A 72,089-nucleotide genomic window follows, 5' to 3' on the forward strand; every position below is an offset into this window, starting at 1 on the left:
TTTACAAATAAAAAGTTTTAATGTTGCATAAAAAAGTACCTGAAATAAACTTATTAATGATTTCTTGTAATTGATAATCTCAACGGGTTCACTGGTATCCAAATATGATGTTTCAATGAGACCATTCTTCCAGTGAGTGTAGAAAGTGGTGTGTGGATGTGCGTCCCACGGGGAGGCGTGCGGCAGGAAGTCCGCCGCGATGTGGGTGCCGCGTCCGTGGAGCTGGGGTGACACCAGCTGGAATTTTTTTCCATAAGTATTTAAATGGTACCACCTTGCTGTCATACGAAGAATTTTGAAAATTTTCTACTGTTAGACGTAATTTATTTTAGTAAGACACGTTTTTATATTACAAACAATTTATGATTTAATGATTGGCCACCTTCCATATATACTTTATTTAATATTTCATACGGCAATTAATAACATAGATCCATGGAATGGAATGGCATGGAACCAGAGGTCGTTCGGACGTTTCACGGGAAGTTCATAGGAAGCCGGGAGTTACAAACTTACATCGAACTTGAGCAAAAATTCCGAGTGTCCGTTGCTCCAGACAGGCGTCAGGTCCAGCGACGCCTTGATCTTATAGCCGACCTCCTTGTCCTTCCTGGAGGCATCGTTCAACAGGACCGTAGTGTCCACGCTGTAAGTGGCGGGCGCCCGGAAAAGTTTCAGTTCTCCATAGTCCGTTCGGGGCACCGACGACGTATAGGCTAAATTCAGCACATTCCATAATAATATACTTATTGCGATACTCATTTTTACTTAAGACTATAAATTAAATTGATTCTTAATGTACGGTCGCTACATCTACACTAATAACTAACTTAATCTGAACTACTTGTTAGTTTCGCTCTCGTCAGAAAACTTTTTAAAATTCGAACCCAAAAGAGAATATTATCATCCACAGACAAAATAAAATATATTGAGATTTTAACGTCACCGTCAAACGTCAAACTATAGGTTATGTTATTATCACTGTTACTGTACTCTTTGGTTAAATCGGTCAAAATAATATAGTCCGAGAAACTTTTCTGTGTGTGTGACGGTTTTTTCAAGCAATCTACAGTAGACCTTACGCTATTTGTCAATAAAATGAACATTATTATAGATTATTGCCATACGTTATTTTTTTTTATTACTTAGATAGTTATGACCGATTACTGTATAGATTAGTAAAGACGGTTTCGTGTATTTATGACACATACGTAAAATGTCTGACAGTTTTTCCCATTACATCTCCGACTGTCATGGTGTAATTTACGCGGAACAATGCCGACATGTGCAGATAAGTGGTGCAAAAAAAACACGACATCTAAGAAAAAGTGCGGAAAAGTATCGTTACATTCGTAAGTGCTCTAAAACTACATTTTTTTTAATATTTCACAAACACAAAAATAGATGACAGTGCAGTCCAAGTGTTGCCAGTATCCCCTATTGCGAGTCCTCACAATTGGGTACTTGACAGTTATAACAATAAAATATGAAATATGTTGGATATGATAGCTTATAAGTAAACATAAATTATGCAGTATTTCGTTTATTTTTTAATACTTTCTAAGTATTTTAATTTTTAAAAAGAAATTTTCGATTTTTTATCTGTGGATTTTAAATCCCAAAACGGCGACAGTGCTGCCTCAAATGTCATGTGACGTCACTACATCGAAACCAAACTTTACAAAAACAAGACAAATAATAATTAAATCGTTTGCTGTTAGAGTTGGTTGAATTTATGTTGTGAACCGAAATGAATCCATACTATATTAAAGCTGATAGCGTGAACCTGCTTAAAGAATCTCCATATATGCAGTGCAATAAATCAAAATGGATACAAAAACTTCCGTGAGATAACCTATGGAAATATCAAATAAACAACGTAAGTAAAACATTCTTTATATTTACATTTAATCATATCGGACAATTAAAACATTTCTTAACTGACTTCAGACAGAAGAAAGGTTGTCTTCAAGTGATTATTAAGATTTTTTTAAATATACTTATATTCTTATGTGAACTGTTTTAAGGTTATTAATTGGTTATATTTATATTTACAGATCTTCCCGACAATCGTATAGTGACGACGTTATAGAGTATGTGCAGTTTAAGAGGAAGGCAAGTTTGTGTTTCATGAAAAGTAAAAGTTGTCCTGAACACAAAGTACATCAATGAAAATGAAAATGTGATGACTGTCCTGCCTAGAAGAAGTGAGGAGCCAAAAGTTTCGAAAGTGGGCACCAGTCTGAAATACATTAAGTAAAGTTCACGGGAAATAGTACTTCTTTACTTGCGTAACCTACCCAACAAGATGAAGGAAGAAAAGTGACCATACAGTTCCTATTATTGCATTGCAATTTAATTCTGAAAATGACAGTGGTAAAAATATATATCCATTTGTTACGGAAAATAATTTTAGTAATGAAGAAAAGCAGACACGCAAGCAGCACAAAAATTTAGCTTAGGTGATCTGTAGTAATTATTGTAGCTGTAACATATGATAAATATATACAAAAGTTCTACTGTGTGTACTCACTAATAGAACCATATAAACCAAATAAACAAAGAAATCGGTTAATAAAATACTAATATTAGCAAATCATGTATTTTTAATTATACAGTCATGTAACTTAATCATTGCACATGCACCATCAATAATAACACAGTCATGAAATATTTTAATTGTGTCCTATTAAGTACAGAATGGGCCCTTAAAATAGAATTCTCATAGACGTCTTATAATTCTATTCTTATCATAGACATCTATATAATATATTATATATATGAATACTTCCACTTGCTGTTTTGTTTTGATTACGTCCCGTTCCAATGATTTGTAATTGACGAATCACTCGAGAGTTACTAAATTTATTCCTTTTTTTCAATAATACTTCTCTTACATAGATGGTATAAAATGTCATTGCTTGCAAACAGAGGATTTAAACATAAGAATCTGCAAGTTCTTTAACGTTTATGAGATTTGGGTTTAGGAACTTGTATAAGCAAATTTGTTACGATCGTACTTGTACACATCGTCACCATGAAGTTATAGGTAAATATGGAGAACACACTTCGAATACCTACTTGAAGCAAAACCTATGTATCACCATCTCGCTCTCTGTGGGCAGACCCTCTCTGTCTAAGTAGGGTAACCTTTATTTATTTTGGCACATAGGGCCAATGTTGCCACATTACCGAATCCTTAAGAAATGGGATTATAATTCGTTGAATTGCCAACCCAGATATGCATACGTGACCTACGATTTTGGGATTTTCAATTGAACTAATCATAGTTCAAGTATTTATTTAAAGGTAAATTATTTGACAGTGTTTAACTTCTGGTTAGGCTAGTGTGGTGACTAATTCTAAGAATTTTCTAGGAGATTTAAAGAAGAAGATAGCAATACTATAGTCCACACTAGAAAGAGAGGTCGGCCCACAGAAAGCGGGATGGAGATACGTAGGTATTTGCCTCAAGATTTTGTTCTAAGTGTGGCCTCCATATTTACCTATAACTTCATGATCGTCACTGCACACGTCTTATAACTTGTCATTTATTTAAATTTTAGTTATAATAGCTAAATAACTCTCAATTTTCGTCTAAGCGTTGTTTGTTTACAGTGTAATGACGTTCCGCCACAAAATGACACTTGACCGCCTGATTTAACGCGACGTTCCGTTCACCGTAAAGAAAGTTCGATTTTTATTAATGAATAGCCCTTTTTTCGAAAAAGTGATCAATGAAAGGCATATATAATACGTATACTAATTCATTAAAACACTTTCCCAAAAAGTGTCAAGTAGCCAACTTAATAGGCCCATTTTGACACATGCCATCCCAATGTCATACAATTTTGGAACTAACTTTGTATGAACCATAGATATATTATCCTACTGACGTAGGGTAGATTGGCAATATGAAACGTCAAGCGAAACTAAAAACTGATTATTTATGTGTATGTGAAATGCCAAAGTGTGCATCGCTAGTGTTACTGCTAATAATGTATCGATAACGATTAAATAAAGGTATCAATAACAAATTTGTTTATTAGTTTGTTCACTCAGACTTAAAGAGGATACAAATTATTAATTTGTTATAGAAATGTCGCAAGCTTAGCACTCCTGAATAGTGTAGAATTTTCATGATCGGTTCAGTATTATCCCTTACAAACAAACAAACAAAATTACAAACTTTACCTCTTTATACTGTTAGTATAGATTGGCCTATGATATTACTTTAATAAAAATAAGTTTAACAAGACGTTATCAAAATTAAAATAGATAAAATAACGCAAAAAATATTAATCCAACAATAATAAAAAGTGAGGTCGGATAAGATTTTATGTAAGTTGCACGCAACCTATTTAAACTATATACATACTTTAGAATTAGAAATAACGAATATTTTTTATCGATATTGTCAATACGCAGCACCAAAAATTTTTTAAGAAATAGCAACTATTCACGTATTTATTAATTTTTTTATTTGTATTTCTGTGCATTTCTAGTGTTTATGTGATAAAATTCGAAGATTTTTCCTATCTTTTGGTATATAACACTTTCGTAATAAGTGTAAAATATTGCATTTAACAAGCTAAACAATTAATGTAGTACTTACATGTGAAATGAGTATTTTTGTGGGTTTTCTTTCTTGGATGTGTTACATCCAGGTACAGCACACGTAACTATGGCCAAACCTTACTAAGCACTGTTTTAACTATTTTTGATTAGAAATCTTTAAAAATAAGCGAGTTTATTTTTACGGTAATAAACGTCAGGCTGATACAGGCTGATAGCCTATACGTGAATGGTCTCGCCTGTCTATCTCGCTCTAACACACACATATACTATGCTCTGACTCTTTCGGATTGCCAATCTATTAGTATAATATATCTATGGATAAAACCCACACTAGCCCGCGTAGCAAAAAAACTTATTCTATAATATTAAAACAAAGCAATAAACACAAAATAACGTTTTACCATAGTAAAGAAAGAGTGTACTACTCTTCATACAGATTGGCCTCCGCCGGTTTGAATGTGTGCGTAATTAGCGGGCGTCGTGTAAGCACGCACTATTTACGCACACAATCAAATAGAGAAGAGTGGCCGAGAGTTGCCTCAGTTGCCACAGTACGGGATGCGCCACGGCCCACGGGTATGATCGCGCGCATTCTGTTTTCTGAATTTAGGATTTAAGTTCACAGATATGTAATTGTTCCGATTATGGGTGTGTTTACTTCGTATAACTTATATATTTACTAACATAATGTATACAATGTGTTACACGACAGTAAATAAAAGTACTCGTCATACAAGGTGTTTAGGTAGGTATATTACGATCTTACTAAAATAATGCTTACTCAGTATTAGCACAGTATAAGGATATCCTTATACTGTGGTATTAGAAAAAAGCTATTTAAGCTTAATTTATTTTTAATACCCTGACCATATTTCCGTAAAAGTTTTTTTTGCGTAAATTGTATATAAGGATGAGAAATAATGAGAATGTTTTATACTTTAACCGCGAACAATAAAGCGTTTCACACTTTTAGGAATCGCAGATTTTTTTTCTATGCCCAATTTATATTTATTTACATACATGCTTGTCCTACTACTAGTTGGAGCATACGAAATGAATGGTTTGTATATAATTTTGTGATATAAATTCGATTATAGTAAATAATTTAGCGAACAATTTCACCGATTTCAATCTTATGTATCAACTATTATGTGTTGAAAATGCACTAACTTTAAAAAAATCAATTAGAATTAAAAAAAAACTTGAACAATGATAGAGGGATAGTCAGATTGTGGCGACTTCCAGCTACTCGTCAAGAGATGGCGCTGCTGAATCACGCTATCGAAGTTTTCTAAACATCTTGCATATATACAAGCTCCGAACTGAGACTGTCGGAGCACGGCCGCTCCCCGGGCATGATCACCTAGCCCGGCGGGAGATCTCCCTTTGCCTAACAGATAGTCTTAAGTAAAAAAAAATATATTTTTCTCTGAATGCGGTGTTTTTTTAACTCTAAAATGTCACCATATTCTCAAATGCAATAACAGTGTGAGTTACCTTGGTTACCCGGGTTACCCGAACAAATCGAGGTGAAAAACGAGAACACCATCGAAACAAAAGAAAATAAGCCATGTACAAAACTGTAAAACCACTAATTTTACGCTTGCAAAAAACACTGCGTCGTGATTAAAGATAAAACCAGTTTCTTCGACATTAGAGAGTCTATCTGCGTTTCTGCGAAACCAGAGTCTGCAGAACGTTTATCCGAATTTGGACATATCCCTTCGTATGGCCTTACGTACACCAGCGACGAATTGTTCGGGTGAAAGAAGCTTCTCTTTTTTAAAAAGAGTAAAAAATTATCTAAGATCGACCTTGAGCCAAGAAAAATTAAATGCTTTAGCTCTTTTGTGCATAGAGTCGGAATCAATGAACAAAATTACTTACGACGACATTATCGATTATTTTGCCAACAAAAAATCGCGCAAAATATTGTAACGAACGACGCTATTGTAATGAAGTAACAAACTTTTATAACTTGACTGAGTTGATTGATTTTAACTGTTAAATTTTTTGTCAGTGCAATAAAGATTATTTATTCATGTGTACCAAATGTACATTTTTGTGTAAGTAGCACACATTACACTGCTCATACATGATTGAGTTTTGATTAGCTCAAAAATATACCTAAAAATTATTTGATGTGGAATTTCAACGAAATTTTTGGATTAAAAAAAAGTGTAAGACATGACAATAGGGAATATGCATGTGATTTAGATTTGCTTGTTATTTTTTCCTCGGTACATTACGGTCCTGAAATTACATCTAAACCATTATTTTTCATTTATTTCGTATTATTAATTTTTTTAAAACTTTAATCAAAAATCGTAAATTATGCGCGCGAAATTCAAATTTGCAAAACGTATTCCCATTGGTCGAATCGAAAAATGACGTCACATAGCGTGTTACGATGTTTATCCGCGTCGATATTCAAACTGTTTGAGAGAAAAATTGTTTTTGTCTATATTCCTACAGTGTTATTTATTACCTAGTGCGATTTTTCTACATAGTATTATTAGGAATAATCAAGAACTATGATTGAAAGTAGTTTTGTCAAAGCAAAATCGGACTATTTACCTAAAATATGTAAAATATCATAACTTATTTTGTAAATATTCTTTTTAAGCTATTGCATAGCTTCTATCGCGGGCCTTGAGCCTGGAGACCGAATCCAGAAATTCCGTAACGAAAAAACCTAACACCCCCCACTCCGACCGGCACAGCGGTGATACTTTTTAGTAGCGATCTGTGCGCCCCGGGGCGCATACGCCTGTTGACGGGTTAATGACTTTTTGCATACTGCATAAATAAAATAAATATATAATTGTAATTGCATAAGTTGATAAAAAATGCTATGCAATAGCTTTACCGCGGCAGTCTCCGAGTGCCACACGTATTTTTTTTTTATAGGAGTAGCAGACGAGCATACAGTCCACCTGATGGTAAGTGGCTACTGCAGACCATGGACATCTGTAATCAACCCCAGATAGGATTATATATTGCCACCTAAGGTCGGTCACAGATGCACCGCTACCCCTGAGGACTAAGCTGGAACGCCTCGGAAAAGTCGTGTCTGCCTTACCACATCCTTCAAACCGGAACACAGCAGCGCCTAACACTGCTGTTATTAGGTAGAAATAGGTGTGGCTGTGGTGCCGACGGAGTCGAACCACAAAGGGTTCTACCACCTTCAACCTATCACCTATCTTTATAATATTATAATAGATTATAATGCATTATGTTTGTTTCAAATGATAGTATTTGATGTAGAAGTCGATAAGTACCTAACGAAGTAGACGATCAATGCAATATTTTAAAATTATTTATATAAAATTATTGTTTGTTACAGTAAATGCAAATGTTAATGCGATTTTGGAGATACTTTATCTGTTTCCATACACACATATCATTGGCTATATACGTATAACGTTTAAAATTTTATAGACCCAATATGATGCGGTCGGGAAGTCTGCCACCACATCTATTCCTGGAGTTTTTGGAAGAAGGATGTAGATGCTGTATAATTTACATGTGTGGCGGTTCGTTTAGACCGTCACTCTACTAGTAACTTTATTGTGAAATTTTACAGATATTAACAAATGTTTTGCATATAACTAATAATTTAATGTTAGACTATAGTTGTATTATTAATTATATTATCTAGTTTAATCATAAGATTCATTTGTATTTATTTGTCTATGGAGAGTCTCCATTTGTTTGCTATTGTCTATGGAAACTCAGAGACCTCCATGTTTTTTCACTACTCGGTAACTAACGGTCACTAACGGTACCCACTCGCTCTGTTTTATAGTAAATAGATAGAGGATAAATAGATTGTATGTTTTACAATAAATAAGACATGTAAAACTTTAACTTTATTTTGCTTAAGAAATAGATAACATTGAGACAATTCAACATTGAGATATTGATATTTACTTAATTTTTTATTTGACTTTGCAATTGAACATAATTACATATATGTACGAATCGGACATTACGCTTTAAATAAAAAATTGACATATTTATGTAGTGTTTACAACAATAAGAAGTGCTGATAACGTAGGATCACACATCAAGAGGCTATTTGCTTATTTAGCTCATGGATTATATTTAAATCTTCTACCCTATCTATATTTTATATACATATATTTGCTTAATTTGATAAGTTATTTGGTATTTTATATATGCCATAGGATCAATACACTTTTAGCGTCCAGCCCTACATAAATCTATAGGCATCTTAGTTTAGTATTATTTATCGTATATGGTATATTGTTAATGTAATTTGTTTAAATATGATATAATTCTCGATAAATTAATTTAGGATAAATAATAAGTATTATTTTATTATAAAATTTGACAATTATAACGTAACGAAATGTAATTAATGTGGATTTACAATTATTTGTACCCTAATGAGACGGAATGTCTTTGGTCATCAAGTTATCATTAAAATAAATATTGCAGCAATTAAAAATAAATAACTGGTATTTACAATAAGCCAACGCGTCCAGCGAAAACTGCGACTAAATCCTTGCGTCGGAGTGGCGACAAGTAATTGTCTATTTACGATTAAAGTTTTATAATCTTATATTCATGTTTCTTAGTATCACGTGTGGCTTGTCCGCTGCACGCTAGCTGCCCACTGCCCGGTAGTCACTCGCCGCCCGCTGCCCGCTGCCCGCTGGCCGTCCGCTGTTCACTAGCCACCCGCCGCTCGCCGCCCGCCGCCCGCCGCCCGCTGCCCGCTGCCCGCTGCCCGCTGCCCGCTGGCCGTCCGGAGCGGGGGGACGGCGGACGTCATGTGTAAATGGTCATTAGGATCATCTGTAACTCGATCGAATAATATTAATGGTTTTATACTATGATATAACAAATTTATTTAGATTATTATACTTGTTCATGAAAATAAATTCAGGAATAAAAAAGGTGTGTCAGTTTATTTGTGATCGTGTATTTAATGCGTTTTTGATGGAATATGCGAATCTGTTAAAATATATAGTGGTTACAATACAAAGTATTTAGGTATTATCTTAAATTATTATTTAAATTTTAATACAGATATATTTTTATAATTGAAACAACTTAACTTTTACACATAATATTTTATTCTTATTAGTACTATACTATTATAATAATTTGAGTAATTTGGACATGAAATTTGAATTTTAAATCTTAGAGTTAATTAATGTTATTGTTTTAATTCCTAATTTTATTATTATTGTTCCTATCGTATTTTATATTGTTTTTTTAATTGTCAATCATTTTATTTAATGTTTAGTACGTAGTTATCAGAATGTAGTTTACACCTGTAATTGAGGTGACACTTAGATTTAAGTTCAATGTGACATGTCTAGACAATGTATAAGTGTTCACTTTGTTGGTGTAACCCAATGATAAATAAATAAAAAATAAATAAATAAATAAAAAGTATCCTTGAAGAAGACTTCTGTTAAGATTTCTTAGGAGGTCAGAGCCTAGACCTCGGGGTGGTATCGGCGGCTCGAGCGCTCACCTCTTCCAAGGAGATAGGGTTCGACTTCACCTTCGCGTCGAGGGCGCGGAATCGCTCTGGAATCAATAAGGACAATATTTTACACCCAGATTCGGGTCCTCGGAGACATCGACGGGCGCGATCCCCCGACAGGGAGCGCTCGGCACCGCGCCGGAGAGTTTCGAAGGTGGTAGAATCCTTCGGCGATTCGACTCCGGCGGCATCATCGCCACACCTATTTCTGCGTAAGAACAGCAGCGTCGGACGCTGCCGTGTACCGTTTCGAAGGGTGCGGGAAGGGTGACATACTTTTCCGAGGCATTTTAGCTCAGCTCCCGGGGGGGAGCGGCGCAGCCGGGGCCGACCTCGGGTGGGAATATTCGATTCCATCCGGGGTCGATCACGGATGACCACGGGCGGCGGGAGCCACTCCCCATCGGGGGGACCGCACGCTCGGTCGCCACCCCTATATTATAAAAAAAAAGTGAACGGAGCGGGCGTACCGTGCGCGAGGTGCAGCCGCGCCAGCGCCAGCAGGAAGGCGGCGCGGCGCAGCGTGGCGGCGGGCGCGTGGCGCAGCACCAGCGCCTCCAGCACCTTGTTGGAGGCGCGCGCGCCGGCCGCCCACAGCAGCGCGCGCAGGCGCTCGGCGGGCAGCGCGCAGGCGCCGCGCGGCCAGGCGCGCCGCCAGCCGCCCAGCAGCGCCAGCAGCGCGGGCAGGTCGCGCGCGGGCAGGCGGGCGCGGGCCGCGGGGTCGCGCAGGGCGAGCAGCGCCGCGGCCAGCGCGCGCCCGCCGCCCGCGCGCCGCACGGCCGCGCGCAGCTGCGCCGCCTCCAGCTCCGCCTCCGCGCCCTCCGCCTGCGACCGCCCCGAGCTTTAACGATCCGTCGGTCGCGTGGCGGCGGGGAATCGTTTCCTCGCGAGTTATTGAGTTATGCGATTGTATCCTTGCATCGAGTTTACGTCGATTTTTTTCGAGAAACGAGAGAATGAGTACGGTAACTCCGGATCTATTCTGTTTAAATTTTCATTTCACCGAACGTAACGTTCGGGCCGCTCGTCGCCTTTTTTGAACTCGAAGTAGAACGTCATACCCTCCGGTACTCCCGGATGCTAAGACGATGTTAACATGAGGGCGGTGAGCATAGATTTTCGCGTCTCGAGGGGATCTCTTTGCCCGAACAGATTCTCGGTTAATAAATACCCCCCAGATTCTTGATATTTATTCGTAATAATATAATGTTATTAAAAACAAAATAAAGAAAAAATATAAAAATATATATCATCCTACTGTTAAGTGGGTGATTCGGTACTTATGCGTCATTATCGAGCGAACGGTCGGCCTCCTGATGGTCGGAAGTCGCCAGTCCAGAGAGTTCCCGCGAGAGCTGGCGCCCTTCAGGTGGTCGATCGTGTAAAGGCGCGAATCCCTTTAAATAAGAGTATGGTCCGGCCTCCGGACGCTCATACTTTGAGCGTGCGAGACGGACCACGATCTCCTCGGCCGTAACACGTCGCCATGCTCCCCTTACATTGAATACCTTGAAACCGACCGCAGAACGCGACGTAAACGACGCCCGCTAATCGTCTCGCAATCTACGAGTAAGTCTCACCTCATCCGGCGGCCACTGACCCAGCACCTTCGCAATATTCGCCTGGATGTCCGGCTGAAAAAAAGACGTACTTTATTAACATATATCACGAACAATTAAGTATCAATATACGACTAATTACAGAAATATCGATACAAATATTACTTCTACATGTTACATACATATTATTCGATACTATTACATGAAAAATAATTAACTATCTTTTTTAAATATAGGAGTAGCAGGCGAGCATGCAGTCCACCTGATGCAGTACATCTGTAATCAACCCTAGATAGAAATATTCCTCCCTGAGGTCGACCACAGATGCGCCGCTACCCCTGAAGACTACACTGGAACGCTTCGAAACGTCTGTCTCCCTTACCACACCCTTCAAACCGGAACACAGCAGCGCCTAACACTGCTGTTATTAGGTAGAAATAGGTGTGGCGGTGGTGCCGCTGGAGTCGGACCACAAAGGGTTCTACCACCTTCAAAACTCTACTCTACAAAAATAAAAACTAAACTAAAAATATACTAAAATTATAAAATAAAATCTACATAATAATAAAACTATATATGTAATAAATATTTAAAAAAAACTTACCGGTACATTACCTCCCATTTCTGCGTACACCGACGCGAAATCCCTAATGATCACGTTATCATCATTCACCTCCCTGTCGCAGAACAATACTTGTTATTTGCTGAAATCGATTAAATTTTTCAATTTCATACAATCACAGTAATAAATAAATAATAAAATATGATTTATTCACCCATCCTGCGGCTCTTTGTGGCAGATGAATCTTTCCCAAAAAGGTTTTAATCGAAGAACCCTTTAGAGTAAATTTTAAGACTAATGCTGTCACTTTCGAGATTATTTCATTAAACTTAAATTATTATTCAATTAGGCTTACTATAGTACGTCTACATAAAAAGGTAAAACGTTTAGTACGAACTTGGAAAGCAATGGTTAATTTCTGCATCCATTCCAATTCTATTAATTCAAATGTCACAAAGACGTGCGACGTGAACGAAACGGGACGTTACCAGACGTCGGTGTGGTCGTCGGTGAGCACGCGCAGCAGGAACGCGGCCTCGGCGCGCGCGCGCGTGTGCGGCACCAGCAGGTACTGCCCCGGCGGCAGCGTGAAGAACGTGGCCACCTCGCGCGCGCGGCTCTCGTGCGTCACGTCCAGCGCGCGCTGCAACAGCCAGAAGCTTAGCCTGCGTCCGGGTCGCCCCGCCCCGCCCCGCCCCGCAGCGGCACTCACCAGGCGCTCCGCAGGCGGCGCCAGCGCGGCCCGGCGCGGCGCCGCGTCGGCCGGCAGCTCGTACACGGCGAACCCGATGGCGAGCAGGCGCGACGCCGCGCCGCCCGGCGCGTACTGCTGCGTCACCGACACCACCACGTGGCAGCGGCCCGCCGCGCCGCGCGGCACGCTCAGCTGGAACTGCGGGTTGCAGTGCGCCGCGCGCGCGCCCGGCGGCCCGCCCGCGTTGTAGCCGGCCCGCCAGCGCCGCCGCGCCAGCACCGCGCGCCACGGCCGCCGCCCGTGCAGCGCCGGCTCGCCCAGCCAGTCGTCCGGCCCGACGTGCACCAGCTCGAGCCGCCCGAACGCCCGCGCGAAGTCCGCGAACGACATCCTGTCGACCGAGGGCGGATCGTCATCGTCGGGCGCCGGCGGGGGCGGAGGGGGAAGGGGCGGGCTCCTACCAGAAGTGTCCCGGGAGCGGCGCGCGGCGCGCGAGCAGGTCGCGGTCGGCGGGCGCCAGCGCGCGCCACTCGGGCCCGCCGCGCGCCCAGGCGCCCGCCCACAGCCCGCGCCCGCCCGGCGCCAGCAGCCGCACGAGCGCGCCGCCGCCCTCCGCCTCGGCCGCGTCGCCCGCCGCGCCGCGCACGCGCGCCAGCCCCGTCACGCAGTACGCCTGGCCCGCCAGCAGCCCGTTGCGGAGACGCCGCGTCCCGTTCTCCTTCTCCTGCGAAACGAGCGCGACATCGTCACCGTCACCTTGGACAGCTAGGCGGGGCGGGCGCGGGGCCGTCACTCACGGGCGCGGCGGTGGCGACGAGCAGCGTGGAGCGCGGCACGGCGGCGGCGAGCACCTGGTAGAGCAGCGCGCGCGGCTGCTGCGGCGGCGCGAAGCTCTGCAGCACGCCGCCGGTGAGCTCCTGCAGCGCGCGCGCCAGGCCGCCGCCCGCGCGCTCGCTCGCCTGCGCCGCCGCGTACGACCCGTACAACCTGGAAGTCGCGATGGGCACGTCGGTTACCCGTCTCAAAACTTGTAACGCAAACTCGTTTCAGTTTTATAACTTGGTCGTATGCTTATAATTAAGGCGTGTCAATGATTATGGTATACTTGGCGTAGGCCTTCTCGAGCAGCGGCAGCGTGAAGTCGTCGGGCAGCGCGCCACGCGAGCCCAGCAGGTGCGCGCCGCGCACGGGCAGGCGGTCGTCCACGCACACCTCGCGCCACGTGCCGAACACCCAGAACCGGAACCTGGCGGACGATCTACTGTACATTCGCTCAAAATTATACGGGTGACGGTGATGGTTTATTTGAAGTATTTTGTTTGTCTATACCGTCATATTATTAAAATGTATATGTACAATTATATAAGATAGATCGTTCAAAATTGATCGTTAACTTTAAAAAGTCTTTATTTAATTCAATTGTTAAAATCTGGTACAGAGTAAATATAGCGGTCAACTTTTGGCAGCATGGGCCTATAATAAGTAAACGTACCATTCGCCCTCCTCCGTGCATGACACGGAGATCCCTAGAAATTCAATTCGACGGATGACCAGCGACGTGTTTCTGCGACAGAATTCGTCCACTGCGCATCCAAGCGACATGTAAAATGAGTATCGAGCGGGCGGTTACCGAAAGGCGCCGGTGTAGTGGCGGCGGAAGCTGTGCGGCGGCACGGCGCGCGCCAGCAGGCGCGGCGTGCCGGCCAGCGCCGCCGCGGCCGCGCGCAGCCCGCGCAGCGCCGCGCCGCCCGCGCCCGCGCAGCGCCAGCGCGCCGCCGCCTCGCCCGCCGCCGCGCCGAGCGCCTCGCCCGCCTCGTGCGCCTCGCCCGCGTCCGCCTCGCCCGCGCCGCCCTCCGCCTCGCCCTCCAGCTCCGCGTCGCCCATGAACCGCGGCCGCGCGCACAGTTCCTGCGACGGACACCTCCCGTTTATCCGATTTGACTCGGATGTAAATGATTTTCGACGACTTTCCGTAAGATTTCCGCCGATAACGCTTGCATTCCAGACGAACATTCTCCTTAAGAACTGCGATTGTCTAAGGCTTCTTGCCGTTGCTGAGTCATTACAACCACTTAAAGTCGGCGGAGATCTTAAGGAAAGTCGTAGAAAAGATGATAAAACGGGCGCAAATTTGTATCAACGGAAGACACTAGACAGATATCATATTTTCTAATTGGCAAAATTAAGTTACAGGCCCTGGTAAAGATTTCTATTACTCAAAATCTTTTTCTTTTATTCAAAAGTTATTCAAAAACAAAATAAGGTGATTAATTTTGCGACACCCTGTATAACCAAAATAAGGCATAATAAATGGAAACCAGCCGTAAATTATTAAATAAGCAAGTGTGCATTTTCCACGCGTTAACGCCTTGTACGGAAATAATCTATAAGATTGTCGAATTTTCAATTGATTTTTAATTTTGAAATTAAACAGTATTCAAATTTTTACTTGTTTTTTTACTTCAATTGTTACTCAGGCCCAAATTAATGTTAGAAAGGTTAAACTTAATCAACAACTTGGCAACGAGAAACGATAGAAATTAAATATCTAAGCCGCTTTTAACTTCAAAAAGCAAGGGGGAGTGTAACTAGGTATCATCATCATCATCATCAACCCATTACTGTCCCACTGCTGGGCACGGGTCTCCTCTCAGAATGAGAAGGATTAGGCCATAGTCCACCGCGCTGGCCAAGTGCGTATTGGTAGACTTCACATACCTTTAAGATTTTTTATAAATCTCTCAGGTATGCAGGTTTCCTCACGATGTTTTCCTTCACCGTTTAAGCAAGTGATAATTAATTTCTAATACGCACATAAATTTGAAAATCAGAGGTGCGTGCCTGGGATTTGAACCTCGGACCCCTCGATCGAGAGGCCGCGTTTCTTAACCACTAGGCTATCACTGCTGCTGCTATCACTGCTGCTATCTTAAAGAAAATCGTAAATTACTCATAGATTTTAACATTTATACCATTTATTTACAGTATAGAGTAACTGTACTCGTACTATGTACTGTACTATGTATAGTTCGCGTAAAACTGCTAGTCCGCTCTGAATACAGATACGAATCGCATCGCCATAGTAAATTGTATGACTACACCTGCTCGCAATAGGGTTTCTGATTTCCGGCATATTTTTCTTCCCGACACACGGGATTTCCCGACCACATTTTCCCGGGAACTCGAGAAAATAGAGATAATTACAAAATAGTTGAAATGTCGGTATTAATTTGTGCTTAAATGACATATTCTTACGCGATAAGGTCTACTTTAACATTGTAGATATGTTCTCATTGAGTATTGCATGTTAAAATCATTATAAATGTTAAAATCTATGAGTAATTTACGATTTTTTTAAGATTTTTTGAAATTTCCCGAGTTCCTGGGATCCCGGCCCATTTTTTCCGTCCCGACTCATCGTGTTTATCCCGGGAATCCCCGACCAGAAACCCTAGCTCGCAACAACTTCAGAGCGGACTAGCAGTTTGGCGGGGACTATACTATAACTGCCGGCTGCCAGTGGGTCATGGCGCAGCGATAGGATGCACTCTCCGTTTATTCAAATATTTGAGTCAAATCAAATCAAATCAAAAATTTTTATTCAAAATAGGTTCTTTACAGAGCACTTTTTGAATGTCAAACTACCACCACTTCACAAGGTATTTCGTTATGGAGAAGAAGCGGCGAAAGAAACTCCATAACACACATCTTTTAAAAAATGGATTTTACAATGTTAAACTTAACCTAATGGTACATGTGGAGCTGGAACTACTTCAGACCACACCGTTTTGTCAGTCAAATAATCACTTAGTTTATAGTACGCTTTTTTACATAGCGTTTGTTTAACGACATGTTTGAACTTTTTTTCTGTGAGATTCAAAATGTGGTCAGGTATTTTATTGTAGTAGCGAATACAGTTACCTATGAAAGATCTAGCCACCTTGCATAATCTATGTTTAGGAATCGCTAATTTATTTCTATTTCTAGTATTAAAGTTATGGTGGTTACTATTTTTTTCAAACATATCAGTATGTTTTCTTATATACATAATATTTTCATAGATGTATTGACTATGTACCGTCAATATGTTAATAGTGGGAAACAGTTTTCTCAGGGACTCACCACGTCGCAGACTATAGTCGAAAGTTACGAGCAATTTGCAGGACAAGCTTGTCGTGAGCAAACGAATGTTTTCTGTTCAAACATACATAAATGGCGTCGCGGTGCGTCTGGCAACATTGACACATGGTCGACAACGGTAGGCACTCGAAAACGCGCACAGTACCACTAATGTTCTTTTAATTACTTTTAATAACAATTATTAAAACTAAACATTATAAACTAATTTCCGCAACAATTATGTAATAGAAGATTAATAATCTATACTTTCCATTGCATAATTAACTACGAATTTTTTCAATACTTAGGTACTTAATATACAGGGTGAATTTTTCAAACGGGCCTTCAGGGCCAAATCCGAAACTATAAGGATTAGCGAAAAATGCTGAAAGGAGTTACGAGGCCGATCTTGATAAAAACTAAAACTGCATCATTAGTTTTTTAAAATATCTTTTTCCTTAGCCGGGAATCGAACGAATTCATTTTGAAAAAAAATACACCCTCTATATTATTCCACTATCTGATAGTGCCGCTTATAAGGATCAAATTCTGGAAAGTAATGTTATGTGACAAATTAAAGGAAAAGTAACATTTTGAAGAAAATACATATTTTTTCATACATTGGCATACTAATCCTTAAGGATTATACATAACAAATGACTTATTTATAATTCTTTAGAACTATACATAAGTCATAACATTGAAGAATTAGTTGGTTAATCAACTAATTCTTCGATGTTATGACCATGAAATACGGCGTAGTATGAGAAAGTAATAGGTTGGCAAATAAGTTACCGCCGTTTTAAGGATTTATTTTTTTAATAAACTTAACTTTAATAACTGATTAAATAGTAAATTCTTATTGTTTGTTATTTACAACTTCGTTTCAACGTTAAATATGATTTTCTATATCTCTTTGTTTAGTAATCACACGGACTTGACTCGAAAAAGTCATTCTCGGAAATTATCAACTTTATTTCATCTGTATTAAACGAAATTTTGCCCATAGCAAGTTAAATCTATTATAATGGTCCTAAAAATAACCTTAATTAAGTCGAACATAAAAATATAAATTCTTAGTGAACAAAACGTCCGCTTTCGAATTATTTGAAACATTAAGCCAAAAAAATGTTAATACGCGAAATGTTTAAATGAATGAATGGCGGGAACTTAACTGCCAAATTAATATGAAAAAATATGTATTTTCTTAAAATTGAGGCTTTTCCTTTAGTTTGTCATTTATCATTGCTTCCCAGAATTTCATCCTTGTAAGAAACACTATCAGATAGTGGAATAATATAGAGGTGTATTTTTTTTCAAAATGAACTCGTTCGATTCCCGGTTAGGGAAAAAGTTATTTTAAAAAAGTAATGATGCGGTTTTAGTTTTTATCAAAATCGGTCTCGTAACTCCTTTCAGCATTTTTAGCTAATCCTTATAGTTTCGGATTTGGCCCTGAAGGCCCGTTTGAAAAATTCACCCTGTATATGTAGCTGATTACCACAATATAAAAGAGTAATGTAAGGAACTTCAAAATTATTTGCTTTGATCATAGAGGTTTTTTTTTTAATAAAAGAGTAGCATACGAACATACAGTCCACCTGATGGTAAGTGGCTACTGCTGCTCATGGACATCCGTAATCAACCCCAGATAGGGTTAGATATTTCTACCTGAGATCGGCCACAGATGCACCGCTGCCCCAGAGGACTAAGAAAAGCCTCGGGAAAGTATGTCACCCTTACCACACTCTTCAAATCAGAACACAGCAGCGGTTAACATTGCTGTTATGAGACAGAAATAGGTTGCTATTTTGAAAAAAAAAAGATCAATGAAAGGGGTTTCTGATACACGTATGTAAATAATAAAACACTTTCCCTAAACCTGTCAAATACCCTATTGTATAAAAAGGTACTATTTGACTGCGCTATATTTTTAGTAATGCGATCGCGTTGAAGTCTTCTTTATGTAAATTTCACGCCACATTCTAAATGTTATTAGCTGTAGTATAGTATATACCTGTATAACTACTATTACTTATTATATCGTATATAATAATTAATATTAACGTGTAACTGTGAACAGCTTTTAAAAATAGGTGATCTTGATCTTGCGACTGACGAGGTTTAAAAGTTTTTGTGTTAATGATCGCAGCAATCAAGTGCTCACGGTAGTGCGGTCGTCGCTCGCGCACATTATCCACACTATTCAATTGTAATTTTATTACGTAACCGCTGAATTACGATAAACGTTTCAAGCTGCCGCACGAACACGCGCCGCCGCGAATAAAGCACGTACGGTCGAAACTTCGGTCAGTGGCTTCAGAGGAAATAATGTGAATTACTGATATTCATTTCTTATGTCATAGAAGTAACGATGGAATTAATGATATGGCACAGCTATTCGCAGCGGTGCATGTCATGGCCGGGTGGCCGGGCCAGCGCGCCCGCTCGCCACCAATTACTGTTCATTATGTTTTCCCGACATCTTAATTGCAAATAATTTTAACAATATTAGCACAGTATAAGGATATACAGTATTTTATCTTCATACAAACGCACGAAACGCAAGCCACGCCTACTCGCCTCGGGCCGGTACTAACTCGGTACACGAACATTCGTGAATGTGCCACGGTGACGAGCGGGTGATGTGACGGTTTTGTAAGATATTTTGTTGTTTTAAGAATAATATAGCGAAGAAAAGTTATAGATTATATTGTGTTGTTTTTGGTTGCTTCAATTCGTCAATAACACATCCAGATATAACATTTTTTAAACTGCCTGGAAACTCCGAACATGCATTTTCATTCAACACTTTCTATATAATTAACTATAGCATTCATTTGTATAAATAAAAAAATACAACATTTACAATCAAAAAATTAAAAAGAAAGTCAAGTATGCAGATGTAATTAAAAAACTGTAGGCAGGCAGCCCTAACGCGTTACCGTGCCCAGCGCAACCGTAGGTATCTAATTCAAGGACAGGGCCGAGTTAAATTACTGTATATCCTTATACTGTGATATTAGTCTTGCACTTGGTGGTCGTATAAGCAATAGATAATAGATCATATTAGGTTTAAGCTATACCTATAACGTGGGCTGGGCTCGGAGCGGTCGCACGCGCCGTACGATTATGCTCCATAATGACTCGTAAAGACGCGGATCTACGTTTACGTGCACGCGAGCAAAGTCATTTCGATTTGATTGTCGCACACATTTTTTTTATTTCATGATCGCAGCCTGAATGTTGTGCGCAAATTTATTGAGCTGTAGTGTGGTGCTAAGGCGTTATAATATAAGATAGGTTTAGAGTAGTATTAAGTCAGTTATAATAAAGCTTCAACCCAACAACACGCCTCTCAATACCGTACGAGCCTGATCCTTCACTACATGGCGACCGTGCCATGCCGGTGCGCGTGTGGCGCTGCCACGTTGCACGCGCACCGGGAGGCGTTCGAAATTGAAAATAAATAACAGAAAGAAGAATTGAAAATGAAGATTGGAGAAGAAATAAGAAAAAGTACTAGGAAGATTAGATAGAAAAAATAAGAAGATATATAGAGTAATTAATATATAAGAAATTTATAAGAAGATACAGGATTTGAAAAAAAAAATGGATAAGACAGGAACTAAATACAAATAACTACCAAATCGAAGAGAAGAAGAAAATATTAAAATATAGACGTAAAGAAAATGTGAAACAGAAGTGGATTTGAAGACAGAAAATGTAACCAACACAAGAAGACGAAGATGAAGACGATAAGAACATCTTAATGACCAAATAAGAAACTAATCAATCGTGCAAGAGGACATCATCAATTCACGGCAAATAACATCGGCAACGAGTTAGCGGACCATGACCTGTCATCATCATGGCCCATCATTGAAGAAGACGAGTCGTCCCGCCCTCCCGTGGACATCCCAACTCAGTCAGCAGACACCTTGTTGTAATTCAAAAAATAATCTGGTATGTAACTATTACTTTGAAATGTATGTAGTTCGTATAAAGATTCGTTTTAAATTTTGATATAAGAAAATTTATAGGTTTATTCTGTTTGTATGACTTTTTTTTCAAATTTGTTATTTAATGTAGTTTCAGTAGCCAATATTGTTTTTTTTAATGTTGTAAAGTATAAATCATCTAGTAGACAAATATCTATTTAAAAATGTATCTCAAGTAAATAATAATAATGTTGTATTCCTCTAATAACAATTTTAATGGAATTTATCGAATGGTTAACAGAAATCCATGTAAGTACTAAAATCGGAGTCATAATATAATTTTAATTAAATATTAATGTCAAAGTAAAGCCAGGTAGCAACAGTAGTTTCAGTTGCATTGTTTAATTATGCTGAGTACCGAAAACGTGTCGCGATTCGCGTTACATCCTTTACGGGAACGGAATGTTCTTCGATTCGGATTGCATAGATGATGCAATACCGACACCGCTTCTAATTACATTGTACAAGATTGTCAACTAAGCTGATTATTGATTGATTTTTATTGTGGTTTATGTAAAATTTTTAAATGATTGAAAGAATGATGATGTCTGGTCTGAGAATTGATTATTTAATGATAATACTCGTATGAGAAACTTCTTTTTATTAAAACATGGAACACGATTAGTTTGAAAGACGATAGCAATGTAAATGTTAGGAAGGAAAGAAATGTTGTATGGAAATTTTGTATGGATTTCATCTGTAAGTTAGTATTTTTAGTAATGATCGGGATTGATCCCCCGAGAGTTAAGAAGATATCTAACGTACTGACGAAATATTTTGTATGTTGTTTATATGCTGCGATTAGGAAGGAACATAGAGAGTATTATAGTTGTTATCGGAATTTTAATAAAATATGTCTTGATTATGCTGTATGATCTGCAGTCATCAGTGTACAAGAAGTGATAATTATTATGAAAGGTATATAGATGAAATGTTGTTGTGTATTAAAGGAAAGAATATGAGACCATTATCTTGATCATGTAGTTACGCGAGTCGTATACGTGAAAGGAATGGATCGAAAGAATATACATTTGAATATTATAAAAAGAAATGAAGGAAATAATGACCGTTATCTTGATCATGATGCACGCGAGACGTCTTTGTGAAAGAAATGGCATATAAAACCCTAAGTTATATAAATGATGTATAATAATATACGTAAAATGTATGAAAAATGGAAATAAAAAGGGTTGAAATAAAAATATTATATGTTAAAAGTTAGGGCTGATACAAATAAATGTAAGCTCAATAAATGATGTAAAGAAAATATATAAGTAAAAAAAGTACCTATAATTGTGTACAATGATTATACCAATTCATGATTAGGACTGACATTTTGTTTTGAATAAACTATAGGCCACATGGTTTGTTCAAAGAAATGTTTTTATGTACTTTTAGGTACATGACACGGAAATGAAGACAAATTAACTGGATATGACATGCGTACGTACGTAAATATATAAAATTTATAAGAATTCTATTATATTATACAAAAAAAATAAGTATGTAGTTTTAAGATTTGAAGAATTTTTTTGTTTATGTAATTTGAAATTAATCTTTTCTTTTACTTCTGTGTATTTTTAAGAAAATAATAAATTAATTATGTAACACTTTTATATAGACAACGAGGTCTTAGCACACAATGCACCTACCGAATAATATACTTCATTAAAAGGATATACAGTTTAAAAAAAAATAGAAATTTCTAGTTAAATTTTATTTTTTTAAATAAGCCCCGGAGGTGTAGTGTGGTGCTAAGGCGTTATAATATAAGATAGGTTTAGAGTAGTATTAAGTCAGTTATAATAAAGCTTCAACCCAACAACACGCCTCTCAATACCATACGAGCCTGATCCTTCACTACAGAGCTATCGATGGATACCTTTTTCCCGCTTAGGTATATACCAGGTATATACGGTAGGTATAGCTTAGTACCGGTTAGGTATATACGGTATACGCCAGGTATTCAGTACCAGCTATGGTATTGAGTAGTGTAGGAAGGTGAGAAGGGTGCCCTTCTACCATGTCAATGCGACTAAGTAGGTACGGATGTGTTTCAAATCCCAATAGATTTGCTTCATTTTCATTTGTTTAGCATGCTTCCTATGTGTTTTGCATGTAGGGATGCGGACTACGAGATCGCCAACAACCATTATGGCCTAGCAGTAGGTATATAGCAACTTCATAGGCCTTAACTTTTTTTTAAAACCGCACGTTTAAATCTATAACAATTGGTTATTTCGAATTAATGTAACTTTTATTATATATATAATAGAAGTAGCAGAATTACATATTCCTATGTGTTTATTTATAAGATTTTATACACGGAAAAAACAATTATTAAAAGCAAACATTATGAAAATAGAGTACAAAGGACTGCTTATTTCAAAATAAAATCTCTTCCAGCAGCCCTGAGATCGGAATGCTCATATGAAAACAAATTTAGCGTACATAAAAACAAAACTATAAACTATTAAACTAATAATATACAGGTTGAATTTTTCAAACGGGCCTTCAGGGCCAAATCCGAAACTATAAGGATTAGCGAAAAATGCTGAAAGAAGTTACGAGGCCGATTTTGATAAAAACTAAAACTGCATCATTACTTTTTTAAAATAACGTTTTCCCTAGCTGGGAATCGAACGAGTTCATTTTGAAAAAAAATACACCCTCTATATTATTACACTATCTGATAGTGTAGCTTAAAAGGAGCAATTTTTTTTTTTTTTTAAATATTACACAAAGAGATATTCTTAGAGACGAATATTAGGTGGTAACGAATTCCATAGTCTAACCATAGTCTAAAGTCTAAAGTTTGAAGTCCATAGTCTAACCGCATGAACAGAGGAGTGAGAATAGAGAGAGGTTTTGTCCTACCTAAAGTCGGCCACAGATGCGTCGCTACCCCTGAGGACTAAGCAGGAACGCCTCGGAAAAGTCTGTCTCCCTTACCACAGCCTTCAAAACGGAACACAGCAGCGCTTAACACTGCTGTTATTAGGCAGAAATAGGTGTGGCGGTGGTGCCGCCGGAGTCGAACCACAAAGGGTTCTACCACCTTCAAAACTAGCGTTTACATGTTCATATCGGTCCAACCAGTTTATGTTATTCATTACGATTAGAAGTTATTACGATATTTTCTAATTAAGTCGTGGCACATGTAAATACATCAGAAATAGGGAGATTCCGCGTGGTCCCGCGCGGCGTGGGAACGCGGCCGCGCGCCGCAAGGCCGCCCGCGCCTATTGTGCACCTTCCTACTTATTTTCCATTCAACGTAGGAACTTACATTCATCTTACACCGCCATCCGGGGTCAACCGGAAGGGCATCAACGAAAATAAAATAAACAGTGACCGGCCGAATTTGGAATTTGGTTTTTCAACTGAGAAGTTCTGGTTTTTGTCTTAGTTTCGTCAAAAATTGACTCATGTACAGGAGTACCAAGATAAGTAAACAGTAATCATAGGGTCACCGTGTGTTTTGATTCAATATGCGTACCATAGATTACTAAAGATTACTCACTCCTAACAAGAAAATGTAACCAGTTTTGACAATTGAAATTGTCACTGTCATCTATTTTCGTGTTTGAAAAATATTTAAAAAATGTAGTTTTTAGATCATTTACGAATGAAACGATATTTCTTCTCACATTTTCTTCGGTTTCGTGTTTTGCACTAATTAACTGCGCATGTCGCCATTGTTCCGAGTAAATTACACCATGACAACCATAAAACGGCTGACAATTCTGTCAGCCGTTTAAAGTCATTTTATGGCTTCCTTCAATTACAAGGCGGTTGGATATCTCATCTATACTTATCTATGATGCGTACCTACAAGTTCTTTAAGAGTTCATACGTATTAAGAAGTTGTACTTATATTCAATATTAACATAAAATATGAAAAAATTGAATAAGTATAGAACTTCAACGGTCGCGTTAGTCACACTAATCGGGCACACGTATGCGGCACACGTCGCGGCGCCGCGCGCGCTCCGTCTACAACGAACTCCATCACGTCTTACATATTTTTAGCGCATCCATTTCCTCCGCCTTAAAAGTCGGACACCGCGCAAAGTTTCGATTGCGGTAGGACTCGGGTGGGGTCGAGTCCGGAGGCACCCCCCCCCCCCACACCTCCCCTCGCCCAAGTACGGCGGGCACCGGCGCCGCTGCACCTCGGCTCGAATACTCATCGGGGCGGGTCAGCCCGGGTCGGGGGGCTCACAATCTAAACTGGGGTCGATCGCGGACCTTCCCGGGCGGCAGGAGCCACCTTCCATCGGGGGGACCGCCCCGTCGCCCGTTCCTTCAATATCGTACGAAAATATGTACGCAGGCAAGCGGAAGCGAAGTCAGTCAAGCCCAACACGAACGGTAGGGGCACTCACGTGCGGGCGCAGCCAGCGCACGGCGCGCGCGCGGCGGCCGAGCGCGGCGCGCGGCGCGAAGCCCGCGTCCTCCCAGCGCGCGCCCGCCGCGCCCGCCGCGCTGCAGCACCTGCCGGGGAACGACGACAGTTTGTTCGATAAGTATTGCCACAGTATAAGTATACAGTATTCTATCTTCATACGAGGGCACGAAACGCGAGTTATACCTACGCGGCTCGATTTCGGTATGCGCTCGGTATGCGAACAGACGCGAATGTGCCGCAGTGATGAGCGGTCGGTGTGACGATTCTTAGTGTTTTTTTATTTAAACGATTATATAGCGTCTGTAGGTACTAGTAGGTACCATCATGATTTCTTTCTTTTTTTAAAAGATTGATATTTCGATTTTTTACCGAGCAAAATACGTAGAAAACAACATGCGAATGATAACTTAGCAAAAGCTATTCTCATTCAACATAAACAAATTATAAATACACTTTTCATACCTAGTAATTTGCAACTTATATTTATTATAGTTCGTTAATTTTCTTATTATTTTCCACTAAAACAAAATGTCAGTCAACCTCTCGCCTACTAAGGAGCGGCTATGCAAAAGTTAAAATATAATATTTACAATAAAATAATGTAGAAGAAAGTCAGACATAATTATGATACTGTAGGCGCGTAGCCCAAACGTGAACTCTCGCCTAGCGCCCCTGCAGGTATATAATTCAAGGACATGGCCGAGTTACAATACTGTATAGATTCCTTATACTGTGGTATAGCAGGAGGACGCGTTGAATGTATCTCGCCGACCTCCTGTCGCCGGCCGCCTGCGTGAAATCATCGTTATGTAAGCGAATCACCAAGCAAACATAAATAAGTGACCTCTTTTCTTTGGAAATTCAGTAAAAGCAATTTAGTATACACGAGAAACTATGTTATATAGACAACTATTGAACTACTTAATACCTACAACATTTTTTTCAATGGACAATTTTTGTTAATTGAAATTAAATTTATTAATTACTTGTTGCCATTTACTTTATCACTGCCAAAAAGTTAACGTACAAACGTAACACAAAATAAATAAGATACATATCAAATTTCAGCTCAATCGGTCGTGGGTTAAATTTAGCTTGCAAGATTAGATTCCAACCACCGGGACAGGTGAAACTTAATAAAAGCTTTTAAATATGAAGACAGTCACATCGATCTACGCCGTATGTGTGCCGGCTGCATGCAAGGGGTTCCAAACTGTGTTAAAAATCTAGCAAAATGATATTAACTACATTAACCTTAGAGTATAACGACATTAATGATTTAAGTGGTGTTCTTGTACGAACATTAATGACCTGGATAATGTAGAGTGCTGGTCGTCGTACCGCAGCTCGCCCGCCACGCCGTCTGCAACAAGGACGCGAGTTAGACACTACTCTGACCTCTTCTTACAGTTATAGAGTTAAAGTTAAAGTTATAGAGTCTGCACCAAACTTCTAGTCCGCTCGGAATATAGAAACGTGTCGCGTCGCAAAAGCAAATTGTAGATATTAGCGGGACGAAGACAGCACGGGACATGGCCTACGGGTACATAGCTGTGTTAGCGGGCCCTTACTGTTGCTATGGAGTCATATACTTGTAGTTGTGTTCGACCGCATTGGCTCTCTGACTATACTAGCGCGCAGCAACTTCAGAGCAGACTATAAGTTTGGCGCGGACTATAACAGGCGCGGTCCCAGGAAAAAATGTTATGCTACGATCGCGCCTGAGTTATACCTACAATTTATGAATCCTGACATTATTCGGGCCATACTCAAGGGTTTAATGTCGGCATATTCACAGTACCTAATTAAAAATAAGTACGTGTCTTCTTAAGATCGCTCCTATATATATACCAATATCTCCTTAAACTCCTAGATATATGACATAACTTTTCATATTCGCAATTTTGCGTCTCTGTCACTTTACTTGTGGAAGGAATACGTTGTCTCTTTCTTATCAGAGTTACATAGTCATGGCGTACCAAACACGGAAAATATTAAAAATATAATTTCTCCTCATTTACTGATATGTGACTCCATGAAGCTTGTTTATTTAATTTTGTTGCATAATTTATACATTTGCGCATGTTACAAGAGTCAACAAACACCAATTGGTGTATTTTGTATGTTTCAAGTTTTGCCCGATAGTAATGTCTTTAATTTTTATATTAATGAAGCAGCCTACATATTTAATTTGAGCCCTTGTAGTCATCCAGCGTAAGACCTTTCAAAAACGAAACAATCATTTCGATGACCATTTTCGGCGGTGGTAACTGACATCGGAATATTAATCACTTTCCTATTATTTTTGCATTGTAAGCAGGAATTATATTTTAAATTTTACCAGACCGTTTACCGTAAAAAAAAATTCAGTGTAGGTACACAAAACCAACGGCACTTCACGTACCGTAAAAAATAGCGGACCTGCGTGGAGTCACTGAGGAATATGTAAAGATGTGCAGAGAGCCATGCGGCCACGCTTACACTGGCTTTGAACGTGCGACACGTTGAAATTGAATTAATTAACCTATTGATAGTCTAATATGCTTGTTATCACAATATAGGTATCACATCTATTAACAATGTGAAGCATTAAGTACGATTATTTGATATGGATAATAAGTTTTATAGAATATAGAGTAGGTATATAGAATTTGTGAAAGATTCACAAGCATTAATGAAATATATTAGTTATAACATTAAAGAAATGAGGGGCAAGTTATAATTGGGTGGTTGCAAGCGTAGTTTGGTGTGTGCAGAGACGTACACGAGCGGCCGCGCACGTCGCCGTTGCGACACGGCATTGTTTCGGCGATCTCGACAGCGAGAATGTCCCCCATCCGACACGCTCGCATTTGTACACTGTCTATTATGGGAAAGTAGTTGAATCGAACCATAACAACAATAATGTACCTTATGCTCGTAGAAATCGTATTTTGCAAACATTTGCTTTGAAGAAACTTTGATTCTGCACCTTTTCTAAAACTTTTTGGGCATGAATTTCTAGAAATACTTTAGGAGGGAAAGTGTAAAAAATAGAAGCCTCGATATTTAGGATTATTTTTTTGCCTTAGAAATAGATACCAATGTTACACGTACTACGCCCGCATGCTACACACATGTTATTTGCAACATTATGTAGCAATGGGTCATTAGGATATGCAACTAGGGCGAGCTGTGCTCTATCAATAGCCACGGAATGTTAGACTATTGCCTACCTATATTCCACCAATTTTTCCACCTAGACAGGTGGACTAGTCCCACGATACTGAAATATTATTTTAGAGTTTTCGATAGTTTCGACTGTCTGTGAGGGCATACCATGCAAATAATAAAAGGCGTATAAGTTCTTATATGACTTTGTACGAGAAGACCGAAATAAAGTCTAAAGTCGAAAGAATGAGACTATTAAGTTATTCGATGTCACTGACAATAAGTTCCATTCGCAAGATTAGGTACATGGCGAAACATGATAGACACAAATCAGAACATGCAAGTTATGTCTAGCAATGAGTCGCAACTCGCGGCGCGTCCCGGCTCGCGCGGGTGCAACGCGTCTGACTTTACTTTCTTCTAGTTTTTTAATAGTAAATATTATATTTTAGCCTTTACATAGCCGCGCCTTAGTGGACAAGAGGTTAATTGACATTTTGTTTTAGTGGAAAATAATAAGTTATAATAAATGGGTAAGTTGCAAATTATTAGGTATGAAAAGTGTAGTTATAATTTGGTCATGTTCAACGAGAATAGCTTTTGTTAAATTATCATTCCTATTTGATTTCCTTCGTCCTATCCATTTATTTATTTATGAATCCAGGTATATTGCTCGTTAAAAAATTAAAAAACCATATATATATATACGCTAAAACTCGAGAACGGCTAGATTGATTTAGCTTATTTTAGTTTAGAATCATTTGTGGAAGTCCAGGTAAGGTTTAAAAGGTGAGTAAATATGAAATATATTTCATAAATAAATTCTGATGCAGTACAAAGTTTGCCGGGTCAGATAGTCTATTAAAAAATAAACAAATGATGATGGTATTAACTTGTACAGACGCTATTTAAGTGTTTAAATAAAAAAAGCACTGCCTAAAAACCGTCACACCGACCGCTCATCACTGCGGCACATTTGCGCCTGTTCACATACCGAGTGCATACCGAAATCGAGCCGCGTTGGTATAACTTGCGTTCCGTGCGTTTGTATGAAGATAGAATACTGTATAGATACTTATACTGTGGCGCTACTGCCGCTACTGGCCAATGTGACCGCTTTCTGAAATGCTCTCGTTATACATAACGCGGCCGTTCTTTCCTTGGTTATACGCGGACATCGATATAATATCTATTGAGTCTGAACGCCTCCACAACAAATAGACTTTTCAATGGTCATTATTTTAATCATTTTAATTTGAGATAGTTGCTCACTTTTAGAATAAACCAAAGAGAATTTCTAAATATTATATGAAGAATGGTACCTATAATGATGGTGCAAGTGTAAATATTCAATAGGCTTTATAGTAGGTACCTCATGATTCATGATTGTCACAGAAAATGCATTTTGTTTGCATGTTTGCTTATATTACTCTTACTTTATTCGTTCGTCGTTAGATAAAACTCTCTCTGTTGCATTAAACCACTTGAAAAAGTCTTGGAACATAAGGATATATTATTTTAATGTGTTAATGGTTCTGCTCCGTAGACATTACAACAACTCCTATTTTGCTTAATTACAACAATATTTGCAACTGTTTTCTAGTTTGAAGAGTGTAGTCCCTTACCACACTTTTCTCACTCATTTAGGGTTCGTACACAAAACTGCGATGCGACGTCGCATCGCAAAAATCTGCGAGCTCCCTCGACGCATCGCAAGAACTTGCGAATTGATTCGCATCGCACAGTGGTTGTTGTTGTTGGTCACCCTGAGAGACGCTACGCCGCACGATATCGCATCGCAGCAATTCGCATCGCAATTTTCTGCGTTGCGAATTCGCATCGCGTCGCATCGCAGTTTTGTGTTCGAGCCCTTAGGTAAAGTACAAATACTAGGTCTATTAAATATGTAATAATAACAGAAAATATCGAACCTGTAACATATTGAATCCTAGTGTTTGGCACTAGTTTCTGTATAGTAGAATCGGCATTCGGCTACGAGATGGTGTATGATCAGCGATCTCATTTGTATGAAGCTAGTGACGTGTAGAAGTGCCTTTCACTGCACATTTTTCTAATTCAATGACAACTCTAATGCGAACAGGTAATTAGAGGTGGAGCCAAATTAAGTGGCGTAGCTTCGCGAATGTAACTTGAAAGCGAAATTTAAGTAAATGAAGAGAAAGAGAAACGCCATATTAATGTCCCTCAATGGGCTCGCTTGGCAGCCGTCGGTTCCCTGAAAGTGAACATACTCTCGCGTAGAAAATAAATATACTAATTCGCAACACTTCAAATTGTCTATCTTTACTGGTCGTCGATATTAGAAGCTGGATAGTGGACACTAATGAAGATTTGTGGTGCTAATCCAAGTGGAAGGTAGTTAGAAGGTGATGTAATTATGTACTACTTATTTTTTCTTCAATATATAATCGATAAAACTAAATACATATTTACGTCATATTATGTTTATTCGAAAGCTACCAAGATATTTTTAAAAGGGCAATGTCAGGTTAATCGTAGTTGTACTAATAGTAGATGTACTAATACGAGATTATTAATTTTAATCTTCAGAGCATCTAGCAAATGTATGACGTGTGTTTGATGGGCCACTTACCCCATTTGGTTTTGTATTCAATTGTTCGTCTTAAGAATTTAATCGATTCTATAAAAAATCCCTCCTTACCTTACAATTTCATTGTGTGTATAGTCCGCGTTAAACTGCTAGTCCGCGCAGAATATAGAAATGACTCGCGTCGCCAATTGTGACTACACCTGCTCGCAACAAGTTCAGAGCGGCCTAGCAGCTTGGCGCGCACTATGCATGTCGGAAGGAGCACGAGCACTCACTGGCGTGTCCGTTGGCGCGCGGGGCGTCGGGCGCCGCGCCGCGCGTGCGCATGAACTTCTTCATGCTGCGCGCCTCCTCTGCAACCTGAATCACATTGTAAGTTTTGTATGACGCTTTCCACAGTAATGTGTCAAGCACATGTGTAAATACGGGTTTTATAGATACCTGATGTTTCAAAAGAGTAAGGCCCTAGCTACGTCACGCGTTTTTGTTAATATATTCCACGGTCGTATTGTCCACTCGCCCGGTAGGTCGCGGCACCAGTCGTTAATCCCTAGGAAGGCTAGGCGTATTTCACTATTATCACACTTTTATTACACTCTAGGAGATGAAGACCCTTCAATAATCCACCTCTCTTAAGAATGCAGCATATATTTGATGCGGAGGATATTTAAAATCAACAGCTGTTTAAATGTAAATGCAATGTGAATGTCGTAAATGTTGCAGGAAAGACTATCGACAAAGTATTTTTACAATTTTATTTTATAGGCACGATATAATATGACACAATACAATATTTCTTTTTCTCGTATTAATACACATTAAAACACGTAGGTACCTACTTTTTGTGCTTACGTAAGTGCATATATGTTTTTTTAGTGAGTTGCAGTTTGTTTACACCCCCCGGCTGCCGCGACTGACCGTTACTGGGCGACCGCTGCGCTCCTAACATTACTTCGCCACGTTCGATGGCTCTACTGTTATTGTACTCATCTAGTATTCCACACCTGCTCGTTGGCCTCAAGCGCCAACGACGTCGTTAACCAGGTTACCGCAGATACCTGGCCCCTAGCATACCGTACTGCTTTCGGTAGAAAATCAAAATGATTTATGAAGTGCAATATGATATTTCTTTCACGGAAAATATTAGGTATATTATTTGTTCTTTATCCCTGCAGTACCTACGTCATTTACTATTCAACGTTTTTATTTACGTTTATCTGTCGTTACTCGTTGTCTCCATATTCATTCGTAGTCAATATGCAAACCGACTACTACCTAAATGTTATATATGAGAAAATCTTTGCTGAACTATAGTTACCTATATACTTTCCATATAATATTATATTTTGGATAATTCTGATATGAAATACGCGGCAAGCAATCGAATGTACCGCACTGTTAACGGTAAACAAATTAGATCTCAATCCTCATATTCACTCATGCAATCTCATGCAGCATCGTTCACCCACACCTGGGGGTATACGACTCTTCACTCGGACAAGGGGAATCATTCCCGCGCACTCACCTGTCTCGTAAAATTCACTTCCTAATTTCGATTAAGTTACATTAACGCCAATCACTCAAGACGGTACCGACTACCGACACCTCACGTCACAAATAGCACGTAGGGGCGAGCGGGGAACAGAAATTTAAGGAAACCTACTAGAAACGGCAAAACGAGCGATCGACACTGCAAAAATATGAATAGCGACTACGAATCATTAGAAGAATATCGGCGGGTCGCAGCGATGGGAGCGCGGCGGCCGTGCGCGCCCGTCCGCGCCGCCACACACACTGCGCCGCCGCACCGTGCCGCCACGCTCGCTGCGCCGGCACACACACTGCGCCGCCGCACCCGCGCCGCCACGCTCGCTGCGCCGCCGCACACGCTGCTGGCTGCGCAGCAACTCGCTGCGCCGCCGCACACACTGCGTCGTCGTGCGCGCAGACACACTTCACTAATTCGTATGGCGCGTGTTCACATTGCTGCTTGCGCAGCTCCTCGTGTGGCCGCGATTATTTCTGTTGTAGCCCCTGCCCTACTTGCGACGGTAGGGCTGTCACCTTCATCGAAGAAAGAGTATTTCTTAAAAAACATTGCAAAACTATAATAAGTACTTTGGGAAAAAATATAGCAGATATACATTTAGTTTTAGTTTAACAATAATGTAACTATGAGTACATACATTTTTATGATAACTTTTTCCCTATTATACGCTATATTCTATATTTGTCAAATGACCTCTTTTTGAAGTATCGATCATACTACAGTATCTATGGTAGGAAATGATTTATGGTTTAATTATTTCTCTACAATAAATAGTACTATATCGATGGGTCCTATGTATATGGGCCAAACTAACAATTTGGCCATTTTGACTGTTTTATGGTAAACGCATCTTATCGATATAATTAATCATATGAGCTAATAAAAAAAAGATTTCTGCATAGAGACACGATTTTTTAGCACAGTATAACGGCATAATATGCCTTGTACGTTTAAATTCAATGTTACATATTATGTAACATGAATTTAAACGTACAAGGTTTAAGAGTAGCTAGACACTTATACGCGGGGAGTTCCCGCTTGTTTGTTTATGGTTTGGACCAATCAGCTGATTTGACTCTTATACGTTAAACGGAGCAACTGCCGCACTGTGACGAATACAAAATGTAATTGTTGTTTTTGGGTTACAATATAGTTTAATAGGCAAAATATGGCATCCAATTATCGCGCTAAGTTGTGTAGAAGTCGGAATTTAGTGAATTTGGCATTGAGAAATGAAAATAACAGTGCACAGAAAAACGATTTAGGTTATGAAAACGACGATGTTATAGAAAATAGCGATGATAACCTTTGTAATTACTTCAAATTTTATGGGTCAAAAATAAGAAAAAATATACACTTTATGCTAATTAGAGTTATACGCGTATAAAGGTCAATATGACTCATTGGCCCTTTTAGGGTGTTTTTAAAAGAAAAATAATTATAACAAAAACGAACGTACAAGGGCCAATGTGACGTAAAAAAACACTAATACATGTATATATAAAATACTATAGTATAAATGAGGAGGATAGTTCTCTTAGCAAACAAGCAAAGATTCTTAAATTTCAGTTTTATCAATTTGAAGTTATAGTAAATTTAAACTTTGGAATCCCCTCCTGTAAAGTTGTAATTTTGCATTTTCGCCCATATACATAGGACCCATCGATATATTTTAGAACCAGTGGCATGCCTAAAAAGCCGACAATCAACAACAACAAGTTCGGATCCCCGGCTACACGACATCCCTGCTCACTTCCCCCGACACTCGTCGAGTATGTGGCCGCGCGCATAAACACCATTATGCATCGCGGTGATAACGTTTTATCGCCGAGTCTGACGTACGACCGACGAAAGCTGCAACGAGACCATTTTGCAGGTTGATCGCTATCGATGAAATTAATATTTTTTTTTTAACTTAAATTTAATGTTTTTCGGTATTTTACTGTGGTAGAACCCTTTTTGGCTCGAAAGTCATACTTCGCCACCTGAAAAAGCTAGTTACTATCATGTAAAGGCTAGTTACTTTGCTATGATTTATTGATTCACATTCAATGAGATTATGTCAATGCAATTCCACTGTGAAATATTTTTGCAAAACAATCAATCTGGGTAAAACGATCAATCGAAATTATTTGTATTGTTAAAAAAAAAAACAAGTTTATACCAATGCTATTGACAGTAGTAGAATATAGTGTTTTTCAAGAATCTAAGGGCGCCCATTGAAATTTACAAATGATTTACAGACATTTTAGATACAGATCTGTGATTTAAATCGTATAAGCGGTACAAATGCCATGGCCCTTTGTCGCAGACTGTTTCTCAAAATATTTTAAGCAAAAAAAAAACAAAGTATTGAGCCGTTTTGTTTTCGCCTCAGTACAATTTTTATTAAGTCATAAAACAGAATAACGATTTTCATGTTGAAAAAACTGAAGAAATAAATTAAAGGAAATTCTTAAGGCACTAATCGGTTTAATAAAACTTTATAAACAAAAAATAATTATAAATGTAAAATTGCATATAGCATACAAGTAACAAATTAAAAAATAAAATGAACACTTTACTCAGCACCTGTTACATAAATATTAATATTATTTCTACATTCATATGCGTCTGAATTTAATAGTCTAAATTTAAGGATAGCATTACAAAAACATCAAATTGATTCATAATCGGTATTTATTATTAATCGATTCGATTACAACAATTATTAACTATATATTTAAATGTCCATAAATACTAATCGAAGAAAATTTTATTCATAATACAACAATATTAAGAATACATAGAAAAATAAATAGACATATTATGGGGGGCGGCCGTGACGTCACCGCGGCGGTGTCGTCACATTACACATCGGTGCATGTAACTGCAATTTCTATTGCAGACGATCACGTTTACAAAAAAAATTTCATACGCATTACATTGATAGATTTCACACGTGGGTCACGTGGCCTTCGATCTACAACTTAGGAAGTACCAAAACGTTATGTTCACTATAAAATGCAAGGATATTTTATAAATGTTCAGAGGTATTGGAATGTTAAGCCAATAATTTAATAAATCAATCCTAAATAAATTGAATTCAATTCACTACGCCATCTTCCCCGAGCGCGCGACCTTCGTGACGGCGGGCGAAGGTGGAACATGATCCTCTTATTAGCACCATCGCTCGAGACACCGCGTACTTGAACGACAATATGCAACGAGGTGGATTATATTCATTGTAAACATTTAAATATAAAATGGAATGTATTAGCGGCCTCTCGCGTCCTGTCAGCCGGAGTGTACGAGACACTGTCACTGTGTACTGAGTAGGAAAGTGAACTATTACACGATTAAAACACTAGTTAAGTTCTTTAACTATCTATAGCCTACATTATAAACGCAACCTAAGCCCCTATATTACTGCAATTAATACGATATGAATTATTGTAATATTTATCGTACACATGTTGCTATTTCTTGTAAACGGTATAATAATTAATTATATAAATTTACTTCTTTATAACATTTAATAAAGTAGACGTCATAAATAAAAATAAATCTAATCATATATAATATATATATATATATATATATATATATATATATATATATATATATATATATATATATATATATATATATATATATATATAATATAATATAATAATAACGTATAATACCATAGTGGTTAAGAAACTCTGCCTCTCGATCAAGGGGTCGATCAATTTCTTATACGCAAAAAATATTTTTTTTGCGTATAAGAAATTTATTATCACTTGCTTAAACGGCGAAGGAAAACATCGTGAGGAAACTTGCATACCTGAGAGATTTATAAAAAAATCTCAAAGGTATGTGAAGTTAGTAGTTGGCCAGCGCAGTGGACAGGCCTTTTCCTTCTCATTCAGAGAGGAGACCCGTGCTCAGCAGTGGGACAATAATGGGTTGATGATGATGATGAACATTTAATAGTCTTAATGTAAATCTTTCTTGAATCAAACGCGACATGCGGGGAAATCCACATGAAAGATATTTCTAATTTATATTATATAATACATGGAATTTTAATAATGTCAAAATTAAATTGTAAAGGAAAGTCATTAGTAAAAACTATATATAATGAACACTAAATCTAGGTAATGTCATATTACATGTATACTCATTTACATCAACAAATAAAAATGGCGCTTCTATGTTGTTTGATTAATCGATTACACTAGACAAGGAAACTTCTATGATCTCACCATATTATAATGTGAATGACAGCTAAAATATAATGTATACTATAATACTTACGACTGACGGACCGCCTCCCACCTAAAACTGTCCATCTGTATATTGATTTTATTGAAACGTTGCAAGGCCTTAATATAGATTAATTATTTCATGTAAATTACTCCTAATTTCTACATTACAATAATTACAATATCATTTACAAAACAATCACGAGATTCGTTGCAGACGCGGGCGGCGGAGCTGGGCGCTGCGTTTAGGTTCGGACATCACAATCATTGGAGACAAATCAACTGCGATTTACTATGTTAAGTATTCTACGTTCTACCTCCATCGAATCACCTTTAAAACCGATATGGTATTGAAAAATGAACAAAATTATGGAATTACCACACACTTAGCCTACGAGCGGAGCTCCGCACCCGCCGCACTATCACTAACGAGATTCGGGCCGTTCAAATGTATCATCATGGTTACATTTATGTCGTCTATTGCTTGGCTAATATAACTATAGTGAGTTTAATTGAAATTCGGCAATGGTTTTAATTGCACTCGATCAGGCACAATTCCGACTGATACTTTCCTACATCGAGTGCGTCGCCTCAGCGCTACCGAAGGTTCGGGCTGGAAGATCGTCATTATACACTGGACACGCTCAGACGCAGAGTGAGTCCGTGATCGTATAAATGTATAAAGTCGAGACTAATACCCGTCGCATTGAAAATAAAAAAATTATTATTCACGAATCGTTACGGTTTGTGAAAATCGAAAAATATGGTCGACAAGGGACCGATGTAGAGCAACTAAAATTTAACAATATCGAAGGCGACTCACTGAACGTTTCACATTACGCGGACACCAAACAATCACACCAGGGTTCCAGGAACGTGCGCAAAAAAATCAGTCAAACGTTACTGATCCGAGTCGGGCGCGGCGTCCCGCAGCGGCCGCGGCGGCTCGTCGCCCCGCGCGGGCGCCGCGGCTCAGGCGCCCGGCTCGTCGGGGAAGCAGTCGGGCCAGTCGTCGGGCGACGGCGACGGCGGCGGCGAGGGCGAGCGCCGCGCCGCCTCGGCCTCGTCCGCCTCGTCCGCCTCGCAGCACGCCTCGCCGTCGGGCGGCAGCGCGCGGCGCGGCAGCAGCAGGCACGGGCACGACGACAGCTGCACGCGCACGCCGCGCACGCCGCACACGCCGCGCACCACGCGCCGCGCGCGCGGCATCGTGCCTGCGCGTCACGAGAGTTAGCGTTCCTGCGACCCTGTCGCGTCGGAATTGGAATGTCGCGGGCGGGCACTCACTCTGGTGGTCGTGGTGCGCGGGCGGCAGCGCCAGGCGCTCGTTGAACTCGAGCGTCTGCGAGGCGCGGCGGCGGTGGCGGCACGCGGGCGCCACGCGCCACCACAGCAGCGCGCCGCTGGGGCCCGCGCCGCCCGCCGCGCCGCCCAGCGCCCCGCCCAGCGCGCCGCCCAGGGCCCCGCCCACCACGCCGCCCATCGCCCCCCCCGCAACGTTCACGCTCTCGTACACGTTCTCGTCCTGTTGCATCACGACGAACAGCAATAATATAATGCAAAAACTAATTAAATGAAAAATATACTCGGTTTAACATAATTACACCCGATAATATTACAAGTAACACTAAAAAATTCACTTCTTGCATGTGTACATTTTATATAACATTTTTTTATTAATTACGTGAAAGGAATATTACTATTACCTGGGTACATATGTATAAGTTTAGAATCGCTTTGCACACAGACAAAAAAGACAGACAGAGACAAAAAGTATTGAATAATTATTTAATAAGTACTGTATTTATAGGGGCGTTAAAATTTGAATACGTTAACCTATAATTAATATTTAACGATCATTCGAATAATAAGGAGTGTTAATCTCAAACATGAAGCCCCTATTGATTTTACTCGATCGATACTTAGGTGCGTATGTATGCCACGAGTTCGATCCTGTCGCCTGTTTGCGTCACGCGCGCACACGTGACGATGGCATTATGTTACCGCATGTGGGTGAGAGAGGTAGAAGGTAGCGTTACACAGAGCGCCGCGGGCGGCCGCGCGCCGCGCCCCGCGCCGCCCGCGCACACGTTCGCGTACCTGCCGGCACACAACACGGCTTTATTCGTTACATCCATTGTACTAACGATGGAGTCCGCGCCAAGCTGCTCCTCCACTCTGAATATAGAAACGAGTCGCGTCGCAATAACAAGTAGCTGATATTAGCGGGACGGAGACAATGCGGGACCCTCCCGGCACCCCGCCGATGCCCGCCCACGCGTACGACTTCAGAGCGGACTAGAAATTTGGCGCGGACTATACACGTTATGATGTAATAATGGTGAATGAAGAAACGGTGAACTACTACTTGTGACATATTTACATTCAATAAAACAGGTAAGATTCCAATAGTAAGATGTCAGTACAGGTTCGAGAGGTAGGAGTAAAAGAGTCGATAATGGGAGAGCTCACTAACCCGGCGAGAGCGTCGTCGGGCGGCGGGCGATGGGCGGGCGGTCGCGCGGGCGGCGGGCGGGCGGGCTCGCGTCAGGCGGGCCGGTCCAGCACCGCCACGCCCGCATACGAGCGCGCCACCGCCATGCTCGCGCCCAGCATGGACCACTGCTCCGCGACCGGGTCGAACACCTGCAACGCGTTCCCGGATCGTCACATCGTCTCGACCCCGTCCGTCGAGGGGAGTCCGAGTCGCACGGGCGTTACCTCGACGGTGGCGAGGTTGGCGGCGCCGTCGTCCCCGCCGACGACGTACAGGCGCTCGGCGTGCGTGGCGACGCCGGCGTTGCGGCGCGCGTGCGTCATGGGCGCGGCGGCCGCCCAGCCGACGCCCTCGCGGTAGCGCTCCACGGAGCGGCGCACGGCGGGCCCGTCGTGGCCGCCCAGCGCGTACAGCGCGCCGCCCGCCACGCCCACGCCCGCGCCCGAGCGGCGCGCCGCCATGTCCTCCACGCGCTCCCAGGCGTCCGCCGCCGGGTCGTACCTGCGCAGAGGGGTCGATTGAGTGCGAGCGCGGAGCGTGGGGCGGGGGCCGCCCGCCGCCCGCTCGCACCGCCTACCTCTCCACGGTGTGCAGGCACTGCCGCGACGCGCCGTCGTAGCCGCCCACGGCGTACAGCTTGCCGTTGAGCACGGCCACGCCCACGGACGAGCGCCGCGTGCTCATGGAGGCCACGGGCCGCCACACGCCCTCGCGCACGTCCAGCGCCTCGGCCGACGACAGCCCGGTCGCACCGTCGAATCTGCCCGACACCATCGAAATTTATATATAACTTGAGCGTCTGATTATCTTTACGTGACATAATGGTTGTATTACCACAAATATGTCAACGAGCACGAGGGCTGACTTCCATAAATTTTATTATTTCTATGATAATAAATATAAAAAGAATATAATTATAATATTTTTAGCGTATGGATGGTGACGCAAAATATGTGGTTAAAAATCGATTTGAGGGTTCAAACTTCTTTTTTTCTAAACTTTCAACTCATTTCGCAAACTACATTATTATATTTTACCTTCTAAGCAATTTTTTTTGCTATCAATGTCATAAAAATGTAAACCATGAATTTTGTGGCATATTTGTTATCTAATTTGCCAATATTTAGCAGTATCCCATTTATTAGTTTATATAGGTCGTTGCAAAGCAAATATACCAAGTGAAGGTCCTCTATGAATTATTTTATTACTACTGTATACAATTTAACGCACACTTAAATGGATGTTCACTTTGGCTAGGTGTCAAAGAGGAGAGGTGAGCGTACCCGCCGACGGCGTAGATGACGTTCCCGATGACGGCCACGCCCAGCGTGGAGCGGCGCGCGCCCAGCGCCGGCCCCGCCGACCACGCGTCCGAGCACACGTCGTACACGTCCACGCTGCGCACGCGCAGGGTGCCTGCAAGGAAAGGCTCTCTCATGGGCAAGGCGCGAGGCTCGCGGGGCGGGGCGGGGGGGAGCGCGGGGGGCGGCGGGCGTACCGTTGAAGCCGCCCACGGCGTACAGCTTGCCGGCCACGACGGCCAGGCCGGCGCGGCAGCGGCGCGACGGCAGCTCGGCGGCGGGCCGCCAGCGCGCGCACTCCATGTGGAAGGCCTCGACGTCGCGGATGGCCTTGGGCGCCTGCCCGCCCACCGCCAGCAGCAGGCGCGGCGCGCGCGGCGGCCGGCGCGGGCGCGCGCGCGCGCAGCTGGCCGCCACGGCCGCGCGCCGCTCCGGCCGCAGCAGGTGGAACGACAGCGCCTCGATCACCAGGTCCTGCGACACGGCCGCCGTTACGCCGCTTGTCCGTCGCCACCGTCGCCGAGCCGATACCGATAATCGACGACGGCGCCGAGGTGGCGGACGGACGTTCACCGGAGGCGCTCGTCCCCCGCGCGGCCGTCCCCCCGAGCGCCGTCGTCCCGGCCGCCGATATTTCGAGTAGATCGGCGGGACCGCCAGATCGGCGCCGAGATTTCGACGGGCCGATGCGTCGGCAGCATGAACCACGTCGGAACTCGTCCATCCCCTGCCGTCACCCGCGCGACGGCAGGAACGAAATAAACCGCCGATATCGGTCGCGGGGGACGAACCGTCGCCGTTCCGACATATTAAAATCGGCCCCAAAATAAGCTCGTCGTCGGTATCGGCTCGGGGACGGTGCGGCGGAGGAGCGACGCCCACCTTGACGCGCAGGCCGGCGCTGGCGAGCGGCTCGGCGGCGGCGCGCGCCACCAGCACGTCGCGCGGCAGCAGCGGCAGGCGCACCACCTCCAGCAGGCGGCCCAGCGCGCCCACGCGGCTCTGCAAGCACGGCGAGGTGTACTCTTGTGCACTATTACTTCTTGAGCGATTGTAGTGTGTGAGTAGGAACTCATAGTTATATAAGTTACGTTAAGCTTAATATTAGAAGCGTCATAATGGAGACGTCGAACCATCGAGACGCCTCTAACTCGAACCCGCCCGCGACATCCCTACACGATATTTTTAAGTTATATCTATTTTCTTTATAAAATAGGAGTAGCAGACGAGCATGCAGTCCATTTGATGATAAGTGGCTCCTGCTACCCATGGACATCTGTAATCGACCCCAGATAGGAATAAATATTCCTACCTGAGGTCGGAATGTGAATCTCTTGAATGCGCCTGCGTGGCTTTCGATGGCAAGTCCGATTTGCACTTGGCTACATTTTGTCGCCCTGCTGTCCACATCATCGTTGAAAGGTTCATTTTATAAATCACAAAATGTACTCACTTCAGGATCATGTTGCATCCACCTGATAACGGCGTCCAATATTACCTCCTCATTTGGAACCTTGAAAATATAAGTCACGTTAATGAAATAATGATTATCTTCATTAAATCAATAATAAGATATTTGTACATTTTTTTTACTTACAGTAATACGATCAGAATCGAGTAGCTGAGCTAACGTCTCCGGAGCGAGCGCCAAGAATTCCTCAGTTTCTAGCACCTACAAAATATTAATGGAACTTTATTATGTTATTTAGTGGCACTAATTTGATTTTATTCATATAACTTTTGTGCACAGATGCGCCGCTATCCCTATCAGGGATAAAGTCTGTCTCCCTTACCACACTCTTCAAACCGGAACACAGCGGCGCCTAACACTGCTGTTATTAGGTAGATATAGGTGTGGCGGTGGTGCCGCCGGAGTCGAACTTCAAAAGGTTCTACCACCTTCGAATTTATGTGTATTTAGTTTATATATTACATCACACATACACAAACATACAAACTATTTATGTAAGTATATTCATACACAGTCACGGCGACACATAGATACAGCCACCCACACATCAGTGACACACCCCGGATTCGAACCCGGGACACTCGGTGTGTGTTGGAGTAGATCGGGCGCGGCCACTATATAATTCATTTAAAAATGCATTTAAAATTGTAACTATAGAGCTAGGTATTTATTTATTTATTTTTGTACACCTTAAACTAAGAGTTACAAAGGGTAAACTTAATGCCTAATGGCATTCTCTGCCAGTCGACCCTGGGTGATGGCGATAGCATGGGTATCACCATACGAAAATGTAAAATTAACGGATCCTAATTGAAAATTTTAAATTATTGTTACATTACCTTAGTATGTTTAATTATAATTAATTTAAATTGCTACACCCTTACAGGGTTTCATGCCACTGTATCAAAATTTGTAACACCTTTATATGTATGCGATAACTGCATGATGCAATAAAGATTATGAATTCATGCGCGGCCGCCGCGCGCGGTCGCCGGGCGGCCGACCGTCGCCCCGCGCCTTTCGCTTGTGCCTAGAACTGTCACCTGTGCTTATAGACTATCACTCTGTGCATTTAGACTATATAGAATAGACAATCGTTAGTGTCTAAGACTTTGCTACCGTTCCCTCACTCCTTCTTTATATAAATACTAGTGATGCCCGCGGCTTCGTTCGCATTTTACAGAAATAATATGACATACATAAAACGGAAAATTTGTACCTGCATTGGAATGACAGTGGTGCCATCTGTCGAAAATTGGTCTTACCAACTCCCAAACCGTCGTGGGGTCTTGGACAACAACTTTGCTAAAGATCATCACTTGATCAAATGCATAGTTTCCGATTCTATAACTAACTACTTACGAATTAAAAATTAATTAAAAAACACTTTTCCCACGGACTAAATTGTGAATCTAAACCATTCTCAAGTCTCCTTGAACACACACAACAAATTTCATCAACATCAGTCCAGTCGTTTAGGAGGAGTTCAGTGACATACACTCGCACATAAGAAATATATATATAAAGATGGTAGATTTAAGTGCGGACCTTTGTTTAGCTTTAAGTTCTAGTGTTAGTGCATGTTAAGGACCCTAAGTTTCTAGTGCTTGTGCAATAAACTGTTTTTTATCGTACGGACTTGTGCATCATTCGCTTAGCCCTTCCTGCACACTCGCTAAAACATTCTCACCATATACGTACACGCACATCTCCATGCTTTTATCATTTAGGATTCGATAGATTGATCATCATTCATAATAGAAATTGGGACTGGGATGTACTGGAATTGAAATAATTGGTTAAGTGCAAGACGAACTCGCACACGGAAGAATTTGTACAACCAAAATTATTATTTCTTCAGTATTTTTATTTTTAGTATTTGTTAGTATAGCACCTACTGAAGTGAATGTATTATACATAATATAAAGCTTGTACTGTTTACCTATTTCAATAAATAAAGTGAAAAACATCGAAATGTAACTGTTCTTTGCATGGCAACCACAATTTATTTTCAATTGTTTTTTATTTATAATATTTTTAATTATAGTGGCCTTTACACGTTGTAAAAATTTCAAGAGTCTTTCTATTACGGTTCAGGAGATGGAGCTCCAGGACAGACGGCCAGGCGGACAGATAGCGGAGGCTTAGGAATAGGGTTCTGTTTCTACTCTTAAAATAATTCCATGTCGATTCGCTTCATCGACAATAGGCATGATGACAAATTTTGAAAATACTTTCAAATGTACGTACATGTCTACTGATTTGGCAATAATTTTAGTATTAACGAAAATAATAACATATTTTTATACTTATTTTGAATTAAGCGCGAAAACGCTCGCGGGTGTCATGGCGCCCATCGGTGACGTCAAGTCAGAACATACCATATAAAAGTTCAAGCAATTCCGTGACATACCCAAAAATGACGTCTCTTGCACCTCAATTAGCGGGTCGACTGCAGGACCTCATACTTTTATTTTACTTAAAATATGATAAATTTTAAAAGTTTCGAGAATCCTTCAAATGTATCGTTTTCACTTAAATAATTTATTCGTCGATTTTGGAACGCCGGCATCGGGCCCACTTCCACATCTCACGTGCCTCGACGAAGTGTCGGTCGATGAAGGTGGCGGCGGCGGCGGCGAGCGCGGCGGCGGCGTGCAGCTCGGCGAAGGCGCGGATGCCGAGCGCGTTGTCGGGCGACAGCGCGGCCGCCAGGAAGCCGCAGCACGCCGCGCGCACGCCCGCCGCCTGCAGCAGCGACGCGCCCGACAGCAGCGCCTGCGCGGGGCCGAGAGCGTTCACTCACACACGATACGCATCGATCTAGATCTATCATTATTTCGCAATTGATTTAAATTGTTCCACGCTTCCGGGGTTTCATGCTCCCGTATCAAAATTCGTAACACCCTTGTATGTGATAGCCGCACGATGCGATGGAGATTATGATTATGATTGTGATCAAAATTATGTACCGTACCCTGCGAGACGGCCTCGCCAAGAAGGAGTGCGTTTAGCCTGGCACCTAAAATTTGCAATAAAGTTCACTCTGAGCTCCGAAATATAAATGATACTACCAAATTAAAAAAATATATTTAAGAAGTTTTTAATCGACAAATGTTATTACTCTATTAATGATTTTTTAACTGACATAAATATTTAATACTGTCTTGCATTGGAAAATATTAATGTTTTTATTGCTATCCGCCTTAAATAAATATTTATATAATAATTTGTCCCTAGGTTATGACGATAAATATTTGTATGCCCATAAGAGAATTGAATTGAAGAATTGAACATAGAGCACCTTTTTACCCGACTGCCAAGGAAGGGTTATGTTTTTCGCGCGTATCTTGTATGTTTGTCTTTCTTTATTTGATCCAATCTAACAAACGGCTGTATGAATTTCTACAGTTAAAGTGTCATTATATTTGTCTCAATGACCCGAGTGTCCTTAGATAGGTGTTAGTAAAAAAAAATCAAAATGGCGGATTTTTGGCGCGAAATAGTAACACATTTAAAAAAAAAAGTTAACCGAACCTATCGAGTAGGGTATCAAAGGGAAGGAAATTAAACGGAGATTATAAAAATATATTTGTATATATATAAAACAGTAAGGTGACTGACTGATTGACTAACTAAATGACTTTTTCATTTTTCAGAAATCAACGTACAGCCTAAACCAAGGACCTTACAGTTCTGAAATTTTGCACACAGGTTCTCTATATAGCTTGAATAAGTACTAAGAAAGGCCTTTTGGAAATTCTACCCTTAAGAGGGTAAAAAAGGGGAAAACAGTTTTTTTGAAATCCTTTAATTTTGAAGCAACTACTATAAAATTTTGTATTTGGCTTTCTGGATAGGAACAAGGACGCACTTATTTATCTCCCTCCGAAAAATCAACCTCGTAGAGGGTAAAATAAGGGTTAAAAGTTCATTTGAACTATCGTCAATTTTGAAGCAAACACTATGACATTTTGTATCAGGCTTGTTGGATAAAAATAATGAAATGCTACCTCTAACGAGGTAAAATAATGACCGAAACTTTGATTTACTGAAGTTATATATTTTATAGACCGTAAATGGTGAATTTTTTCGCGAAATAGTAACACGTTTTAAAAAAGTTAACCAAACCTATCGAGTAGGGTGTCAAAATAAAGGAAATTAAGAGGAGATTACACATACATTATATAATATATCTTATATATAAAATTCTCGTGTTAGTTACCGTACTCCTCCGAAACGGCTTCACCGATTTTCACCAAATTTTATATACATATTCAGTAGGTCTGAGAATCGGCCACTATCTATTTTTTTTACACCTAAGTGATAAGGGTTGTTCATTCTTAACATTTTTTTATTTATATGGCAACACAACGTTTGCCGGGCAGCTAGTACATATATACTCGTATATACACATCGAGATGACTGTCTGACTAAATGAGTGAGTTGCTGTGCCGGAGATCAACGCAAAGGGAAACCGCTGAACTTAAGCGTGCTGGAATTTTACACATAGGTTCTTTATATAGCGTAAATGAACACTACGAGGATAAAATAGGATAATATTGTTTGAACATCTTTTATTTTTGAAGCAAACACCTACTATGAAACTTTGTATTTGGCGTTCTGGATAAAAATAATGAAATGCCTGTTTCACTGCGTTTGGAAATTCTACTTCAGCCTTTTTGGTGCAGTTGGGTTTTTGATTTTTTAAATTAATTACTTGTTGTAATATTTAAAAACCTTCATTCACAAATAATGATAATATTATTATTATAGCTACCTATAATATAATAACACCTTTTAAAAAAATGACTAAATTTTCTTTTTATTTTTAATTACAATGATATTAATGTATAATAATAGTATAAATCAATTATGTGACATTATAATCGCATTATGTTATTGTCCTAGCTCTTGTTTTAAAGACTAGGGAAATGTATTACTTATTGTTATTTTATGTACAACAATTATTTGACCTCGATTATTATTATTATGTTGTTACTATTGCAATTATATAAATCGCGTGCTTAAAGGTAAAAGGGCCTATAGCTAAGGATTAATAGGGATTTATGCTGAAAGGGCACATAAAAAAATTTTTTTTTGCCATTCGGTTTGAAATTATCTGAAACGTAAAAAAATTTTAGTTCGGTTTGAAATTATCTGAAACGTAAAATTTTTTTTAAAATCCCTATTAACCCTTAGCTATAGGCCCTTTTACCTTTAAGCACGCGAAATGCTAATTGTAAATATTTTTATTCCTAATTTTGCACACCCGAATGGGTATATGACCCATGTATGTCCCCTGCCCGGGATTCGAACGGTTTTATTTTGATTACAAAAAGGCAGACTTAGATGATTGCCCTAACAAACGGTATCTTGTGAGGATCAAATCCTGAACACAAACTAATAAAAATAACTTATTAAAAAAATATCTTATTTATATTAGGTTGGCACCTAAATTCTCGCCATTTATTTCGCTACAATATTCTAAATCTTATGGCGGACTATAAAAGGGTAAATTTTCTTTTACTGTTTATTTATAAACAATGACTGGTACCAATTACATAAATACAATAATATATAAATTCTTTGACTTATTAATTAATACTAGATATATTTGAAAAAAAAAATAGAATTATTTAAATTATCTTAACTCACGAGCTAAGTATAATAATTATATTACAATCAATTTAGAAAAAACTTGTAAATTGTGATATTAATAATGATGTTCTACTTATAATTTTAAAACATACCTGAACGTTATCTTCCGTAATAACTAGGGAGTCCGGATTGTATACATACTCTATGATCGCCTCTAGAGCCTGGGGCTCGACATTCTGTAGAAAATATAAGAGTTTCGCCATCAAAATAAAGCAATGTTATCAGTAGACAAAAAAAACCTTTTTTTCAAATACATTGTGAATAACAATAAAATTATATTTTAGTTAAACTCTCCCAATAGACTGTAACGAAAACTATCTCAAAGGCATGCCATAATGATTATTATATTCAAAGTCATTTATGTTAAAATATTTTTTAAATATAGTTATATACGCACAATTCATAGGAAGAGCTACATATATATTCAATGTAAACAAAGTATATGCAGGATGCTATAGTTCAACACACCTGTATAGTTACAACAGGCTGCGTACGCTCGTCGAACTGCGTAAACATGGCGCGGAAGTACGGCGAGCACGCCGCCAGCACCGCGCGGTGCGCCCACACGCCGCCCTCCTCGCCCGCCCCGCCGCCGCCCGCACCGCCGCCGCCCGCACCGCCGCCGCCGCCACCGCCAGCTGCACCGACGCCCACCGCTGCCGCCTCGGCCGACGCGCCACCGGGTGCGGCCATACCACCTATTATACCGATGTCAGCTTGCGCCTAGAAATTGAAAATAAGTCATTCAGTATAATGCCGCAGTGTAGGAAGCTTAAAAAGAAATAACGCGGGTGAAACCGCGCGGCACATCATCATCATCATCATCATCAACCCATTACTGTCCCACTGCTGGGCACGGGTCTCCTCTCAGAATGAGAAGGATTAGGCCATAGTCCACCGCGCTGGCCAAGTGCGTATTGGTAGACTTCACATACCTTTAAGATTTTTTTTTTTTTTTTATAAATCTCTCAGGTATGCAGGTTTCCTCACGATGTTTTCCTTCACCGTTTAAGCAAGTGATAATTAATTTTTAATACGCACATAAATTTTAAAAATCAGAGGTGCGTGCCTGGGATTTGAACCTCGGACCCCTCGATCAAGAGGCCGCGTTTCTTAACCACTAGGCTATCACTGGCGCGGCACAGCTAGTTCTAAAATATAAATATCCATTTCAGAGATTAGCCGGAATAAACAGACAGACAAAAATTGTAAAAAATGTTATTTTAGTGCATGTACCGTATGTACATTCATATGCTTGTAGTAAAAAGATTATTTCAATATTAAAAACAGACACTCCAATTTTATTTATATGTATAGATTTGCAATCATAGATTAGTAAAGATTACTCACTCCTAACAAGAAAATGTAACCAGTTTTGACAGTTGAAATTGTCATTGTCATCTATTTACGTGTTCGAAAAATATTAATAAAATGTAGTTTTTAGATCATTCGCGAATGCAACATTGAATGGCTTCCTTCAATTACAAGGCGGTGAGATATCTATATTTATCTATGTATATAATATGTTTGTTAGTGCAGCGCACCTGCAGGCGCACGTCGCAGAGCGCGCGGTCGCGGCGCAGGCGCGCCAGCGCGTCCAGCAGCTGCCGCGCGTGCTGCGCGCCCGCCGCGCCCGCGTCGCCCGCGTCGCCCGCCTCGCGCCGCTGCGACGACTCGTCCAGCGACGACTGCGACGCGCACCGCACGATCATGCTGCGGACGGCGGGACGTTGCTCACGTTACACTTCTTGTATCGTTAACAGCGCATGTCTCGTTCACTATTCGTGTATATATTTTGTTTATAACATAGGAGTAACAAACGAGCATGCAGTCCACCTGATGGTGAGTGACTCCTGCCACCCATGGACGTCTGTAATCGACCCCAGATAGGATTAGATATTCCTACACGAGGTCGGCCACAGATGCGCCGCTACCCCTGAGGACTAAGCTGGAACGCCTCGGAAAAGTATGTTTCCCTTACCACACCCTTCAAAACCGGAACACAGCAGTGCCTAACACTGCTGTTCTTAGGTAGAAATGTATATAATGATGTATATATTATATGCTTAGACAGAATATATATATTCTTATACTTGTGTTCAACCGCAATAGCTCTCTGACTACACCTGCGCACAACAACTTCGAAGCGGACTAGAAGTGTGGCACGGACGATACCACTCTTAGTGTTTTCAATTTTCATCAACAATCACAATTCAATCACCACCATAATTGTTCATAGAATTTATTGAGTTTTAAAGTAATTAAATTTGACACTATGCTAGTGTAGTTTCATTACTTGACATATAAACAAACATATATCATAATTATAAGGCTGTCCTTTTTTGCCATTTAGTTATAGTATTATACAAAGTATCTTATCTTATCACTTACATAGAAAAAATCAATCTAACAGTACCTGTACCTCCCTCTTTCTATGTCACCCTCTGCAGCACTGTGCTCTCCACCCGCCCTGGAAGGTAAATAGCCAGTGAATTTGAGATAACGTTAAATCAATCTAAATTTAAGTTCCTTATGTACTAAATTATACTTATGTTGAGTGATAGCAGTGAAATAATTGTGTTGGTGTAACTAGTGATATCAAAGAATAAATACCGTAACTGGGACTGCGGCCTACAATATCACTTCATATTTAATCTTCCTATATACATAAGTATATAATATTATATGGATATTTTTAATTAGATCGCACAATGTTTGTCAATACTATGTCATTATGATTTCTTTTACATTATTTATTAGGGGATACTGGCACTGTGAGTGCTTGGCATTGTGCACATACTTTCTCAAATAATGATAAATAATATATTTTGGGACTAAATTTAAAGATGAATAAATATAAGTGATGAGCCAGCCAGCGTAGCAAATGGATGTGTACAAAGCAACTATGAAATGTTAAAGAAACAGTGTTACACAGTTCATTATCTTATATTGAAAGAAACAAAGTACAATTTCGAATATTGCACCTTATCGGTTCAAGAGTTTATAAGTACCAGTGAACGAGATAGAGGGTCATCACTGCACGCATCTGTCTTCATACAACAAAATAATGAGTATGATTTATGTTTGTAATATTTTAAGATTTCTAAATGTAAAATAAATAAATAATTATATGACTTTAAAAAATCTTAAATGATTTATTAGAATTAACGATTTAACCAATAATATTTTGTTATACATGTGGGTGTAGATATATAAAAATTCAACAATAAAATAAACTTCCCTAATTTATTGTTGTATACATTTTTCATTTAAATATTTCCAAATACTTACATTAATCCCATTTTATGTTTTCTTTACGCTCATGTTATACTGAGAAGTTGAATCAATTTAAACTGATAGCCTTTAGGAATGCATTCTCTGAGCGGCCAGATTATAGAACTTGACGTCCATGTTTTTATTTGTTTATTTATAAATAAATAGATTAACGATAAAAGGAACTTTTTAGTACAGACTTATATTTAATTCCAATGAGATTGTTTAGTCTTTGTTCTTACATTTGAGGGCAAACCGATTTTTGGCCTTTTTTATACATATGGACTGTTTATTTTGAAAGTGGTGTAAGTCCATTTTCTTTTGTTTCGAGAAAATTAAAGGTATTTGTAAGATATTTGTTGACAATACAGGCAAATCACATGAGGTCTGGCATTGTTTCTATTGTTTTATCAACATTTAATTTGTTTATATAAGTTTGTTTTTGGCAAATTAGACTACGATAACACATATTTATGTGTTGTAAATGGACTTGCACCACTTTCAAAATAAACGGTCCATATATCAAGTATTGATTAAACGCCCTTGTACACAAGGAGTTGCACAGCGATCCGACTGTATTTGGCGCATCTCGACACTACTAATAAAATGAAAATGGGAATAGACGATAAAATTTTTGAATTTATAGTCATAATTCCCTTTTTAGGATATGTTTTGTAGTAATGTACTTACATATTTCGCTCTCTGTCCGCGCCCGCATTTCCATCCATCGCGGCTTTTGATGGCAAATCTGACGATACCTGGCTCGCCTGCCGTTCACATCTGCGAGTTCCACTCGTCCACAAATCTTTTGTTTATAATTGCACTTTTTACTTGTTACTTACTTCCAATAATATACAGTTTCCATGAAAACAATAATGAAAGCAAAATTTATTATAGCCGTTAGCGACAAATTTGACAGCAATGACAACTAGACAACTGTTGTCAAGTGCTCTGATTTTCTGTTTTTAGTTTAAGGCAAAGGTTTGTAAGAAACATGCGTCCTATTACATATCGTACCTTAGAATAATCTGATGAAAATCGAATATAAAATACGTTCTAGCATAGTATTGTATGTTGATTTAAAATTGTGTAATTATTTTAAGCCTGTTATTTTTTTGTTATACTAAAAAAAAACAAAATATTCATGATATATCTTATTAAAAGCTAACGAGACGTCGATGATTTAAAGCAAACAAAAGATTTTGGGACTGTATCTCTATGTATTAAAAATATCATTTACTAACTCCATAGATTAATAAAGATTACCCACTCCTAACAAGAAAATGTAACCTTTTGATATAGATTAGTATCTTTGCCTTTTGACAATTGGGTACTTGACACTAATAACAATAAAATATGAAATATGATCGATTTTGTGCCGTGTGGCTCCGGCGGCGAATAGACCACCCCATACCTGCCCGTGGGTGTCGTAGAAGCCGACTAAGGGCATCTACCGGGTAGATGGGCAGCAGCGTCTACTCGGGCATTTAACATCTTACTGCGACGGTTCCACTGGTTGCTGGATCTGACACCGCCTGGCGTAATTCCCGAAGGTGTCCCGCTTGGTGGTAAGGTCTCTTCGTGGGATCTGCCTGGCTAGCTACCACCCTCAGGTCGGAGTCTACCGTTAATAACGACTCGTCGTGTTTCGGTAGTGCGCCTGGGAGCCAGTTCATCCCCTTATCCCTCCCTTCCCATCCTCTTGTGGTGCTTCCGACGGCGCACTTTACGGGTCCGTTGGGTCTCTTTAAGCGTCGTTGCCCCTGGGGGCGTGGTGTGTTGGCGCGGGGGCCAGGGAGACCCGGTGAAACGGTTGTCCGCTGGCCGCCCGCCGGTTAGTTGGGGACCCGAACCCGGGCAACACTGTTAACCTCTGGCCCGGGAGGCTGTCCCGCCAACCGGCGAAAAATCCCGTTGCGCGGCTACCTTGCCGGAGTAAGAGACCGGAGTGGAGCCAGGTAGTCGTGCACGGGGGGGACCGGGGGCCCTTCCGTCCCCCGCGCCAGCATCCCACATCACCTCCGTAGGCTCGGTGTCACGAGACTCATACTTTGTCCCGTGAGGCGTTGACGGAGCATCGCAAATCCTTTCAAATTCCCGCCCTTTTTTTCGACCAACCACAATGAGAAAGCCTAAAAAGAAGAAAAGTTGCACAGCGGCGACCTCTTCCACATTTATTGTGGATATGTGCAATATCAGAGGAGTCCATTCCAATCTGAATGCCGTCCACCACCACCTTGAGACGGTAAAGCCGGCTTTTCTCTTTTTGACGGAGACGCAGATATCTACCCCGGACGATACATCGTATTTGGACTACCCCGGCTACAATTTAGAACATGCCTTCAGGCGTCGAGCCGGGGTATGTGTGTATGTTCGGGGAGATGTCTGCTATCGCCGTCTCAGCTTTCTCGAAGACAAGGACCTATCATTGTTGTGGCTGCGCGCGGACGTCGGAGGTCTTACCCGTGTCTACGCGTGCCTATATAGGTCCTATAGCGGAGATGTGGAGACAACTCGATTATTCGAGCACGTCCAGTGGGCAACCGACAGAATGCTGCAGCAGTGTCCTTCGGCAGAGTTGGTGGTTCTTGGTGATTTCAATGCTCATCATGTTGATTGGCTGGGATCCCGGACCACCGACTTTGCTGGGAGATCTGCATATGACTTCTCCTTGGCATATGGGCTCTCTCAGGTCGTACCCGGTTTCACTAGGGTGCCTGATGTAGAGACCCATACTGCCTCTTTGCTGGACCTACTGCTGACTACCCATCCGGTGGACTACCAAGTAATGGTCAAGGCTCCCCTTGGATCCTCTGACCATTGCTTGGTAAGTTCGACTGTGCCCTTGTCGTACCCCGTGGAGACACGTCCCCCCGGGAGACGACAAGTTTGGCATTACAAGTCAGCAGACTGGGACGGATTCCGGGAGTTCCTGGCTTCGTACCCGTGGAGGCAGCTATGTTTCGTCTCGGGTGACCCTAGCTCGTGTGCTGAGTCTGTAACCGACGTGATACGGCAGGGTATGGAGTGTTTCATTCCAAACTCTGTCGTGTCCGTCGGCGGACGGAGTCAGCCCTGGTTTGGGGGGTCTTGTGCTAAAGCGCTAAGCCTTAAGCAGGAGGCCTTCCAAACCTGGGCATCAGCACACGCTAGCAAGGACCCAAAAAGCCCCGAGCTCCGAACCGCGTTTAATGCTGCCTCCCGTTCAGCGAAGAAGCATATGGCCAAGGCGAAGTCTAAGCACATCGGCAGAATTGGCGAGCGGCTACTTGGTTACCCCTCCGGGAGTCGAGCCTTCTGGTCGCTGGCCAAAGCTGTCGAGGGTAATTTCTGTCGGTCTTCACTACCGCCCCTGCGGAAACCAGATGATTCTCTGGCCCATACGGCAAAGGGGAAAGCCGATCTTCTTGGTACCCTCTTTGCCTCAAACTCGACTCTTGATGACACAGGGGCCACACCGCCTACCATCCCGCGGTGTGAGAGCTCTATGCCGGATATTCGCTTCACGCAGAAGGCTGTCAGGCGAGCTCTTTTGTCCCTCGATATCAAGAAGTCGAGCGGGCCAGACGAAATCCCCGCAGTGGTGCTCAGGACGTGCGCTCCCGAGTTGGCTCCCGTCTTAACGCGCCTATTCTCGCTATCCTACACCACAGGACAAGTACCGTCTTCGTGGAAGGTTGCCCTTGTACACCCTATTCCCAAAAAGGGTGACCGCAGTGACCCGGCCAACTATAGGCCTATAGCGATAACCTCACTGCTCTCAAAAGCCATGGAACGTGTTGTAAACACGCAGCTCCTTAGGTACCTGGAGGAGCGCCAGCTGATCAGCGATCACCAATATGGTTTTCGCAAGGGCCGATCAGCTGGTGATCTTCTTGTGTACCTCACTCATCGTTGGGCACAAGCTGTTGAGAGCAACGGGGAGGCATTAGCCGTAAGCCTAGATATCGCTAAGGCCTTTGACCGGGTCTGGCATAGGGCCCTTCTCGCGAAGCTACCATCTTACGGTCTTCCCGAGAGGTTGTGCACATGGACAGCCAGCTTTCTGTCTGAGCGGCATATTAAGGTCGTAGTTGACGGGTGCTGCTCAGACACGAAGCTCATCAACGCTGGCGTGCCCCAAGGGTCTGTATTATCTCCCACGCTTTTTATTCTGCATATCAATGATATGCTGCTACAAACCGGTGGCATTCATTGCTATGCAGATGATAGCACGGGAGATGCTGTGTACACAGGCCGTGCGAACACCTCTCGGACATTCGTGGAAGAAAGCAGAATCCGACTTGTGTCTGAAATCGAGAACTCTCTGGAGCGGGTCTCGGAATGGGGTCGTCTTAACCTTGTTGAGTTCAACCCCACGAAGACACAAGTCTGCGCGTTTACCGCTAAAAAAACCCCATTCGTCATAGCGCCTGAGTTCCAAAGTACACCGCTCACCATTGGTAAAAGTGTAGGGATCCTGGGAGTAGACATCTCGTGTGACGTGCAGTATCGGAGTCATTTGGAAGTTAAAGCCAAGTTGGCTTCTAAGAAACTGGGCGTCCTGAACAGAGCCAAGGAGTACTTCACTGGGGGGCAACTCCTTCTGCTTTATAAAGCGCAAGTGAGGCCCCACATGGAGTACTGCTCGCATCTCTGGGCAGGGGCACCACAATACCAGCTTAACCCACTTGACTCCGTACAGAGACGCGCGGTGCGAATCGTCGATGACCCAGCGATCTCTGATCGGTTAGAACCCTTAAGCCTGCGGAGGGACATAGGTTCCCTCTGCGTGTTCTACCGACTTTACAATGGTGAGTGTTCTGAGGAACTGTTTGATCTGGTGCCTACGTCGCCTTTCCTTCATCGCACCACTCGCCGAAGGATGAAGTTCCATCCACATCAACTGGACCCGTGGCGGTCCTCCACGGTTCGGTTTAATCGTTCATTTTTGCCGCGTACGTGCAAGATGTGGAATGAACTTCCTCCTGAGGTATTCCCTCAGGACTATGACATGGGGCTCTTCAAGAGGGGTGTAAAAAGAGCTCTCCTTCAAAGCCGGCGATGCATTGGCGACTCCTCTGGTGTTGCAAATGTCCATAGGCGACGGTGACTGCTTTCCATCAGGTAGCCCGTCTGCCTTATCGTTAGGTTACATATAAAAAAAAAAAAAAAAAAAAAAAAAAAAAAAAATGATAGCTTATAAGTAAACATGAATTATGCAATATTTAGTTTATTTTTTAATACACTCTAAGTATTTTTATTTCTAAAAAGAAGTTTTCGATTTTTTATCTGTGGGTTGTAAATTCCAAAACGGGGACGGTGCTGCTTGAAATGTCATGTGACGTCACCACACGCATAATAAACAAGACGAATAATAATTATATCGTTTGCTGTTAGAGTTGGTTGTGTGAACCGATATAAATCCACACTATATTAAATTTGATAGCGTATATCTGCTTAAAGAAGATATACAATGCAATAAATAAAAATGAATACAAAAACTTCCGCGAAATAACCTATAGAAATCACATATTAAACAACGTAAGTAAAATATTCTTTACTTTTAATCATTTCGGACAGTTAAAACATTTCTTAGCCGACGTCCGATAGAAGGAAGGTTATGTTTAAGTGATTGTCAAACATTTTTAAACTATACTTATATTGTTATGTGAACTGCTTTAAGGTTATTTATTGGTTATATTTATAATTTCAGATCCTCGCGACAGCATTATAGTGACGACGCTATAGGGTATGTGCAGTTTAAGAAGAAGGCAAGCTTGTGTTTCATGAAAAGTAAAAGTTGTCCTGAACACAAGGTACATCAAATGTCATGCACAGTGTCTATGATTGTATATGAAAAGGAAAGTATTAAATGGGATTACTGTCCTGCCTCCCAAGGATGCTGCAAACATGCAGTAGCATTTTTAATGTGGAGTTGTAGAAGAAGTGAGGAACCAAAAGTTTCGAAAGTGTATAAACAGTAGTTCTTTACTTGCATAAACTACCCAAAAAGATGAAGGAAGGAAAACTACCATACAGTTGCTGTTATTGGACTACAGATTTAATTATGAAAATGACAGTGATATAAAAATATATTCAGTTGTTACAGAAAATAAGAAATTATGTTTAAATTATGTAATATTTTAGGAATTAAGAAAAGCAGCAGCACACAAATTCAGCTTAGCAAGAGCTTCAATACAACGAAGGAAATAACAGCTTTAGAATGCTTTGAGGTGATCTGTAGTAATTATTGTAACTGTAACATATGACGATAAATATATACAAAAGTTCGAACAAAAGTATCGCAACACTCGTCGAGCGAGCTTCATTGTCCTACCTAAGACTCGAACAAATTACGGTAAAACAATGATTACCTTCGAAGGAGCACGAATTTATAATAAAGTACCCTCATCTATAAAAAATGTGAATTCATTTGACGTATTCAAGAGGAATCTATACCAATACCTAATACTGTAGTGCTATACATTTTTAATTAACATTTAACATTTTTAACGAATACGTCAGGTGTATAGAATCTTTTGATAAAGCGCGACGACGAAATGATTGTATTAACTTACTATGTTCTCATGTAAGTGACAACTGTCTTTATGAGAATAAATTTCTTTAAACCTAAACCTAAAAGTTCTACTGTGTGTACTCAATAATAGAACCATATAAACCAAATAAACAAATAAAAGACTAATATTAGCAAATCATGTATTTTTAATTATACAGTCCTGTAAGTTGATCAGTGCACATGCACAAGCAATAATAACACAGTCATGAAATATTTTAATTGTGTCCTATTAATTACAGAATGGGCCCTTAAAATAGAATTCTCATAGACGTCTTATAATTCTATTCTTATCATAGACATCTATATATTATATTAAATATATAAATACTTCCACTTGCTGTTTTGTTTTGATTACGTCCCGTTCCAATGATCACTCGAGAGTTACTAAATTTATTCCTTTTTCTCAATAATACTTCTCTTACATAAATAGTATAAAATGTCTTTGCGTGCAAACAGAGGATTTAAACATATAAGAATCTGCAAGTTCTTTAACGTTTATGAGATTTGGGTTTAGGAACTTGTATAAGCAAATTTGTTAGGATATTTAGCGATCGTACTTGTACACATCGTCACTGCACACGCCTTGTAATTTGACATTCTTGCAATTGTACTAATAAAAGTTAAATAATTCCCAAGATTTCCCCTGAAGTATGTGTAGCGTCGAAGTTTATTTCTATATTTTCAATGTGTTGACGTCACGCTACGAAATGACACTTGACCGCCTGTTTTGGCGTAACGTTCCGTTTACCGTAATAAAAATATGTTTTTTTTATTAATAAATAGCCCTTTTTTTCGAAAATATGATGAATGAAAGGCATATATAATACGTATATGAATTCATTAAAACAGTTTCCCAAAAAGTGTCAAGTAGCCAACTGTCACTGTCATCTACTTTCGTGCTTGAAAAAGATTAAAAATAGTTTTAAGATCATTTACGAATGAAACGATATATCTCCGCACTCGTTCTCCGATTTCGTGTCTTAATTGCGCATGTCGGCATAGTTCCGCGTAAATTACACCATGACGGCCATTAAATGGCTGACAGAATTGTCAGCCGTTTAATTGGTGGCTGTTGAAGCCACTAAAACCTCCCCTGGTAGCCATCCTTGGCGTTGGGTGGAGAACTCTGGGATCTCCAACGGAACACAACCGGAGTCTTCCTAACGAGATACCCTTCTATCGGGCTCTGCCCCTGGGGGAGCAATTTACGCTCCTCTCGCATCTCCTGGTGATTACAGCGATATACGACCACGTAAACCGCCGGTCTTCCCGGGGTCCTTTGCTGGACGGTTTGATCTCCCACTCTTGTAGCCCGCGACCCCGGAAGCCTCTTTTAGTCGCATCTTACTAAATATCAATATATTATTAAAATAATAATGTCATAAGAGATGGTAATAGCCCCCAGGACTACTCCTACGCGGACTATATCTATCTACATTTATAATATTAGATATTATAAATGTATTGTCCGCGTTAAGCTGCTCATCCGCTCTGAATATAGAAATGAATCACGTTGTCATAGCAAATTGTATGACTACACCTGCTCGCAACAACTTTAGAGCGGACTCGCAGTTTGGCGCGGACTGTACCTTTCCGCTGCCAGCTCTCGCCCACGGGTAGGTACATAGCTGCGTTAGTGATCCCTGACGTTACGGAGTATATGCTAAGTAAACCTGCGCGCTACAACTTCAGAGCGGACTTGAAGTTTGGCGCGGACTATACCTACATATGACATATCAGAACACCGTTTACCATATTAGTAATTCCTTTTTGCATTTTGCAATATTGCATGTCGTCGCTAAAAGTGTCAAGTGTTATCGGGCGCAGAGGGCTCTGAAAGTTAATTGAGGAGGGCGCATGCAAATTTGATGAGCAGAGTGCGTGATGGATTGCTTTTTGATGAGATTTAGCCCTCCACGGGCTGGTCGTCCGCGAGGGCTGGAATCGATTGCGTATCCAAAACGGACAGACGTTGATTTGATTACCTTATTTCTCTATTATAGAAAGGCTTAGAATGATGTTTGCTGAGAAGCAGTCTTAATATGTTTTAAATATAAACCAACCGTACTTAATGTCAGGTGGACTACATGCTCATTTGCTAAATTCAGTTTCATAAATAGGTAAGTTACTGCAAATGAGGAAAATACTTCAGGTTACGCTACAGTCTTTAATCTAAAATTTGCACGAGTGGCATAGATGCGTTGCCACTAAAATGTATTGCATTGTTTATCCGTCGGATTTGAATGCCCGGCGACTTGTATACATGTCCGTACCAAAAAATTTCCTAATCGGTCCATGAACATGCATACATGTCCGAATTTAGCGCCTTGGTATTTGGCTTATTTTAAATTATCTACGTATTATTTGTGGCTAAAAATATGTAAAACTTTTAATATGTAGTATGTGAACCTATTTTACCGATACAACGTATTCCTTCACGTCACTAGTACAAAAAAATAAAATTATGACATTTCTATTCAGTGACTTCTCGGTGTCAAGTGAAAGTTTGGTAAGGACTAGGAGCGCTCGGGCATCTTCGGCCGAGTTCGGGTGGACCGGTAGAACAATTGCTCATAGTTCCATTATTGCCTTATTTTTATATATCATCAAAAGCTAAGTAATAAAATTGACGCGAAAACTGCCAATCGTAATATAATAAAATAAGTATCTATAAAACGAATATCTAACAAGTAATTAATTTAAAAAATCAAAAACCCAACTGCACCAAAAAGGCTGAAGTAGAATTTCCAAACGCAGTGAAACAGGCATTTCATTATTTTTATCCAGAACGCCAAATACAAAGTTTCATAGTAGGTGTTTGCTTCAAAAATAAAAGATGTTCAAACAATATTATCCTATTTTATCCTCGTAGTGTTCATTTACGCTATATAAAGAACCTATGTGTAAAATTCCAGCACGCTTAAGTTCAGCGGTTTCCCTTTGCGTTGATCTCCGGCACAGCAACTCACTCATTTAGTCAGACAGTCATCTCGATGTGTATATACGAGTATATATGTACTAGCTGCCCGGCAAACGTTGTGTTGCCATATAAATAAAAAAATGTTAAGAATGAACAACCCTTATCACTTAGGTGTAAAAAAAATAGATAGTGGCCGATTCTCAGACCTACTGAATATGTATATAAAATTTGGTGAAAATCGGTGAAGCCGTTTCGGAGGAGTACGGTAACTAACACGAGAATTTTATATATAAGATATATTATATAATGTATGTGTAATCTCCTCTTAATTTCCTTTATTTTGACACCCTACTCGATAGGTTTGGTTAACTTTTTTAAAACGTGTTACTATTTCGCGAAAAAATTCACCATTTACGGTCTATAAAATATATAACTTCAGTAAATCAAAGTTTCGGTCATTATTTTACCTCGTTAGAGGTAGCATTTCATTATTTTTATCCAACAAGCCTGATACAAAATGTCATAGTGTTTGCTTCAAAATTGACGATAGTTCAAATGAACTTTTAACCCTTATTTTACCCTCTACGAGGTTGATTTTTCGGAGGGAGATAAATAAGTGCGTCCTTGTTCCTATCCAGAAAGCCAAATACAAAATTTTATAGTAGTTGCTTCAAAATTAAAGGATTTCAAAAAAACTGTTTTCCCCTTTTTTACCCTCTTAAGGGTAGAATTTCCAAAAGGCCTTTCTTAGTACTTATTCAAGCTATATAGAGAACCTGTGTGCAAAATTTCAGAACTGTAAGGTCCTTGGTTTAGGCTGTACGTTGATTTCTGAAAAATGAAAAAGTCATTTAGTTAGTCAATCAGTCAGTCACCTTACTGTTTTATATATATACAAATATATTTTTATAATCTCCGTTTAATTTCCTTCCCTTTGATACCCTACTCGATAGGTTCGGTTAACTTTTTTTTTTAAATGTGTTACTATTTCGCGCCAAAAATCCGCCATTTTGATTTTTTTTTACTAACACCTATCTAAGGACACTCGGGTCATTGAGACAAATATAATGACACTTTAACTGTAGAAATTCATACAGCCGTTTGTTAGATTGGATCAAATAAAGAAAGACAAACATACAAGATACGCGCGAAAAACATAACCCTTCCTTGGCAGTCGGGTAATAAAAAATATAGGTTTTTAAATTTAAAATGTTATAAGTACTGTAAGGAGCTTTAGATTCAAATAAATGTAAGCAACTTGTGCCATGTCATCTGTCGAGGGCAAGGTGTGAATAATAAAATTGTAACCCTATCGGAATATTATTATATTTGTTCGTGTCAAGCTCAAGGGCGATAAGAGGGAGGTGGTCGGGTAGCAACAGCGAAACCGCGAGAGGGATGCGTCACGAACAAAGGAACATTGTTGGACCGAGCGAGTTCGTTCAGTGTTTTAATGTACAGCCCTACCTACAGCTACAGCTGCCATGGATAGTGCCACAGCGCGGTGCATCGCGAGGCCGGCGGGGCGGGGGACGAGGGGCGCGCGGGGCCGCGGGACGCATCGATCCGGAACAGCTGTGCGCAGACGAGCCGGCACTCGGATAACGTTTATTATTTAATCTATGTCACCGGTTTGCCATTTTTCTCATATAATACGCAAGATTGTGGTACACAACATATGCAGTATTCATTTTAGATACCTTGCAAATGCATTGCGCCAGGTTGTTCCGTGTGTAATATTATATTTACAGAGATTTTGACATAAAGACAAAGGATTCCAGCCACAACAATGGTTGCGAGAGGAAAGGATGACTTGCGTTGCGAAGGAACGGGATGGCGTCACCGGCGTGCAGGCGGGCTGCGGGGCGCGGGGCGCGGGGGCGCGGGCACGCACCGACCCAGCTGATTTTGACTGTTGCCAAGCAGCCGCGTGGGGCGCCGGCGGTGGGGGCGCGGAGGCGGGTTGTGGCGTGTGGAGGGCCCTATTATAAACTCAGGGTGCCTGAAAGTTGCAGGGCTTATGAATATGTATGCGTCGTACAATTTTTGACGTTGTTCTCGAGACACGAGTGCACTGTAGCACCGGCTTATGCATGCGATGTAGTCTCTATTTAGGGGCTCGTTCAAACTTAGTAACACCGGATACTTGTAAACAAAAGCATTTTTAAGCGCAGGCTTATGTTCACTCATAATTCATTCCTAAACGTAGATCATATACTTACAAGTGGAATGAAGGCAGAATGAAAGTCGAAGATCTACTTTTCAAAAAATATTTTACAATGAATATTTAATGGTGCACAGTAAACAGTAAACATCCTGAATCATAATACACCTAAAGGCTTTTACATTGTTGGACGCGGAAATAGCATGCGAATGGCGGATACCCTATGAAATCATCTTATCATCAGCATAATCATGTCGTCTGAAAAAAAATTCGGACATTGATTAGTATAATATATAGAAATAAGCTAAAATTGATTTTAACTTTAACATAGAAATAAGTTAAAATTGATTTTAACTAACACCCGTTAATCAACACGATATTATGATCTCGCGCATGTTATTCCTTATTTGATGTACAACGTATATTAATAGAAAGTTGCGAGAAGATAATCGAGCATTAACGTAATAAGGTATTTAATTACGAAGTACGCACTAAGTTATCTCGTCCTGAATTTCTCCCAACCTTTCCCACCCTTGCTGGAATCGTCGGCATTCAATGGGCAAACACTGACCCACTAATACATTGGGTTCTTAATTAAATTGTAAGCGGCTCTCTATTCCACTGGGTTTTGGTGATCGTCGGACATGTCTGGGTGACACCTACTTAGAGATAATTTGTACACTATTCGTATTACTATCGCAATCTATGGATAATCTTCACGGTTAGAAACTTTAAATTTTAAGGGTGGTGGAGCTTTACGTTAAAGTCCGGCAAAGGCGACGGCATCATCATTCATCATATTATATACGCACATATGTACACGATAAATAGGATAAATATCTACGTTTGTCTTCATTAATTAAGAGGTATGTATATAATATTCTTATTATTTTACTAAAAATACTATCACTTCTTTTAACTGCAATGAGTGAATGAAGTTATCGTGAGGACGATGCATAGATCGTGGCATCGTGGTAATAATTTAATTTTTCTTATAATGAAATAAGATATATTATGTCTAAGAGTGGGAAGGTAAGGGTTGATGGTGGTGACCAACAAATATAATAATAATAATAATTTCTTTATTTCAGACCTTTTTTTTTTTTACAGTCCATAGATTTGGTTAGTACATATTTTCTTAAATCTATGTTAGTGTACAACAAATAAAAACACGTAAAAAACACGGGGGTTAGTGTTAAAGACAACTTAGCCTATGTTAGTAAAGACAATTAAAACAAAAAACTTAAATTCTAAGTACACACACACTTGTTGGCTCGCGTGTGTACATCATTCCAGCGGGCCCAGAGAGGGCTGTCTGGTTTGCATACCAATGTGCTAAGGAGGGCGTTGGTGCTCCCCACAACCCGCTTCATCATCGACGCCATACGTTTGCGGACGATTGCGTAAAAGTCATCGATACGAGCCTCCGCAAACATGGCAGACGCACTACAGAAACGCGGCTTCCCCAACACCACCCTCAGCACATTGTTATACTGCACGCGCAGAGCTCTGAGGGTCCGCTGCTTATAGTCCGCCCACAGACTGCAGGTGTAGAAATTTTGGCAGTAAGCTCTAAAAAGTGACAGTTTTACCTGTTTACTGCAACGCTTAAATCTGCGGGCCAACATATTGCCTCGGACCGACATCGCCCTCCTCTCTCTTTCTATGTCCCTGTCGTCCCCAAGGCACTCGTCAACTATGTGGCCGAGGTACCTGAACTCAGCCACCTGCTTCAGTGGGAAGCCGCATAGTTGAAAGGTGGGTTTAAAGGTGGATTCTTTGTTTCTCCCCCTGAACACGAGAATCTCGCTCTTTTTCGCGTTATAGCTGAGTCCATTTACCTCGGCATACTCCTCACAGATTTTTAACAATCTCCGGAGGCCACTGACCGAGGGACTCAGCAGAACCATGTCGTCAGCATAACTGATGTTGTTGATAGAAAGTCCATCAATCGAGCATCCGACACCCGCCCCACTGAGCCTCTCTATCAGCTTGTTGACGTAGAGATTGAAAAGCCTCGGAGACGTCAGCCCACAACAAAGCTTACGTATAGGTAGATAGTACTACATGTTTATTTCTTAAAAAATTAAGAACATATTCATAATATATGTTTTTTTATAACATTGGAGTAGCAAGCGAGTTTGCAATTTACCTGATGGTAAGTGGTTACTGTCACTACCACCTATGAAAATCTATTTATTTATTGAACACCAACATAATGTACACTAAATATATTAGTAAAGCGTGAAATAATTAGAGAAAATAGGTGAGTACCATAGTGTAGTCATACAATTTGCCAAGGCGACGCGATTTATTTCTATATTCAGAGCGGACTTGCGGTTTGACGCGGACTATACCAATCGTGAGGACTAAGATTGTCGTCACATAATTATGTAAGTTAGCCGACATTCACATCTTTCCATTGGAAGGAGGATTAGGTCCATGGGTATTGCGTTGGTACTTCCTCGATCGAACCATAGGTACTGACTCTACCACACCTGAAAAAATAATATGTATAAAGAAAATATTGTAAGACATTGATAAATGACAGGATAATGGAGACAATTACAGCGCACAACATCTCATCCTCAATGATTAATGATCGTATAGTCGGCTCCGACCCAGCGCCGACACTACGCCGACACCACACCGACACACGGTCAACATCGCCATCGGCGCCATTTTCCTATAATTTCTCACTATATTTTCATGTATATATCCACGCATCTACTTTGTTATTATGATACAATTTTCTTGCTTAAGTAATAATAAAACGCCCTCGACTTTGTTGACTATTCACAAAGCAACATTTCATTGCAACCTCGCCATTTTATCAAAGTGAATAACAGAGGAGAGGATCCCGTAATTGGATCGAGTAGAAATATAAATTAATGTAACAAACTTTGTATTGCACTAAAATATTTGAATGTTTTTGTAGCCGCCGAGTGAAAATATTCTCGACTCGTTTCGAAAATACAACTAACAATAAGCGAGTAGAAAACAAAGGTGCTGTCTGTGAGGTGCCAGGGCGGCTCCCGGTGCCGCTCGCCGCTTGGAGGCGAGCTCCAGCTCTCAGCGCGCCGGGCCGCTCGCGCGATTGCTCGCATGGAGCGTGGTGCATCTATAGGTCTGTATAGTTCAGCTATCATTTGATAATACCACCAAAAGTTGCCCACGGAAATTATGGAATTATACAAACCCAGTAAGATACAATGTGAACCAGTTTTGTGAACCGTTCTCATATTTTGTGAAGGAAGTGGTCACACTTGTGTGTATACGTAGGGGGTTTGCGGTATCTCCGCCGCCGCCCTCGATTCGGCTCGGTCGATGATATAAAATGTAACCAGTATTTTGACTTCATCTCTGGAAACACCGTTGTTGGGACTGGCGTTACTGTACAAGTTATTCGTTTAACCTCCTGGGACACAGGAAAAAAAGTTGTTAGGAATTTAAATTAAATTTATCCTGACCAATACAATAGGTAATAGAAATACAGAAAAAAAATATAATAATATAAATGTAAGTCGGAAAGTATGGTTTTTCTCAATGTCATATATATAACACGTGAGTTCCCAATTACAACTGCTATTTGTGTCATATATATATGACATAGAACATTAATCTTATATTTTTATGTAAAAATTTGGTAGTATAAGAAATATATTGTATAAAAATACTGTCTGTGTTGTGTAGAATGATATCTTAATCTATAATTTTAAACAGTTACACTCAATTTAAAAAAAATAGATTCTCACAATCACATTCAGCAGTAAACTTAAACGTCTGTTGTCTTATATATTTTTTCTAACATATATCACAGGCATAAAATAAACTTAAAATATGTTCTGTTATATAGTCATAGTAAACAGATTATATAAATATTTTTAGAGTAAAAATAAAAAAATAAAAAATTTTTTGTACGTTTTTGTTATGACACAATTAATAACTGAACACAAAATATGGTTACAAAAAGTATAAATTGGTGATTAAAGATTTTTTTTTGTTGAATTATAAGAAACAATTATGTTTTCTTGAAATATATATTGCATTTAATACAATATGCTGCTGTAGTTGCTGTGCATTTTGGTTTTCTGTATATATTTGGAGTGTTGGAGTAATGGACTAAATTATGTACTTTACGAGTATGTTAACGGAAACTTTCGGTTGGCATGGATTTTATTTTAGCCTTCTATGAATATGCCTTGGTTTTCGAAATTACTGCCAAATTCAGTGTAACAACAGAGTTCAGTGTGTTTGTTCTCCAACCACCATGTGAGAACTATTTTTCCAAGTTAATGATTCCGATATTCCCGTCGCATTTTTTCATTAGAAAATTCGCAGGACTTAGCAATTCTGTTTTAGTTGAATAGTTATCTTTATATGAAAACCTCCTTCCAAAAAGTCTTCTAATTTTGTATTGGTGAAATAATGAACACAATAAAAATGTTGACCTGATATACTCGTAAGTATTTCGCAAATTTTGCGGACTGCTGATTCACACAAAGTAAATCCTTAAGGCTCTAGGGTGGCCCGTTCCAGTAGTTATAATTGAGGACCCGATAAAAATATCAAAATTTTACAACTTTTTACTTCAATATCCGAAGAATACTAAGAAATAGAATACGAGTGATTGTTGCCGTCATGACATTGTAATGGTACGTCTTTTAGGTCATCTTCATCAGTTAAGTCTAGCTTTGAGCCGTCTAGCATAGTCTAGGATATTTCGTTATCGTGTAAACTCGTAATAGCAAACAAGAATAACATTAAAATATGAAGTACGAGAGGGAAATATGTTTATGTCATATAAGTATTGCACTGGGACTCTTAAACTATAAAATAAAAATAAAAATAAAAATAAAAATAAAAAATAAAAAATAAAATAAAATAAAAATAAAAACCTAAAATAACTAGGCGTGGATATATAAAAACTTCCATACACAGTAGTAATTAGGAACTCATGTGGTACCAGTATGACATAAAAGTTTCACCCGATATTTTATAATTTTTAATGTTAACTACAAACATTGCACACTTATATTTAGTAAAAATGATTTATTATAAACAATAAAAATACACATTTTTTATAAAAACATCGATATTGGAACAAAAATCTCAAAATTACTTACTACGTGTTTCCGACCGTGACACCATCGTGCGCTTAAAATACACAATGCAATAAAATAGTATCATCCAGTCAGTCAATCACAGTTTAAAATGGCGGACCAACAATCTATCTATTGAATAAAAGTAAAAGATCTCGCAAATATCGACAGATGGTACTGTTACATTTTTTTCTTTTCTATGTAATATATATACGACGAATGATCCCAGGAGGTTAAGGCATTTGCTTCTTCAAAAACTTAGATCAGCTCGACGGGTCCTGCGTAAACTGGTGCAAGTGAGTTTTCACAACTATACAGTAGAGCGATTTCAATGTTCTAATGCGTGTAACTTTAACATTATTTACGTATAATGCAGTTTTTTTTCAAAAGGATTCAATTATACCATTTTAAAATGTTAACTATTAGAGAAGCGCCGAATAGTGGTTTCACCGAATAACCGAATACCGAATAATATTCGGTTTAACCTTTACCGAACCGAGTATTCGGCCGTATTATTCGGTTAACCATTTCTTTATTGTCAGTTTGCCAATTATGTGTGTTCATTCACACTTTAAAATGTTGATTTGAGTTTTAAAAATGAATACCGACTTTTGTATTAAAATAAATGTTGACTATACTATCTATAGATTAAGTAATAAATGTGTTGACTTGAGGTTTCAAAATAATTGTTGATTTGAAGTCTAATTAATTTATTTTATTAGCTTTATTCAACATATTCTTCATAGGATTTGAGTTTGACTTTAAATATAACATAAATCTTATATAAGAACTTTTGTGTTTTAGTCTCGTACCATGTTGTGTGTACAAGAAAATAGAAATACTCGAACCGAATATATTCGGCACCAAAACCGAATAATTCGGCCGAATACAAATAGCAAAAAAGATGCCGAATACACCGAATACCGAATACCAAACGAATATTCAGCGCATCCATATTAACTATGTACGTTGAATAATGTTAAAGTTACACGCATTAGAACATTCAAATCGCTCTAGTGTAAAGTTGTGGAAACGCACTTGCACCAGTTTACGTAGGACCCATCGAGCTGTTGATCAGATTGAATAATGTCCATCAGACTCATTCAGAATCCTGTTGACTTAAGAGCTAACGGCTTCTTTGCACAACTATTTAGTCGTGTCTTATAGCAAAAAAAAATAAGTAAGGGGTATTTCATAGCTAATGGGGCGAAACTCGGCGGAAGAAATTGAAAATTGAAAAAATATGGACGTTTTTCAAAACATTTTGCTTTACATGTCGTCACCTTGCCTGGCCCGGGCGCCGCGGGCGAACTACGAAAAATCGTCCAAATAAATTCGCAGCGCTTCCTCAGGAAGTTTCATTTCCGACGCCGACGCACCGCGCTTTTTATACCAAAATATCTTTTAAATCCAAGTACAGAAATATATCCCGTAGCTCCCGGCGACTCGCAGAAATGGGTCGCAGCCCGCGAGTCGCGAGAGCGGCCTTTGTCAGGAGTCATGACAATGTGTCGTCGACGTGCGAACCTACTTTTAATGTATGAGAATGACTCAACATAACGCCACTGCGCCTAGATAACTTTATATGTAAATTGATAAGAGGTTTTGCTCGTAATTGGAAAACGTTCCGGTATTCAGCCTCCTATATTTTTGGGGCTTTCATGTTTTTAACTTACCACTTTTTAACTAATTATGTAATGCAACAGGGATAACGAAAGTAGGTACTGTAAAGAACCCGCTAAAATAAAAAGGGGAATTGCAATCGACCCATAAACACTGGAGATATTCAACATTTTAAGCAATCGTGTAGAAAGATATTGTAAGGCTCGGGCTTTTTTAATCGATTTATCCATGAACTCCTATTCTGTATCAAATGAAACGTATCTGTTGGGGAGCGGCTCCCGGCGAATAATGAGCGAATATTATTATATTTGCAGAGCGTCGATCGGCGCGTAATGGATCCCTCGCAATCTCGCAATTATGTGCGGTAAATAAACAGTAAAGTTGCCTCTTCGAGGGACGCTCACGGTGCCAGTATTTACTCAGTACAGGCACCTCAACGCTAACATCCTCTGATGTTACGCGTGATCGGCGTGATGAATGAGCAATCTGAGCCCTGAGGTGTGTCCGTCATGTTCAGCGAATGGAATCACTTTCATAAAATAGGCTTATCATTTTTGAAATACAAATAAAACTACACTTATAATTATAAATAATAAGTGGACTTTTATGAATTGACACTAAGTAGATAATAACGAAACAGTAAGAGATTAAGTGCACTAGGGGGCTAAGGAGGGGACCGGGAGAAGAAGAGCCGGTCCGCCCTGGGTCTCCGATCCTGGGGGGACCTCCAGACACAGTTACTAACCTTTTCGAACTAAAAAGCAGCGATTGAAATGTTCATAATATTGATGAAATCTCTTTGTCACTATTGATTACAAATCTGTGAAATATGTACATATCAGTGGTGAAAAAGGTCATGTATGTCTGACACACTGAAATACGTATTTGTCGGAGAAAACTTTAAAACTTTGTAAAATAAAATAAACTTTTTTCATTGAGGACTCCATACAACTTTCCGCCCCGGGCATCCATTCAATTTTTCGCCCCGGGCCTCCTTCAACATTTCCGCCCAGGCCTGCGACGAGTTTAGTCCGCCACTATGTGATTAAGTGGCTGTAGTAGTTGTACTTTTCATGATCGTAATGCCTTACTTACTTCCTATTTCCTTATAATAGTTTTTGTAACAAATTTTGTTTGTGATTCAATTCCAATCTTATTTTAAATTTAAAAATAATATAATTACAAACTTTTGTTTTTGGGTGGTATTTTGTTAAGAAATAATCCAATGAAACTAACAAAAGCTAATTGTGCTTTGGTTGTGGACTGTATTTATTTATAAAGACTTTATTTATGAAGTCAGCCTGTCCTGCGATAGAAATTAAATTATTATTGCGATTGACCTAAGTCTGCGTGGTAGTGATTACCTATTAACACCGGATGGACTACATGTACGTTTGATACCTGCATGAAAAATAATATAGATAATAGCATGATGACAGATAGTTAGAGTTAGATAGGGTAAGTAATTGGTATACTTATAGCGGTTAATACTTTATAAATAATTTATTGAAATGGAATTGTAAGAAACAATGACTAAGGATGATGTCATTAGAGTTATCGATATATTTTGTCATGTCAATTATTTAATTGTATTCGAATGGGTTCAGAATCTAGCGATTAGAAAGAATAAATAAATCGTCTGTAGTTGTACGGACAGCTACACTGTCTGTGGTGGTTGTAAGTTAGAATTTGGTTAGAACTTCTAACCAAATTCAGTGTAGGTAAGTACTTAGTTTTGGTGGTACTGGGATGGAAAGGGTAGATATTTGTTAAGCATTATTGTTACGTTGATGAAAGTTTTGAGCTTAAAAATTCTTACATTTTTTAGCGTTATGTATTTATTCTTAATTTTAATGTTTTGATAGCGAAACGAAATAATATCGTCTACATGGACGTTCGTTCAGTAGTGGAACGTTGTGCGTAGAATTGAAAAAGGAAGTGTGTTCTTCGGTCGGGTCGGGCCAGGGGCCGGCGCGGGCTGCGCGGCGCGGGCGTGGCGGCCGGCGCGGCGCCGAGCGGCGGGCGGAGGGGCCCGCGCGGTGCCGGCCGGGCCGCGCCGCCAGCGCCGCGCCGCCGCGCTCAGTGTGCGCCCGGAGCCCGCCGCCGTTGCCGCCGCGCCGCATCGAGCCGCACGCCGCCCCAGCCATGGAGCACTTCATCGAGTCGGTGCGCAAGTACCCCTGCCTGTGGAACAACACGGCCATCGAGTACCGCGACCAGGAGCTGAAGGACGCCGCCTGGACCGAGGTCATGAAGGAGACGCAGCTGTCATCAGGTGAGCCCCCCGCCTCCCCTCCCCCCTGCCGCCGGGCGCCAGGCGAGGCCCGGCCGTCGCGCGCCGCGGCCGCCCGACGAGTGCGGAGGAGCGAGCGCGGGGCGCACGTTATCGAACACATTGTATTAATTGCATAGGTTAGTAATGACGCGGTGCTCTGTCGGCCGCAGACTGCGCACTCCACTTGACATTGCAATAAATAAGTTAATGCCCATATGTACTAATCTATTATATTAATTTATGTATTCAACCTTGGCACTACCACAGTATAACGTATATATACTTATACTGT

General features: G+C 40.4%; 5 protein-coding genes across 7 annotated transcripts in view; 1 reads left to right on the plus strand and 4 right to left on the minus strand.

The window, feature by feature from the left end:
- Positions 1 to 1,004, minus strand: part of LOC140754066 (microsomal triacylglycerol transfer protein) — a 6,498-nt gene extending 5,494 nt beyond the window's left edge. The window contains exons 1-2 of the mRNA XM_073088978.1: positions 517 to 1,004; positions 40 to 237 (exon numbers count right to left, since the gene is read on the minus strand). Coding sequence (XP_072945079.1) covers positions 40 to 237; positions 517 to 762 — 444 coding nt within the window. The 5' untranslated portion in view covers positions 763 to 1,004. The remainder of the gene's footprint in view (positions 1 to 39; positions 238 to 516) is intronic.
- Positions 1,005 to 8,440: 7,436 nt separating this feature from the next.
- LOC140754067 (calpain-B) lies at positions 8,441 to 33,651 on the minus strand. Its single transcript, XM_073088979.1, has 15 exons — positions 32,699 to 33,651; positions 31,449 to 31,533; positions 26,763 to 26,814; positions 25,429 to 25,537; positions 14,551 to 14,828; positions 14,026 to 14,166; positions 13,718 to 13,907; positions 13,382 to 13,644; positions 12,939 to 13,311; positions 12,715 to 12,869; positions 12,269 to 12,341; positions 11,686 to 11,739; positions 10,576 to 10,930; positions 10,094 to 10,149; positions 8,441 to 9,405 (listed from the first exon to the last, which is right to left on the minus strand). The coding sequence occupies exons 2-15, from the start codon at positions 31,510 to 31,512 to the stop codon at positions 9,379 to 9,381; spliced, it is 2,190 nt and encodes a 729-aa protein (XP_072945080.1). The 5' UTR covers positions 31,513 to 31,533; positions 32,699 to 33,651; the 3' UTR covers positions 8,441 to 9,378.
- A 3,392-nt stretch (positions 33,652 to 37,043) lies between these two features.
- Positions 37,044 to 38,485, minus strand: LOC140754179 (uncharacterized). Its single transcript, XM_073089133.1, has 2 exons — positions 38,239 to 38,485; positions 37,044 to 38,165 (listed from the first exon to the last, which is right to left on the minus strand). Exons 1-2 carry the CDS (start codon positions 38,483 to 38,485, stop codon positions 37,924 to 37,926), a joined length of 489 nt encoding a protein of 162 aa, XP_072945234.1. The 3' UTR covers positions 37,044 to 37,923.
- Positions 38,486 to 38,499: 14 nt separating this feature from the next.
- Positions 38,500 to 52,109, minus strand: kel (kelch protein). 3 transcript variants are annotated; one of them, XR_012103628.1, is made up of 15 exons: positions 51,845 to 52,109; positions 50,298 to 50,351; positions 49,426 to 49,594; positions 48,350 to 48,604; positions 47,974 to 48,057; positions 44,819 to 44,998; positions 42,347 to 42,421; positions 42,203 to 42,262; positions 41,632 to 41,751; positions 40,947 to 41,223; positions 40,732 to 40,864; positions 40,026 to 40,208; positions 39,673 to 39,949; positions 39,428 to 39,597; positions 38,500 to 39,051 (listed from the first exon to the last, which is right to left on the minus strand). XR_012103628.1 is itself a non-coding variant. In XM_073089131.1 (14 exons), exons 1-14 carry the CDS (start codon positions 51,880 to 51,882, stop codon positions 39,499 to 39,501), a joined length of 2,004 nt encoding a protein of 667 aa, XP_072945232.1. In that variant the 5' UTR covers positions 51,883 to 52,109; the 3' UTR covers positions 39,407 to 39,498. The 3 variants fall into 3 exon arrangements, 1 of the variants encoding a protein (XP_072945232.1); XR_012103629.1 differs by lacking the exon at positions 44,819 to 44,998 and having other exon boundaries at positions 51,845 to 52,108; XM_073089131.1 differs by lacking the exon at positions 38,500 to 39,051 and having other exon boundaries at positions 39,407 to 39,597.
- A 19,440-nt stretch (positions 52,110 to 71,549) lies between these two features.
- The window catches only part of LOC140753833 (uncharacterized), a 3,692-nt gene continuing 3,152 nt past the window's right edge, over positions 71,550 to 72,089 (plus strand). Inside the window, exon 1 of the mRNA XM_073088629.1 lies at positions 71,550 to 71,797. Coding sequence (XP_072944730.1) covers positions 71,668 to 71,797 — 130 coding nt within the window. The 5' untranslated portion in view covers positions 71,550 to 71,667. The remainder of the gene's footprint in view (positions 71,798 to 72,089) is intronic.

The sequence above is a fragment of the Epargyreus clarus genome, unplaced genomic scaffold (assembly GCF_041222505.1).
Source record: "Epargyreus clarus isolate Ecla_fem2 unplaced genomic scaffold, WU_Ecla_fem_2.2 ptg000027l, whole genome shotgun sequence".
Taxonomy (NCBI): Eukaryota; Metazoa; Arthropoda; class Insecta; order Lepidoptera; family Hesperiidae; genus Epargyreus; species Epargyreus clarus.

What these genes read in the sequence shown, in the direction of transcription:
- LOC140754067 (XM_073088979.1), bottom strand. Translation starts at nt 31,512, where the DNA reads ATGAAGAAGTTCATGCGCACGCGCGGCGCGGCGCCCGACGCCCCGCGC. An exon ending in CGCCGCCTGCGGAGCGCCTG is followed by an intron (nt 12,870 to 12,938) that starts GTGAGTGCCGCT and finishes TGGCTGTTGCAG; the next exon opens with CGCGCGCTGGACGTGACGCA. An exon ending in GTCAGTGGCCGCCGGATGAG is followed by an intron (nt 10,931 to 11,685) that starts GTGAGACTTACT and finishes GGGCGGTCGCAG; the next exon opens with GCGGAGGGCGCGGAGGCGGA.
- LOC140754179 (XM_073089133.1), bottom strand. Translation starts at nt 38,485, where the DNA reads ATGCAACAGGACGAGAACGTGTACGAGAGCGTGAACGTTGCGGGGGGG. An exon ending in CGCGCACCACGACCACCAGA is followed by an intron (nt 38,166 to 38,238) that starts GTGAGTGCCCGC and finishes CGTGACGCGCAG; the next exon opens with GCACGATGCCGCGCGCGCGG.
- kel (XM_073089131.1), bottom strand. Translation starts at nt 51,882, where the DNA reads ATGGATGGAAATGCGGGCGCGGACAGAGAGCGAAATAT. An exon ending in TTACGGAAGATAACGTTCAG is followed by an intron (nt 44,999 to 47,973) that starts GTATGTTTTAAA and finishes GGCCCCGCGCAG; the next exon opens with GCGCTGCTGTCGGGCGCGTC. An exon ending in GTCATCTACGCCGTCGGCGG is followed by an intron (nt 40,209 to 40,731) that starts GTACGCTCACCT and finishes GGTGTCGGGCAG; the next exon opens with ATTCGACGGTGCGACCGGGC.